Here is a 60,948-nt window from a genome sequence, read left to right on the forward strand (position 1 = left end):
GGCAACCATATAAAGAAAAATTACGTGCTCAAAGTAAATAGAACCTGCAGAAGGAGCAGACTAAGGAATACTTGGAACAAAGTGGTAAAAACAACTCAGTCGCATTTCACAGATGAGATGGTAAAAGACTATGTCGATTAGCAACAAAAAGAAAAAAAAAAGTATATATATATATATTATATTAATTATATTTATATTATTTGTTATTTATGTATTGGTTTATGCCTATCACTGTTTGAGTTGCCTAATAGTGGTTTTATCTCTAATTCATATTTTATATATTTATACTGTGAAATTTGATTTAATACTAGATCTAATTTCTTCACTGCAAGTTTGGAGCCATACTCCCTCATATTATTATTATTATTATTATTATTATTATTGTTGTTGTTGTTATTTTATATATATATATATATATATTCGTTTATATCTTTGGGTGTATGTATTTATGAGTGCATATAATCTAACACACCTATCACTCTGTCACCTATGTCACCCACATCTCTATTTCCCCTGCCTTTATCACTAATGCTTCTAGTGCTCACCCCCTTTCAGTAATCTTAATTACTCTCCTCACTTCTATGCTGCCGATGCGATTAAGAATAGCAGTGGATCTTTTCAGTTCACTGTACATTGCTTTCAGAGTCACGAAGGATGCCACTTAGGTAACCTTCTTTCATTCTTATCATTGCAGCTCTCTCACTATCTTGAGGTATATATTTAAGGGTCATCATCAGACATGCATATGTTCTATTTATCCTCTTCATTGGCCATGTTATATCAACATGCACCATTTACTGTCATCATACATCACCCAGGGGGCGGCGAGGTGGCAGAAACGTTAGCACGCCAGGCGAAATGCTTTGTGGCATTTCGTCTGCCGCTATGTTCTGAGTTCAAATTCTACCGAGGTCGACTTTGCCTTTCATCCTTTCGGGGTTGATTAAATAAGTACCAGTTACGCACTGGGTCGATATAATCGACTTAATCCGTTTGTCTTTACTTGTTTGTCCTCTCTGTGTTTAGCTCCTTGTGGGTAGTAAAAAAATAGGTATAGTGACTTGTGAATAATTCTGTGGTCTTTTTTTTGCTTGAAGGTTAGTGTTGAAATTGTTGTTGCGGAATTCTTTCCTTGTGTTGTTATTAATAGCGTTCTGCATGTGGCAGACGGTGTGAACTATTATTTCCCTCTGTGAGGCGAGGAATTATCCATTTTTGTGGCGTTTTCCCACAAATTTTGTTAAATTTTGTTTAAAATGAATACTTCTTTTGCAGAGGAAAGAAAACTGTGAAATGTTAAGTATGCCGACAGCAGACAAACTTGTTGAACCGCCAAAAAAGATAAATTTTGCAGCTGCAGCAGGAGTTAAAAAAGAAAAATTATGTATAGATCGAAGTGTGCTAATGCAGCACCTAAACTAGTTGTGTCTAAAACTCTGGTAATAAAGGAAAATAAACTCGACAAAGCACCAAAAGAAGAAATAGAAAAATATGTACAACTGATCAGACAGGACACAGAATACCAGAGGGAAACGCTTTGCCACTGCAGTAGCTTATTTCAAGAGTGAAGAGAAGGCTAAAACATACTCAGTGCAGCCTTTGAGAACCAAAGACATTGTGTTGCTGCCAACATACTTAGGCAGGCATACATCAGAGATCACAATAGAAGAGATCCTGCCAGAAATGAACATCTCATGGCAACTCCCAGCCCTACTAATGGCTCTCGAAGAAGAAATAACAATATTAGAGGCCTCAAAAATCCAACAGCAGAACTGGAAGGTGCAAGGCCTGGAGGTCATCATCCATGCGGTGCCAGACCCTGGCAAAGATCGTGGAAAATATATACCTCAGAGAAGAAACCACCTTATGGGTAATGGTGGAAAGGAGAAGACCCCGGTGCTTCGTATGTGAACAGATGGGCCACATTCGGGCAAACTGTCCTACCCGTAAGGTGGAGATGGCCCAATATATAAAAAAAAGGATGCAGAAGAGGCAGAGACACAGAAGACCAGCCAGCAGGCTCCCAGCAATGAAAACACTTAACCAGCTAGGAGTGAAGACGGATGGTCTACCGTAAAAAGAAAAAATGTAACCAAAAGGAAGAACCCCAATCCCACCCCCTCAACATCCAGCTTGAACAAGAAAAAAGCTCCCTCAGTAAGCACACACGTACATTCGGGCTGAAGACACGAGATAACTTCCAGAAGTCTTTGGCATGGCAATGTTACCGAGGAGCCTTACCTGTCCGGGACATGCTCGCAAGGCATGGTGGCTTTGGCCCAACGACCTGTCCAAGATGTGGGAGGGACAAGGAATCCGTCCTGCAGGCTATTGTTCAGTGTTCGGAGGTATCAGATGTGTGGGTTTATGCCGAACAACTGTTGTCAAGTACAGGAAGAGTACAGATATCGACTGAGTCAATAGTAAAAATTGACCCAGCGGATTTCCTATCGAAAGAAGGTAAGAATTGCTTTCTCATCATTGTAACATTTGCGAGAGAGGTGATTTGGAAGACGCGAGTGAATGGGTTAATAACAGGCATTTTTATCTCTGGCCCTAACATGGTGAATTTCTTCACCTTCCACCTAAGTAGGAAAATAGGGTTAGAGAGAAAATGCCTATCCGCGAAAATATTTCAAGATTGATGAAAGAATATCGCACGAATGTTGCGTATGGATGGGACTGCATGAATACAACGCAGGATGAACCCAAAGCATCAGTGGTGAGGCGGGGCTCGTGGGGTCCGAGCACATCCCGCATCCCCACTCCATTTTGTAATGTCTTGTTATCATTCGAACTCTTCATATTTATGTAAAATTTTAAAATTCATCTTTATGTCAATTCATACGTTAAATCTAACCCCATATCAGATTGTACAGTCCCCTTGTGGGAAATAAAAAATTTGCGAAATACTTAGCGGTATTAGAGTTCAAAGGTCGACTTTGCCTTTCATCCTTTCGGGGTCGATTAAATAAGAACCAGTTACGCACTGGAGTCGATGTAACCGGCTTGGTTAAACTAAAGCGTTTGGCCCGAGCAAAAAAAAAAAAAAAACAAAAGAAAAATAGTGTAATAGGTGTAAAACAACTTGCTCTAAACGAATATGAAAAAGAAAATCTGATGTTTTTAGCAGGACCTTCCTTTCGCAGACAAAGGATCCCTTCCTTTTATTCATCGTAACAAAACTACAAACTTCGTCCGATCCTGCAGTCTCGTGTTTAAATTAGAGCGTTTATTTGTTACCTCCCTTACATTTGTTGCCAATAACAACGACGCGTTCTGTACTTTTGGGAGAAACAATTTCTCTTCGCACCTCGCCACCACAACCACTGCCTCTACACAGTCTATACAGTGTCATTACACCGTCACTACCACCACCTCTACACAATCTCGGTCACTACCACTACCACTACCTTTGTCCCTACACTATCGCGGCCGTCACCGCTGCTACTACAGAGTTACTGCACCAGTACGATCACCTACTCTCTACCGCCACTCTAATATTACATTAACTAAAGCAACAATGGAAACAGTTGGTATGTCGATGGGCAGTGTCCCTTTGGTAAGTCTTTTGGAAATAGTTCTTCTTTAAAATATATTTCTAGGCGCAGCTGTGTGGTAAGAAGTTTGCTTCACAACCACATATTTCGAGGTTCAGTCTCACTGCACGGCACCTTGGACAAGTGTCTTCTACTATAGCCTTGGGCCAACCAAACCCTTGTTAATAAGCCGTCGTGCGTGTGTCCTCACCACCGCTTGATAACTGGTGTTGGTTTTGTTACATTCCTGTAACTTAGTTGTTCGGCAAAAGAGACCGACAGAATAAGTACCTGGCTTAAAAATGTAAAAAAGTACTGATGTCAATTCGTTTAACTAAAAATACTTCAAGGTGGTGCCTCAGCATGGCCGCAGTCTAATGACTGAAGCAGATAAAAGATAAACTGTAAAGAAATCATATATATATATTACATATTTATCATATTAAAACAAGAGAAACAGTTATGGGTAATTATGAAAGATATGAATTCTATTTCATCCACTGTTGAGGTAGCAGTTGTTTAATCTTAAGTCAACCGTTATAGAGAAGATCTATTATAAAGGTACTTCTTTTCTTTCCCAAGACAGTAGAGTTTCATTTGGGAGAGGTTTGGCTGCTATTTCTAGCAGATCGTGCTGATATGCAATGACCATCACTACAACATGCTAATAGTTAACATAACAGAACTGTCAATGATTTGATTTTTCTATGGATTAGAAATGTCAATGATTTGGAAATGTTAATGGAGACAGTTTCAATCTCCCTTATTCATGCAAGCATTTAAGCTAAGCAGAAACTGTATCAATCAGAGAAAGCCCACAGCATATACAAACATTGTTTTTCTAACTATTATTAAATAAATAAAAAGTTGTAATTTCTAATTATATTTAAGTTTTGAAATAAGTAACTATCTAGTTAAGTTCATTACCATTTTAATTTTTTTCAGCCTCAATCTCACACTGCTACAATTGTTGTTTGGTAAGTTTGTTATAATCAACATTTAATTTAAGTATGTTTTATCTAATTATTGCAACAGAACAGGCAGCATCTTCAACATCCCCATAGACATTTAAATACGTCAACAAAACTCCCAGAATGCTATTGGTGCACCAATACATACATCCATTGCAACATTACAACAGACAGCTACTACATCATTGATACATATAATTATAACATCACCAACACATGATTAATATGCCACCAATATACCACTAGTATACAGCACTACACCACCTAATAAACATCCCCTACAGTTAGATTACTACACCATCAATTCACAGCCATTACACCAACATACACAGAGCCACTACAAGACTAGCATGCTACTACACCACCAATACACATATTCACTACAACACCCTACAAACATCCAGACATTACAAAACACTAGAACATTAAGAGCTAACATATGAACTTCTATGTGATTGCTCAACATACTAGAAGTAGCAGCCATATTTCCCTCAAATCACAACTTATTTTCTTAAAAATGAAAGGGCACATTGGATAATGTAGTACTGAATAAATTGTCTGAAAACAATATGCGATGAAGGGCTGGAACATCTTTGGTCAGAGTTCTGCTTGATCAGAGCTTATCTGTAATGAACAAAAAAAAAAACCCAAGAAGATCACCTGCTATACTCTACAGCACTCATAGGCAAACTGCATCTTGTGGGCTTGCCTCTCATGAATTTACCTTGAATTTTTTTTATTAGTGTGACCTGCCTGATGATGAGTCATGTCTCATGTAGCCCACTTCTTGAAAAAGGTTAACTATGCCTATTCTACAGAATGACATCAAGTATTTGAGATCATACTCATTATCATTTTGCATCCAATTTCCTATAATGGGATAAATTGAATGAATTTTCTAAGGCAATCCTCTACAGTCAAATGTTCTTGTCAACCCACTTAGTTGCCACTTACAATGTTTAGGGATGCAGTGTATTTAGTATAAAACTAGGATATACATGGTAACAAGTATCTAAAATACATCTGACAGATATAATCCCTGAAAATATTCATGCTGAACAAATAAACACCACAGCATCTTGTTTTGACCAAACAATAGATATTTCTAATCATGTAATATCAAATAGTTGACTCCATTTATGCCTTTTACAATACAAAAGAAATATCATTATATCTAGAGTTATAAAAACTTAACTTTTACAATTTATTTAAATAATATTTCAGAAAAGTGTAATTATTTTTATAGAAATAATTCCACATGTGAATGGAATGGCTAAAATTTGCTGAATAATATATTTAATTTTTCTTTTGTGTTTATATTAAAATAACAACAGGAATGATTTGGACTTAGAAAATGCTGAAATACTTTTGGAAGCCCCAACACTGAAAGATGTGAAAGAGTAAGTATCTATAGCTTCAAGTTGGATTTTATCATTCTGGCATTTCTGCAGATTCTTCTTTGGTAAAGGAACTAGACATATTGTTTGGTCACAGTGTTTCAAAGTGTTCACTTTAAAGTGGGATTGCTTTAGTATCTGTAAATAATTGTGTCTAGCACAGGCATAAGGCCTTAAATTTGGGGAAGGGGTTTTAGTTGATACTGCTGATCCCAGTGCTTGACTTTATTTTATCAACCTTGAAAGGATGTAAAAGCAAAGTCGACCCCAGCAGGATTTGAAATTAGAATGTAAAGAGATGGAAGAAATACCATGAAGAATTTTGTCTACCTCAGCTCTGAAAAAAGAAAATACAATCATTTCTAAATAAAACAATATTTCTGCTTCCATCATTGCTCTGTCTGTTTGTCTCTCTCTCTCTGTCTCTGTCTGTCTGTCTGTCTGTCTGTCTGTCTGTCTCTCTCTCTCTCTCTCTCTCTCTCTCTCTATCTATCTTCCTCTCACTTTTAAATCTACTGTAACAAACTATACTTTTCATGAACCAACAAATGAACATCTATGTGTAAGCTGATAAAGGAGCCTCTTTACATTTAGATGAATTCTTAGAAATAGTAGGCAAATCTTCCTCAAAGCACACCACACCTCAAGTCTGAAATACTGAAGGATGCATTTGATAATTTAGTCATATATACACAACATCTGAATAAAAGCAGGATGTCCATGGTTGGTATATCTGTAACCATGTGTCTATTTGATGAAGGTTGACTGGAATTTAACTAAGAACATTAGTAGCTCTGGTCCAGTTCGCTGAATGAGACCTTGACTTTAAGTACACTCATTGCACACAGTCATGTTACTTGTTGAGCCTTCTCTGTTTCTCTTGTTAAACTAGACTATTCCCTCCATTACTAAACTTATGTCTGGAACATAACAAAAGGTTATTACATAAAATAATGACAGAAGGATTTAATTTAGATATAAACTCTTTAAAACAGCCAGTTTTGTATCATAGCATCAGGAACAGACTCAAGTCCCAAGCAGTTCCAAAATAGTTTCCGAAACTTTTTCCTGGTAAACTGAGTCTGTGACACCATTTTAGTACCCAGTCATACATTGCTTATACTTTATATCATTTCAAATACTCATAAATATACTCGTGACTGCTGTTCTTTCTCTCAACGGTTGTATCTTCTACCATTTATTTTTTACTTGTTTCTGTCATCAGACTACGGCCATACTTTTGGATAAGGTAGTATGGAGCTATGCTAAAATATTATCTCAGAGACAATATAACAGTTTTTGCAAACTTTCTTTTGACAATGATCAGATATGTTTTATTCATATTTCCTCTGTTTGTCTTTTAGGATCCTTGCTGAAATTTTTCATCTTAATAATTTTGCAACAGTACAAAAAGAAGGGATTCTTCTTAATCTTTACACATATGCTGTACAATTTGCAAGAGAAGAAGACTTCAGGGTTGAACAGTTATCTGCCTATTTTTCAATTGTGAAACGTGTTCATGAAGTCTGTATAGGTAAGTTTATCAAGGCAGGATCTTTGTTAATCAATATTTGAAATAGAGACAAGTTTGCCTTTAGTTTTTAACTCCATTTATCTTTATTGTTGATTTTGTTTTTGATGTTGTTACTGTTGCTGTTAATTATCCTTGTTCACCATATAGGGATGGTAATGGCATGTAAAAGGGAAACAACAGTCTCAGCATGACAGATATGTTCAGGACTGCCATATAGCCTCTGTATCACATATGTTAGGGAACGTCTCTCACACACACACACACATGCAGTCCAAGTACCACTGATATATTTAGGACCATTACACATGGTCTAAGTAATAATATCTTAGGGCTCACACACAGTTCTAGTATCATAGATATGTTAGGGACCATAAACCACACAAAGTCTCAGTACACAAATTTATTATGGACCCCTCACTCACATAGACATATTAAGAATCATCACACACACACACTCACACACATACACACGGTGGTGCTCCAGCATGACTGCAGCCACAAGGCTGAAATGAGTAAAAAAACAAAAGTAACATATATATATATAAATATGTGTATATACAGGGTTGACCAAAAGTCACCTGACAGTAAATCAAAATCATTCAATTACAAGATTAAAACAAAAAAAATATTTTATATAAGACTTCACTAATAAATAGACACATGTTGGAAAAAATAAAAACAGTGATTTTAACTCACAGCATTCAATTAGTAAACATTCATAATTGGAATGAATAAATAAAATTGAATATTAAGTATTTATGGAATTTTGATTTACTGTCTGGTGACTTTTGGTGAACCCTGTATAACAACAAATGGATAATTGTTCATTCACTACAGCTGTTTCCAATGAGTTTTTTTTATTGATGAATAGAGATATTACATCATGCGAATAAAAATAGCGTTTTCAGCAGGTGAATATACACAAATTACACATTTAGAACATTGCAAGAGTCATCAGTTTGTGACACTTTATGTTTCCCAGACTAGTAATAGTCAAATGAATCAAATATATATATATATATATATATATATATATATATATATTATATATATATATATATATACATATACATACACACACACAGTCCTAGTATTAGAGATATGATAGCAACTACCAATATATAAAATCTCATCTCCATAGATATTTTAAGGACCACCACACACACAATCTTAGCTATACAGATATTTTAGAAGCCATCATACACAGTTCCTGTACCGCAGAAATGTTACAGACTACCACATCCAGCATCACAGGTATGTTAGGGAGTATACATACAGGTATATTAGGTATTACCAGACACATCTCAGAAAAGAAAGGTGTGTTGGAATAGTGTGAAATTAGATGCATTATGCTTAGGAAAAAGAGTGGCTGGTTGCGATTGGAACATCTTTAGTCACAGGCCTTCTTGCTCTAGTCTGTTCTGAGGCTAAGCAACATCTAGTGTAGTTCAATCAAAAACAACTAACACTTAAATTTCCTTTGACCAGAGATATCCCAGCATCAATCTTACCTTTACATTATTAACAATAATCATGACAACAACAATAATTACAACATTTATTATTCAATATACCTATGTAAATTTGCCCCTTTTAGCTGCCAGAGCATCGTATTTCATATGAATTCTATTTATTTTATCCTTTTCAGAAAGCCCGTTTGGTAACTTGGATGAAACGTTTGCATATTTTAAAGACCTCCTTGTAACTCACAGTGTGTGCGTAAGTTAAACTCTCACCACATGTATGTCACACGGTCTATGACACTTTTCCTAATAAATCTTACACTGTATATCAGTGATACTGTAACATGTATTTAGAGGGAGTGTAAGTTACTTGTCTTCTAATATATGACATACTGCTTATGTTACTTTCTCTAATATAAATCATACTATGACACTCTGTAAGATATCCTTGCACAATTTTTGGCACTCCCTCTAACACATATCACAGTATCTGTGTAAGTTACACTCCCATATACACGTCACACTGTCTATAATTCTCCCTTTAATATGTCTCGCGCCATGTATAGGTGACACCATGACATATATTAGAGAGAGTGTAATCTACATGCCCTTTCATATATGTTATCCCTTTGTAATGCTTCATCAAACTGACTCTCTTTCTCTCTCCATTTATTTAGTTGCTCATCCATTGAACCGATGAGAACCATCTAATTGTCCTAGGATTGTCAGACTTTGTAAGTATGTAGATGGCTAGTTAGTCCTCTTCATGCACAAAAATGTCTTTGGCAGTGTAAGTCGGAAGTCTGAAGGCATTTTCCTTTGTAGTTTGCCTGAATTATTCAGCTCTGTTTATTTTGTTCGGACTCACATATCTGGGAGCCCTTAGGGACTGTTGGATGCTGTTCACATCTCTCCAATTCTACTAGCTCCCACTATTTATGATTGATGTTGAAATTCTTCTGTGTATCCTTCTCATGACTGTTTACTATGCTGGAGTCATTGAAGCTCAGTTTGTTTGGAAACCACTAGTCTGACATACAGGCTATATGACCTTCCCAGTGCATTTCTGACTGCATCAAGCGCATGTGGATACTGGCAGTTCAGCAGGAGTATCACTGTGTTAGAACTCTTGTCCTGTCACTTAAGGTTGTTTAACCCCAGGTAAATACTGATCCAGGACACATACGGTTAAAGGTATTCCAACTAATAAGACATAAGGTATCTCTGACTACATTATCCAATGTGCTCTCCCTTTTCTAAGATTGTAGGGTAAAATTTGAGTGACATTTAGTTTCTAATTCTAGCAGTTTTTGTAACCCTGTTGAGCCTGTCTTACCTTCTTAATAAAGGCAGGACACATTGGCTAATGTAACCATAGATACTTCTTGACTGGATAATGGACAGGGTGGTCACAAATGGAACACCTTTGATCATGGGTCTGCTGGATCACATCTGATCTGAGCTAAACAACACCATCTGATCACCACCCTTTAATTGGTTTCTATTTTTAGCGTCCACCATTCAGCATCCAGCTGTTTTCATCAGAAGAAATAAAGAAGATATCTGACCATGTGATTAACACATATTTTAGACATTTTAAGCTCTATAAGTTTGCATTCACTCAACAGGTAAGGCTATCTCATTATCTATATATAAGCTGCTTTCTTTACTGTTCCCTTCTAAGACCTTCAGACTCCCTCCCTACCCTGTGTCCCTGTTTTATTTTGAATTAATTTGGATTTCGTGTTTGTCCCACCCATGCCAGCATGGAAGGCAGACATTAAATGATGACGATGTTGTCACCTTTGTCATTCTTGACCAGAATTATTCATTGAAGTAATTAATATTTTCTTGTGTTTATGCGGCGAGCTGGCAGAAATGTTAGCACACCGGGCGAAATGCTTAGCGGTATTTCATCTGTCTTTACGTTTTGAGTTCAAATTTTGTCAAGGTCGACTTTGCCTTTCATCCTTTTAGGGTTGATAAATTAAGTACCAGTTGTGTACTGAGGTCGATCTAATTGACTAGCCCCTTCCCCTAAAATTTCGGGCCTTGTGACTAGAGTAGAAAAGAATATTTTCTTGTCTTTCTTGAGATAATCTTTTATTTAATTTTTTTAAATCAGTACTTTAAATATGTTAACAAGAACTTTAGCACAAGGTAGTACATATAATATATTGTATATCTATTACAGAGTATATGTAGTAGAATGTATATTTACCGTAGTGTATGTCTAGTGTTGTATATATGCAGTATAGTGCATTTGAAGTTTGTGAATATTTAGGTCAGTGTGTATTTAATGTAGAGTACAAAGAGGTCTCAAAAATAAATAGACACTCCTCATTATACCATTTGATTTGTGCAGACACCACCTGGTTCTTCAAACTTGTTGAATGCATTATGCACAAATCCTGTTTTCTAAATTTTAGATTAAGTATTTAAATGCATCAAATGACAGTAACGTTCATCTAAGGCATTGTATGATTGCTGTAATGTTTATCTGATGTAGTGTATATTTAGTGTAGTGTAAATCTTATGTAGTATGCATCTAGAATAGTGTCTATCTATCTAGTGCATTTTTAGTGTACTGTATATTTATTGCAGTTCATATATATATATATATTTATACTGCAACAAATATACAGTATGCTTTTGAATCTCTTTAACAATTCACAATAATGACTTTTTTTACTTTTATTCCTACTTCAGTTCATCTAATTGTATATATCTATCGTTACTTTTCATAAAAAGCTTTTACTTTTTTTGATTTCCAATGTGTATTTTCACTTATTTTTCTTCTTACTTTTCCCTTATATTTCCATGTGTAGTTTCTATTTTCTTTTTGTAACTATTTCTATTATATATATAAATATATATACACACACACACACTTCATTCCATAGCGGCTACCTCTGAAGAGCGCAGGGTTACATAATCAGACTGACACCTAACACTTCTCTGAACCCCTAGCATGAAACCGATTGGTAAGATCAGCCATAATGGATATAGACACACACACACACGTATATGCTACCTTATGTATTTAATATATCCTTGAAAGTAAGGTGGTGAGCTGGCAGAATCGTTAACATGCTGGGTAAAATGGTTAGTGGCATTTTGTTCATCTTTACATTCTGAGTTCAAATTCTACCAAAGTCAACTTTGCCTTTCATCTTTTTCGGGGCTAATTAAATAAGTACCAATTGAGCACTAGGGTTGACCTAATTGACTTTGCCTCCTCCTGCAGAACTGTTGGTCTTGTGCCAAAATTTGAAACCAATACATCCTTGTAAGTTTGGTAGGGTGTCTTTTTTTGTGTATCACAAGGTACACTGTCCAGTGTTTTTGTTTTTTAAAGCATTTGCTCATTACAAGGTCCTTAAAGCACTGAAAACGTAAGAGCTACTAGAATGAAATGGACACTAGACAGAGGTCAATAGGTGATAATGTTTATTAGACTTAAAAGGTTGTGGAAGGAAATTCCAAAGTTCAGAGGTGCAAGGGAAGAAACTGGTACTGTAAAGTGCTTTACTACACTTAGAAGGTTGCACAGCATACTGATAAGATTTGGTTACTATTTCTTGTGGCTTTAACACTATAAAATGGTGTTTTTATAGAACAACTTGATTGTGGACTAAACTCTTTTTCATTTTGTTATAGAATATGACCTTGATCTCTTTAAATTCACTTTAATATTTTTATTACGTTCTTTTTTACCATCTCATTTTATTCCATTTTAATAGCTCCTTTATTGTTATCACATTCAGTATATTTTATTGCCACCCATTCTCTCACCAATTGTTTCATTACTATCTTGTATTTCATTTAAATCTTCTATTAATTATTTTATTGTTGTTTTTATTTTCAATCTTAAATATGTGTGTGTGTATTAAATTTACATGGCATTAATGCCACTTCCTCTTTCCCTTAACTCTCTGTCAGTTGTGGTCTGTGGGTCCTGTTTGGGTTGATCTGGAGTAAAGGGAAATATGTGTGTATTGCTTTATACATTAACCAATTAATCTATTTATTTATAATATGGACTGTTAAAAAACTTTACCAATGTCAGGTGCGGCTTGATTTAGTTTTGAACTACACTGGACCATCAGATTCCGATGCAAGCCAAGGTAAGTGACAACGGTGAAGGCAATAATGTAATACTGGAGTGGTGATGGTGTTATGGTATTAGTATAGCAGAAGTTTTCTTTTGGTCTGGAGATACTGTGATTGTGTTTCAATTTGTTGCTTAATGTGTTTTGGGTGGCATTTGATAACATTTTCACTGCTGTAAAATAATTCTACAGATTCATACATTTGCACAAATTATACTTCTCTTACTCTTTTACTTGTTTCACTCATTTGACTGTGGCCATGCTGGAGCACCACCTTTAGTCGAGCAAATCAACCCCAGGACTTATTCTTTGTAAGCCTAGTACTTATTCTATCGGTCTCTTTTGCCGAACTGCTAAGTTACGGGGACGTAAACACACCAGCATTGGTTGTCAAGCAATGCTGGGGGAGACAAACAGACACAAACACACATATACGATGTGTGTCTTGAAGAATTCATTTTGTAGTTGAATGAATCAACCACAATGCTTTTTTCTTAAGCCTAGTATTTATTCTATTGGTCTTTTTTGCTGGACTGCTAAGTTGCAGGAACATAACACCAACACTGGTTGTCAAGCAGTGGTGGGGGACAAACATAGACATAGACATAGACACAGACACACACATATATATATCCAATTTTTCTCTACCAAGTCCACCCACAAGGCTTTGGTCAGTCTGAGGTTATATAATAGAAGACTCTTGCCCAAGGTGCCACACAGTGGGACTGAACCCAGAGCCATGTGGTTTGAAAGCAACTGTGCCTATAGCCATGCCTACCTATAGCCAGGCTTACCATAAGCCTCAGAATTTATTTCACCTCATGACACACAGATTTATGTTATTTTATAAATTTCCTTAATTCAGTTTTTTTCCAATGCGAATTATCATGAGTTTCCTCAGACTCTAGTTAATGATAGAAGTGGTTGTCATGGTGAAATGTATAAGAATTGTATACCAAGAATGGTCGATGTTATGATTCTCTATCTTTTGAATGTTCACAAGTACCATATTCTACTGTTTTGTGCCCATGCAAGCAAGCAAAACTATTCCTATAACTTCTTACAATGTCAAGTTATCTCTTTTGACATATGATGATGATGTCAAAAAGAGAACAAAAAGAGGCAGAAGTAAAAATTTAACTGAGTGTAGGTTAAATAATATCTGTAAGGTGTTTCTTTGGAGGAAATAGAAGTGAATCAAATAAAAAGCTGCTGTCTTCCTGAAAAATTGAGTTTGAAAAATTCTTTATGATTTTTTTTCTTTTTCTTTTGTAAATTTCAAATGAAGAAATACATATTGATTCTGAAAAGGAGGAGAAAGAAAAATCTGAGTCTGAAGAATCTCAAGAAGAATTAATTACCGCTGCTGAAAAAGAAGCAGAGGTGACTCCTGAACCTATAAAAGGTTAGTTAGCAGATACCTTAAATGGATAAAGATAATAAACTTTTGGATCTTTATCTTTTGACTGACAGATTAAAAAAAAGTAATTTTTTGTAACTAAACACTTTCAAACTTTGTATACTGGGAGAATGTGTCACATAGAACATCTTTTACTCTTGGCATTGTTGAGAAAATTCTGTATTTTGGAAGTTATTTTTTGTTAAAATTGTCGTATTTCAGTAATTTCAACCAATCAATGACCTGTATTCAGCTGAATAAAATTACTGCTGTTGTTTGTCCACAACAACTTCTGGCGGTGTATATTGCATAATATGGGGGAAGCCCTGTATCTCCTTTATAGTAAGACACCCACACTTGTCTTTCTATAATATTTTAGGCTTGAACATCTTGCATAAAACAGCCATCTATCCCTCTCTCAAATACACACCCACTCAGATGAGCAAGCTTTTTTCTTTCCCATTCTTTATTTTGTCTTACAAGTTATTTGGTGATCTCAGTAGTGCCAGTGTCATGAAAAAAGCAACAAAAAAAATGCACCCAGTACACACTGTAAAGTGGTTGGCATTAGGAAAGGAATCCAGCCATAGAACCCATGCCAAAGCTGACATTGGGATCTGCTGCAGTGCAATGGCATGTCAGACCCTGTCAAACCATCCAACCCATGACATCATGGAAAATATACATTAAATGATGATGATGATGAGGAGGAGGAGGAAATTTGAGAGAAAATAAAGGTTTGAATCAGCATGTATAGACATCTTTTAGAATATAGAGACATGAACTTCTTTGATGTTGGCTGAGATAGCAAATGATTCTATAAGTTTTAATTATTTAACTAATCAGAACCAGTTTCAATCATGATGCTTACTGGGTTCTGACTCTGAATGCATGCTAGTGATATATATATTTTTAGAATATTTTAAATTGAAAAAAATAATAATAAATACTTTTTTAATTATATTGAGCTGAGAGTCAGATTAAACATTTCCACTGGCCACATCCATCCTCCAGACTGTATTTTCGACACCCCTAATTTATTCATTGACTGTGACATTAGAAAAAAAAAAGTTATGGCTTTGTTAGGAGGGGATAGTCACATGACCTTCAGCAAACTTTTGGATCTGCAGGAGGTTGTGCAGTTAACAATCAGTTTATATATTCAGGATATGATTGGATCATTTGATTCTCAAAGGTAACTACATAATAATTTTTTTTCTTGCTGTTTCATTATTAAAATTTTTTTTTTCTCTTTCTTAGTCAATTAGACATTCTCTTATTCATTCATTTTCTCACACTCAAATTCAAATTCTCGTTTTCTCTCACATTCTAGAAGAAGAGTTTAAAGCTGAAGAATACCTGAAAAAGCTGATCACAGAATTCTTACAAGTAGAAATTGATGAAATAAAATTATCAATTAAAGAAAAACTGAGAGAATCTGAACAAATTTTGAGCAATAAACTAGAAGAAATTGGCACTCATGAAGAAGCTAAAAAGTCTGTAAAAAAAGTGATCAAACTTGGGAAGAAATAACTTAAGGATCTCCAAAAGGAAATAACGAGACATTGAAATATATTACAAGGTAATAGGCTTTTTGTTTATAATAACTATAATGGTTCCAAATTTCGGCACAAGGCCAGTAATTTTAGGAGAAGGGTGAGTCAATTACACCCCCCCCCCCCAGTGCTCAACTGGTACTAACTTTATTGAGCCTCAGAAAGAGGAAAGGTAAAGTTGAAAGTTGACTTTGGTGGAATTTGAACTCAGAATGTAAGGACGGATGAAATGCTGCTATGCATTTTGCCCAGCATACTAACAATAATAATAATCTTTTTTACTAAAGGCACAAAGCCTGAAATTTTGGTGGAGGGGACCAGTCAATTACATTGACCCCAGTATTTTACTGGTACCTAATTTATTGACCCTGAAAGGATGAAAAGCACAGTTGACCTTGGTAGAATTTGAACTCAAAATGTAAAGATGGATGAAATACCACAAACCATTTTGTCCAGCATGCTAACTATTCTGCCAGCTTGCTGGTCTACTCAACCTGTAGAAAATTCTAACTGGGCTCCACCTGCAAGGCCATGTGCTATTTATCTTGATATGAGATCACCATGTTGCAAACATAAGGTTTGTGATATGTGTGCCTGGTGTACCCTTATCAGACAGGTAGTCATGATGGGTATCTTGGGTTTCATTTGTACCCCAATGTATTAATTATTGATTGTCATTTGTACCCCATTGTCACTTTGATGGCATGCATTGCTCTCTCACTCAATAATGATAATAATAATAATAATAACAATAATGATGGACCTTTCTTTATTAGCTACAAGGGCTTGATAAGATACAAAAAATATAAAACTTTTACTTGAGGTTACAAAGGAAGTATAAAGTGAACTATAAAAACAAAAAAAAAACATAGTTACAAATTATGAAAGAAGGTATGCGACATTGAACAATATATGGTAGGATATTTTAAGAATTTTAGAACTTAAAAGGCACACACACACACACACACACACATGTGCATATACATATAAATACACATATGCACAAATATATGCATACATGTACATATATGTATGCATATAAACATATTTACATAGAAAAAATTTAAAAGGTACAATTATAACAGAATAATTAAAACAAAGAATAATTTACAAAAATAAGCAATGAATGATTTTTTGGTTAGGTTGAATTGGGTACTCAATGATCCCGTTCACTTAAACACATTTCAGATTGTATTTGAGTGCAAACAAATGTATCACTAGGCATTTTTTTTTAATGTATTTTGATACTGAAAAGCACCAGCATCTTGACAGTATTTTAAAAAAAAGTTTGATATGATGTTTTAATTTTCTTTTTTGCATGATGTTTATATTTTCAACTTAACAATTCTTGTGTCATTCCAAACCTTTCAGAAAGTCTGTAACTCCAGAATCTAAAAAAAAACGTGAAGTATATTTGCCACTTAAATGTGGCTAACCCTTAAGGGTGGTTGCTACTGTAGCTTGTAGCCCCAGGAAGACACCTCCTCCAGCTGACTATTGACACACTTTCTGTGCCCTATTAGTATTTGCAAAGGGAAGACATCCTTCCCATCTTCAATCTGACATGATACACAAGGACTCGAGTTTCTGGGTATTGACCCGTCATCAGCGTGTGACAATCACTGATTGACAATGAAAAGTGGGAAAAAGGATATATATTTGCAAAGGGAACCCACTTTTCATCAGCAATCGGTGATTGTCACACGCTGATGACGGGTCAATACCCAGAAACTCGAGTCCATGTGTATCATGTCAGATTGCAGATCGGAAGGATGGCTTCCCTTTGCAAATACTGATAGGGCACAAAAAGTGTGTCAATAGTCAGCTGGAGGAGGTGTCCTCCTGGGGCTACAAGCTACAGTAGCAACCACCCTTAAGGGTTAGCCACATTTAAATGGCAAATATACTTCATGATGTCATGCAGCTACTGGTTATACCTCGCTCAGAGATTTATTATTGTAAAAAAAAAATCTTAGATATTAATTACTTTTGTCTTCTACATTTTCTTTGTTATTTTGCAGAGGAATGATTTTGCTGTCATTTCAAAAGAAATTGTTTCTCATAAACATAGAACAAAGAAAATAGATTAGACTGTTTTGTGCCTTTTTTGTGATTTTTTCATCTATCGTATTTTCTTACAACAGGTTGATACTGTTAGAGGACAGGGTATTTGCTCATCTATTTGTTTTGCTGGGCTAAAAGATATTTGCTTTGCTGTTCCCAGAATTTTGAATGGTGGTGCTTTGGAAACTGGGGTTTGTAGTTCTTTTGTTGTTGATTTTCGTTGTTTTCATTTTTTTGTGTGTTTTTGTTTATTCTTCTGTATTCTTTGGGACATTCAGCTCTAAGGTGTGTTTTACACTGAGAAAAATAGCAACTATGTTTTCTTAACTATATCATTAATTTTGGTGCCTTCTATTAGGCACAATTTCTGTATATCCTTGTGGCCTTCTGGGGTCATTACAATGTACAAGTTCATTTTGACATCCACTGACCACAGGGTATTGGATTACCTTTCATCACCTTTAGATAAGTCTGTATTGATCATTCTCCCATACAGCTACACAAAAGTCAATACTAGCTATAGGTCATGTCTAATATCTCTTATTGTCACTCTCATGTCTGATTGACTCATGTACTGTAGCACCAAAGATATACATGACAATTTTAGCCAGTGTTTTGGCTGCATTTTCAGTTTTAAAGGTACAACAAATAGTGCCATAACTTCTGCTTTTTCAATCAAGATAGCTTCTCCCAATATGTCTTTGGGGGACTGTTGTACTAATTGATATGTGGAGAATTTTCATCTGCTTGTGTCTTTTCATAAGTAGTGATATATATATTTTTCTCTTTGCCCTCTCCTGGATTATATCATTTGGCAAAAAAGGCTGTTGTGTTTTACAAAACTCTTCCATTTACATATTTTCTTTTGCAACTGTGATGTAAACATTTTGTCTACTCATTTAGTGTTGAGAGAAAATTTGTTTCCACACAGCTGCAATATGAATGGACTATAATGTTTGAATTTGTTTAAGAGTTGCCAATGTTGTTGTTGTTACTGTTGCTACCTTCCACATAACTTATTTGAATAATTGGGACATTTTTTTCATTGTTTGCTCTACTGTACATTTTTTCTTGCTTTTGCACACTTACTTGTATGTTTTGTTTTTGTTTTTTTTTTGTCCTGTGACATAACTATGTATGGTAGTCGTTTTAGATATGAAAATGTAATGTATGTAAATAAAGTTCTAAAAGTTTGTGAGAAAATGTTCTTTTCTTTCTGAGATCACAATGCAATCACAATGCATTGCAGAAGACTGGAAGACTTTAAGAATTGGTAAATGTGTGCAAAGTGGGTATCTTGGAAGTTGACTCTTGATTTGGAGAAGAGAAGAGTGGAAGCCTGCTTTGATCTACTGGAAACATTTGAAGCCAATACAGATAGTTTTTTTTTTCCCACCCTGGTGACAGGGGACTAAATATAATCCCATACATGGCTAGCCAACATAGCAGCCTTATTTTTATGAATGTGTCAGGAAGAAGACTGGTGGTTTGCATAACAACTTTTAAAATTTCCTTGGCATAAACCTGTGTAATTTTTCTTCTCAATTATGTTGTTTTGGAGCACTACTGTAACTTTGACATCATAAACAACCATATTTATCAGATATGCATGATCAACCAGGCAAACTGCAGGGTTTCCACAGTTACAATTGGGAGTGATAATGTCCTTCATATTGGGGCTGCAGCTGTATGAAATTTTTATCGAGTGTCTTTTAAAAATTATTTAATAATGCTAGGAATTTCTTGCCTATGTTAGTCTTAATATTTAAAGAGAAAGCATATCTGAAGGATATTATTTTCCTAGGTCTATTTTTAGGATCCATATTTTTAACTGAAGGGTTATTTGATATCTCATCTTTGAAGCTGCTATTAGCTAGGACATTGTTATAGTAGGGGGCTGCTTTATCAAAAATTAACCTTGTTATATTATTCTGCCCCAGCTACATTAATTATGATTTCTACAGGACAAAGATATTGGTTTTCTTACTTTGCTTCTCTTCTTGTTTTTCTCATGTTTTCTCATTCATTAGCATCCTGGTTTATAAATACACCTAACATTATGAATTGAGCCTAAAAGATTGCTTGGAGATACATGGCATGTTTTATAAATCTGCCAAATTAATGTTTTTTAAAGCATGAAAATATTAGTACAACTTTTGTAATTGAGTATATTAAATTATATTTATCTCTCACAGGATGGAGTACTTTTTTCGTTGATCCTACCTATAATGGAACTGTAAACTATATATATATATATATATATATATATATACTTGGAAAAGGATGTGTGGCATTCGATCATATAATAATATAAATAATATATAAATATATGCATATTATTATACATAGCTACATATAAATAATATATAAATATATACATATTATTGTACATAGCTACATATATATGTATATATACATGCATATACAGGTACAGGACATAAAACAAAACGTTGAACACAATTGAGAAACGAAAACATAAAAACAAAAACATAGAAACAAACTTTTTTTGGGGGACAACGAAAAAAAGCAAACAGAGAAACGAGACATACAAAATAAAGAATATTCCCCTTCTTCAGTTGACCCTGTTTCAACTACTCCACATTTCGAAGGCAAGGACAAGACGCAACTTCAATGAAAAGTCCTTCCCGCAAAGCAAATTAATTTGGAATTTTTTACTGGGGGTGAAAGTGGTAACAAGAACAGGACAGTGAGAATAAAACAGTAAAAGCAATAAAAAAGTTAAAACAGTAAAAGACAGAACAATGAGAACACAGCGGTAAAAACAAACAATGAGGGCTGTTAAGCCAAGATGATGGAAAAATTATTCTGAACGCTTAAGGAGACAAGCTTATGAAGAGACAGTATAAGCATGTTTAGTCTTTGCAAAGGTAGTAGTCAGAAAGATAGATTCCCTCTCGTCATGTGTCAGCGATGAGAGAGTCGAGGAGGAGGAGTGAGAGAGAGGGAACAGTGAAGGGGAGAGGAGAATAATAGGGAAGGGTGGGAGAGAAAACCCAGAAAGGATGAAGAACAGAGAAGAGATAGTAAAGATAGAAGAGTGTGCATTGTAATTATTAAGATAAAACTCACTTGCAAAAGGATGCATGGCGTTCGATCATATAATGATATAAATAATATATAAATATATGCATATATACATACATATATGTACATATATATATATACTAGCAGTATTGCCCGGCTTTGCAAAATGGTCAAATTTAATTCAAAGCGTTAAAAATGTTATGAAAACAATTGGTATGTGTTCACAAAGTCCAAACGATTAATACGAAAAAACCCTCCAGGCTACATCCCGAAAATTCATTTCTTTGCCGAATTTCTACAATGTTTACGGCGATTCGTTTTTATATCTTGATTTTTTATTTTTCATGCAATTTACACATGCTTGCACGCGTGGTGAACACAGTTCACGTCAAACAGCTGAGTAAAGTTCACTATTTAATGCATGGGATAAGGTCTAAACAAACACATTATCGATTTTTGCACTTGCAAGATGAATTTCGGAACAGAAATAGCGCAGTTCAATTTTCATTTGCCTAAACTTTAAGTGACCCATTTTTGGTGGTTCTACGATTTGTTGGCTAGGAGACGTGCCAGGAAGTTAAACACACAGACACACAAGTTGAGTTTTATATATATGTAGACTAGTAGTATCACCCGGTGTTGCTTGGGTTTGTTTTGACCCTTTAGAATTGGAATGTTTGCAAAGTAAAAATTTTGCATTATGCAACTTGTTATTCTCTTCAAGTGAACATTTTTCCAGTTGAAATACACCGAAAAATGGTGACACAGCAGTCAAAAATCGTAAAAAATAGAGATTTTCATAGAAAAAAAGCACCTTTTTGATGTAAATAATTTTTGGTGTTAACATGGTCCAATTTGAATTTTATCTTCCACAGAATGAAGAGCAAGCCTTCTTCTATCATACTGTCAATTTTGGTCAACTTGCGCTGCAGGGTCTTGAAGGAGATAGTGTTAGTTGAAGGCTACCAAACCTGCCACACACAGACAACTTTAGCTTCATATATATCTAGATTTGCTACACACTACTTTCCATCCTTAATAATGAAACTTGGTAGATCCAAAAGTTAAACACACACAGATACACACACAGACACACAAGTTGAGTTTTATATATATAGATTTCTCAACGGGGATTTCAGGGGAGAGTTTCAGGGAATCGCTGGCAATGTATCGTGATAATCAAAAATCCGGCCTGCTAAAATTTGGTTAAAGTGATTCAATCTGCAGACTCAACGCAAAATGGTCACATTTAATTCAAAGTGTTAAAAATGTTATGAAAACAATTGGTATGTGTTCACAAAGTCCAAACGATTAATACAAAAAAACCCTCCAGGCTACATCCCAAAAATTCATTTCTTTGCCAAATTTCTACAATGATTACGGTGATTCGTTTTTATAACTTGATTTTTTATTTTTCATGCAATTAACGCATGCTTGCACACATGGTGAACACAGTTCACGTCAAACAGCTGACTGAGTAAAGTTCACTATTCAATGCATGGGATAAGGCCTAAACAAACATATTATCGATTTTTGCACTTGCGAGATGAATTTCGGAACAGAAATAGTGCAGTTCAATTTCCATTTGCCTAAACTTTAAGTGACCATTTTTGGTGGTTCTACGATTTGTTGGTTAGGAGGAGATGTGCCGGGAAGTTAAACACACAGACACACATGCAGATACACAGACAGACACACAAGTTGAGTTTTATATATATATATATATATATGCATTCATGCATATATGGGTACAGGACATAAAAAAAAAACGTTGAACACAATGAGAAAAGAAAACAAAAACAATCTTTAAGTTCTCCTGTTTCTCAGACTAATACTCCTGGTTCCTTACCGAAAAGACTTCCACTGATTTTCTGGAATTCTCCTTTCCTCTACTTCTTAGCCACCTGAGTCTGTGAGTAAAACTCAATTCACTAAAGCCTTCACCCACTATTTGCTTTGCATCTAAGTACATGTTGCATATATAAGGTAAATCTCTAGAGTTATGTTCTTCTAATTCTATCATGCTCCCAACCATGCACATATGTATACTACATAACAAACTAGACACCTCGTGACATATCTGACTTCATGAACTGACTCTATAAACAGGGATCTTAAAAATGTCCCAATACACTCTTGTTTTCTTCAACAACCAATAAACAAGATTACTGCTAATATTATTGCACATCATATTCCTAACATAAACAAGAGCAGCAAACAACTAGTATTTATGGCTACTCAAAATGCTAGACCTCATTATTGCTGAGGTGAATACACATGTTTAACATTGCAAAGATAGATTCAGAAAAATTCGACTTTCTCTTCAGATCAAGAAAATACTTTATTCCATAACAACTACTAACTCCCTATAAAGCTCAGGTAAGAACCGCAGTAGAGTACTACTCCCACAGCTAGAATAGCACTGCTACTACACAAACTACGTTCAGAAAAAAGGCTGCATGACTGATCAGCATAATACCACTCTGAGACAAGCTTCAGCCTTGTCTTATAGATGTGTTGTTTTCTCTCTCTACTTAATTTATCTACCACTACTACAATGGACTCTGCTCCACCGAGCTAACTGGTCTCAAACCATCCCCTCTCAAGTACACTTGATTCATATGTTTCTCCTATTGATATCATTCATTTTGTTTCTACCTCCATATACTCCACACTAACCTCTTCACTCAGTCCTTCCTTCTCAGAACTTCATCTTTCTAGAGATATCAGGCTACACATAACTGAAAGAAACCTGTTGTATATGTATATGTGTGTGTGTCTTTCTGTCTATGTTTGTTCCTTGACAAGCAGTGTTGGTGTGTTTACATCCCTGTAACTTAGGGGTTTGGCAAAAGAGATTGATAGAATAAAAACCAGTGTTATAAAAGAAGTACTGGAGTCGATTCATTTGACTTTAAAAAAATTAAAGTTGGTGCCACAGTCTAATGATTGAAACAAATCGAAGATAAAAGATATATATATATATATATATATATATATATATATATAAATAGATGAGTGTATTTTTACCTTGTTAACAATTGACACGGAAAAAATAAATAAATAGTTACCAGGCAGCAAAAATCTCACAAGTAAAGGTGTTGTAACTCCTTGTTTATAAAGGTAGAAACTTCGTGTTTACGTTGAATATTTTGAATAATATGAATAAAAAAATGGAGTTAACGCAGGTGTAATCAAATATTTTTACTTTTGACACATGTTTCGAAAATTCCACTGATACTATTCAAAAGAATAAATGGTATAAACAATGCAATCTTATATATCAGTGGTTCTGTAGTGCTCCTTTTAAGTGGTTATAATTCCTGACACCCACCTAAGTGGCAATTGAAGTATCTTGACTAAACTACCTTAACATGGATGATACCTTATAAATTTTACTCTAAAAATGGATTGTATAAGCTTTTAACAATGAAACAATGAAAACAATTAATACAGGCAAAAGTTGTAAATTTACTTTATACATTGCAAATTAACGACTTCCCTGTGACCCTCTCTGTAACTGTTATCACCTGATCCAACAATTTGATACCTCTGTAATTATTTTTATCTAAGGCATCACCTTTACTTTTGTAGCAGTTGATTATGGTGCTGTTACATCAGTCATTGGATATGAATCCTTTGTGAACCACCTGATTTACAGTACAAGTAACTAGATGAATATCCACCACCAGATATTTTAACCATCTCAGCGGTGATTCCTGATGGGCTGGGAGATTTCCCTGTTTTCATAATCTTAATTGCTTTATCTACCAAAGTACTGTTGATTTGGATAGCTGGTCTCTCAATTGGGTCAACATTTGGCAGACTCTCCTCCTCTCATTCACTCTCCATGTTCAGCAGTCTTTCATAATGGCATTTCCAAGCCTCTTTTTTTACAGAATCATTAAATGCAAATGTGCCATCATCTATGTGAACACATTTCTCTCCTATGACATCACAATTTTCTCTCACATACAGTCTTGCAATCTGAAACATTTCAAGTCTTTGGTTCTCATGTCACTGAACATAGGCAAACGTCTTTTCTGCTTGTCCCTTGGCTAAACATACCTGTCTCCTAGCTTTCTTTCTGGTTATCTGATACAGTTCCCTGCTACCCCCACTCTTCCAGGCCTGTTTCTTTGCTTTAATGGCCCTGTCTACCACATCGTTTCACCACCACGTCACCCTAGGTCTGGATGGGAATTTGCACCAGTTGCAGATTTGGTGTGTGGCACTCAGCAAGCTGTTCCACAGGAATTCCCAGTTGCCCTCTATGTCACAAGTCTGTAACTCCTCCTCCCTCTCATCAAATTTCTCAATTAGGATGTCCCCAAATCTCTGACCATATGAAGGGTCCTTAAGCTTCCAAGTCTTTCTTTTCCAGATTGTCTTTCGATATTAAACCTCCTCATCTAGTTGACACAGCTGGTTTCGATCATCAAGTCCCAGCTTGCACCCAACAACAGAAAACTACTGGTCTGCCCTCTTTATCTAATGCCTTCTAGTGGCTTTGTCTGCAACTTCAGTAATAGAATTTATGGTCTTCCTCTTTGCTGCACCAGTAACTCCAAGCCCAGTCAGAGTTTCACAGAGTGAATGCTGCACAGAACATCAGCAATCCACCTCAGTTGCCTTGTAAAGTGTCTATCTGCTCTGGTTTCTGCATTGTTTTACCAGCCAATGGTAAAAAGCCTTCTTGACATGTTCTTCCCAGAGTACAGTCAGTTTCTACATGATTATCTGCTGAGAGAAATTTGAGATCACTATGTCAAGGCAGAGTGTTGTTGGTATGATGTGGTCAACACTGGATTAACCATTAAGCAAAATAAGCATGTCTCTTGGACACCAAGGGAAGGAGAAGCACCACAGAAATGGTAAATGGTTTATGGGACAAAATAAATCATTTTGAACTTGCTAAACTAAATATTGAGTGAGACTTTCCAAATGTAGACGTTGCCATTCGTAAATTAACATTAATGGTCACAAATTACTCAGCTGAGCATTCATTTTCTCCACTGAAGTACATTATGAATCCCATCAGAGCAATTATGCAACAAAGTAGGCTGAATGCTTTAACTCTACTAAGTATAGAAACAGATGAGTTACATAAGATTGATTTTGAGAATCTGATCAAAGACTGTGGTTTAAAGAAGTAGAAAACTTTTCAAATCTTATATTATAACAGAAAAGCCGGTCTCCTGTTTGTCTGCCCATCACAACATCTATTAGAGAGAGGGAGTGAAAGACAGATACTTAGGTAGGGTTGTCACCATAGCAACTAACAAGTGGAGATTAAAAACATGTGAAGTATTAAAAGTGCAAATCTGTCAACACAACACAATACAACACAACAACACATACTTCAAAAAAGACAAAAGCGACTGTATATTCACATAGTTATTTTTTGGTTGTTTGCATGTGTGTTTATGTGTCTTACAACATAAAGGGAAGGCAACACAGACTTTTAAAAAGGCTTTCACTTTGCATAGAGAGGGAGGAGAAAAAGTTGTTGAGAGAAATATACATACATACATATATATATATATATATATATATATATAGAGAGAGAGAGAGAGAGAGAGAGAGAGAGAGAATGAGTGAGTGAAAGATAAATAAGTAGTGCTGGAGGGAGAAAGAGAGAAAAAGAAAGAGGGAGGGAGAAAGAAAGAAAGGATGAAAGAAGGAAACAACGAAAGAAAGAAAGAGGGAAGAAGAAAGAAGGAAAGAAGACAGACTAAAAGAGAGGCACTATTACAGAGGGTGAGAGAGAATATAAGCAAGAGAAATAGAGAATGAGAAAAGGGAGAGAATCAGTTGAAAACGGTTGTTTTTAGAGAAAAACCCATGTAAAACACCTTTTTACTTGATTTCTTGCTTTCTGGGCAAAAAATTATAGTACATGATCATCCTTGTCACATAAGTAATATGCGTGTACAGTTTGGGGAAAATCAGTTGAAAACTGTAGAAATGCATACATATTACACACACCGGCATCCTGTCTTTTATATATAGATAAAATAACCAATTTCTTTATTTTAAAAAACTATCTTCTAGAAGATGATAATGGTAAATAGTTGTAGTGGCAGTGGTGATGTTTATACTGAAACATCAAGGAGTACAAGTGAAAAGTATTCTTCTGGAACATGGACATGTTAAGAAAGAGTACCATGAAAAAAAATCTGTCTTTAGTGATAGTGTTGAGAAATATATGTATGTGTCTGTGTAAATTCATATATACATTTATACAAAGTGAGAGAGAGAGAGACAAAAAGAGAGAAAACAGAGTGAGAGAGAGAGAGAGAGAGAAAGGGAAGATAAGAGAGTGGGGGAGTTGTGAATTAAACCAGAAGTTATGTTACAGAGTTCACAGAAATTATAATAATAATTACTGTAAATCCTCGAGTATAGTCTGCCCTTGAGTATAATACGCAGAGGATTTTTAAGGGGCTGTACCTCTGAAAAACCTAAACCTTGTGTATAATACACACCTCTTCTCTAACTTGAGTCAAGGAGGTCTATATAATGTCCTTGATTTGTAAAAACGTATACGCTAATGTTCTTTATTATTACTGTATATATAACATAATGCAAACGTGTAGCTTTTTTGTGCATTTTGTTTGCAGAAAATAAAGAAATAACAGTAATAACGTTTAATAAATGTTGCTTACTGCAAGTTATGGATGATCATTTTATGACTTCATTTCTTTCAGGCTTAGCTTAAGGTATTTTTGCGCCCCACATCACAAAATGCATCTGAATACACATAGCGAGACAGCAAGTAGAGACTCAGACATTGCTTAGAAAATAATTTTCATTTTTAACCTCATATATGGTACGCACTAGGGATTTTGACCTTTAAATTTTGGGAAAAAAATGTGGATTATACTCGAGGATTTACAGTACTTTTTGCCTTTACTCTTTTACTTGTTTCAGTCATTTAACTGTTGCCATGTTTGAGCACCGCCATTAACCGAGCAAATCAACCCCAGGACTTATTCTTTGGAAGCCTAGTACTTATCTTATCAGTCTCATTTGCCAAACCGCTAAGTCACGGGGACATAAACACACCAGCATCGGTTGTCAAGCGATGTTGGGGGGCAAGCACAGACACACAAATATATACACACATACATATATACGACGGGCTTCTTTCAGTTTCCGTCTACCAAATCCACTCACAAGGCTTTGGTCGGCCTGAGGCTATAGTAGAAGACACTTGCTCACAGTGCCATGCAGTGGGAATGAACCCGGAACCATGTGGTTGGTAAGCAAGCTACTTACTACACAGCCACTCCTGCACCTATGTAAATATCTATATAGAACTTCATACACATGCTTTCAAGTTTATGCACTGTACTGAAGAACTGAGCCCCACTTCCATCAATATGTAATTAGATCATATTAAGGGGCCTTTATGCCTTCTGAGTCCTGGCGCTGCAGTGCCTTTAGCACCCACTTTAAGATAGTACTCAGCATGACATATAGTATCTCATAGTATTCTAAAACTGGTGGAGTCCACCCTTTTCCAGTTCTAACAACAGTTAATTTTTTTCTGGGAGAGAGTGAGAGAGAGAGAGTGAGAGTGAGAGAGAGTGAGAGAGAGAGAGAGAGAGAGTGGAGATATATAATGGTATTAGAAATATGTAAAATCTAAGGAAGTTAAGTTCAATACATGGTTTGCATAAATAATGGAAACTGATTTAACCAAAGATTCAAAAGTTGATGACTTTGGGAAAACATGAATTCATAAATTCCCAGTAATGATATTTAACATGAAGTTAGTATCAGTGTAATAAATCATTTTATTATTGATATATTCATCATGAAACTAAACATAAAAAATGTAAATTTATTTTATTTATTTCTCTTACATTATATATTCTAACTTCCATCAGAGTCAATTTTGTATTTCATCTTTCTAGGGTTGATAAACTAAGTTCACATCATTCATTGATGTTGGCAAATACCATGGAACAGAAGCTAAATTTCTAGGAAACTGAATTTCCATTGTTTGTTCTCACTATTTCTCTTATCATTTTATATAATTAATGGCAGTAAAAAATAAATGTTGTCTTGTTGTATGAGTATATTTCTATGTTTGGTCTCATTATTTCCTGTGGTGTTTATTCATTTTTAATGACTTTTTCCTATCGTCACGATAGCCAGCACTCCCCAGTTTATTATTCACCATCTCTTCAGATTGTTTCAGCTTTTCTTTAACTGACAATTTTATTTCCCTGATTTTTTCTTGTAACACGTTTATGATAATCTTTCTCAAGTATTTCTTAGCTTCCTCTGCAATATGTGAGAGAAATTAAATGATGAAACAGTAATAAAAGAAATAATTAATTAGTTAACTGTGAGAGGTTATTGTAGGTATGGTGAACAAGGTATGAAATTAATTGATTATAATCAATTAATTTCATACATTGTTCACAATAGCCACATAAAATTTCCTACAGGTATTTAAACTGATATCAGCTGTATCAATTTGTCCAGTTTCAGAGTTTATGGGAGCACTGCCCCTCCATCTTGGCAAAAACATAATAGTTAAAAGATACCATATTCAATAAATAGATGCTCAAATGATCTTAGTATTCTGACCAGTATGATATAATAAGTGGTTAAGTAATATCAGTATCCTAACCAATAAAACACAGTCAATAAATTGTCAAACATTCTCAGTAATAAATCACAGACAAAATAAGTAAGAAATTCTTCTATTGATACAAAGCCTTGTGTTTAAATTCAATTACTCCCAGTAAATCTAGTTAATCTCAGTACATCGCTATTACAGAGGTGAGATGGCTGAGTGAATGGACTATTGGCTTATCTATTCCTGCTCATAGATGAGGAGTTCAAATCCAAGTTGATGTTTCATGTGCAGAACATTCCTTCAGAGTATTTGGCTGATAGAAGAAATAGGTAAGATATCAACTAGGAGTGTTACCTAAAATAGGCTGCCATCCTATCCAGGTGGATAGAAATCTCTGAAGCACAATAATGCCATAAAATCACAGATGAACTGCTTTATTCCTGTTTCCGAGGAAATCTATATACACAATACATAACATTATTCACTTTTCTGTTTTACACTGTATAATATAAGTAAAACATCATATTTTTTAATTTACTAGGGTTGAAGGAAGAACGGTGCCCATAACCTTTGGAAGCTTTCACAGACTGTGAGACCAATGTCGTTAATGGTCCATACAGAAGCTCCCTTGTTGACTTATAGTGAAAGTATTAATACCAGTGTCAGTTTCTTAACTATATACTAACATGGTAGAAGATAAAAATATAATTTCTAATGGAAACACAAAGGGAATGTATGGTACTTATGCCTTTTCCAAAACCATTACTACCAAAATAAAAAAAAAATAAAAAACAATTTCAAATTGGAAGCAAATCCAGATGGCAAAGAACTTTCCACAACATTACTGTCTTTTTAAGAGCAGCACGTTGAAGACTGGTAGGGAAACTGTGCAAGAATCTGTTACATATATCATATGCAACAATCTATACACACTCTGAAAATTTACACCTTGATGTTAACCTTTTAGAGTGTGTAGTTACATTATGTTTATATATGCTATGTTAGCAGTGGCTTAGTGGGTATGAACATTACTATCCTTAGTTTAGAAATAAAAATTTCTACTTCAAAACTAGTTTGGGACACTGAACATATCTCAGGATTATCAAGACACTTGACTGGAGATTAAACTAACCAAAATACTGTGTAGATATGATTATTGTAAATATACAGTGTAAATATGAGGTTAATAGTCTGGAAAATTATCTTCTGAATCTACTTAAGATGTTGCTAACAAACCTTTTTCAGTAATCTTGACCAGCTCATTTTCTTTGTCAATGCATTCATCTGTTACTTGGGAACCTTTAGTTTCAGATATCCGAGGATCAACTTTGAAAAATAAAAATAAAAATACATATTGAAGTTGTTGATGTTATTAGAATTTATAAACTTCAAGATAACATGAAATAATTCATTTTAGAGCAGTGAAAATCAAAGCAGATAAATCTATAAATAATAGTGTGTAAATACTGGATTAAACAAAAAACAAAAAAGAACATTTGGATAGGAAAAGTCAAAGACAACGTTTGGCCTTTTAACCCAATATTTATACACTATTATTTATAGCTTTAGATGGGTCAAGTTTCACCATTGAAGCAGTGGTGGAATTCTGCTTTACACAAAGCATATAACCCCTCATAACTTTTTGATTTTTTTGAATTTTTGGAAAACTTTTGCAAATTTGTGTTCTGCACGTGAGAAATCATACAATTATGCAAAAATTTTTATTTTGATTTTTTTCTTAATTAAAAAAAATTTTTTTTTAATTTTTCAAACATTTCTTTAAAATCACAGTTTAATATATGGGCAGTCTGAATTTTTGGCTAAATCCCAACAATAAACCATTAAATGTATTTATGGGGAGAAAGCTATTATAAAACATCAATATGCCAGAGTATCAAACAAACAAGGACAGTATGAGGCGGCTGTGATATGCTAAAAATAACAGCTGAAATCACAAAAAAATTTTATTTTGTTTTTCTATAGTATCGAACACAAATTTGCAAAAAATTTTCTGAAAATTTCTAAAGTAGTGTTATATGCTGTGTGTAAAGCAGTATTCTATTGAAGTATTTTCCAAAATGAATTTTTTGGGGAAGCATCTGCTTTATATCTATTTCACACCTATTTTCTCCAAAGATATGCTTTACAAACAAATATTTAACCTTAACCTAACCTCATTTTAGCTTTCAAACTATTTATTTTTTTTTGTTTCTTATAACCTATCATCCTCATTATGTGCCAGAAGATATAACTTAACATTGTAGATGTTATAATAATATTATTATTACTGGCTTATATAAGCATGAAATAATGAAATGTGAAATTTCTGAGCATGTGTAGTAATTTGGGCAAATGTCTTCTACTATAGCCTCATGTTAACCAAAGCTTTGTGAGTGAACTTGGCAGGCAGAAACTGAAAGAAGTCTGTCATACATATTTGGGTCATCCCATAAATAATGCATTTTTTTATACTAATTTATTTTTCAAAATTAAGATAAACAAAGTTTTTTCTTAATCTAAAATATACTCTCCTTCATTTTCTACAATGCTCTTCCATCTATCTGGTAGACTTCCAAGGCCCCTCTTCCAAAATTCACCTGTCTGTGATGAAAACTGCTCCTCCAGTACTATTCTGACCTCATCTACAGAATTCATATTTTTTCATCCAAATGATTTCAAAGACTGCAGAATGAATGATAATTAGATGGGGCAATGCCTGGCAAATATGGTGGATGGGGCATCATTTCCCATTCAAATTACTCTAGCCTTTGGAATGTCATTCTCGCTGTATGTGGCTGAGCATTATCCTGATGAAAGATCACCTTTCATCTTGAAACCAAAGATGGTCATTTTTCTTCTAGTGTTGTCTTAAGCCACTGAAGCTACTCACAGTAGATCTCCTCTGTTATCATTTGGTTTGGGTTTAAAAGTTCAAAGTGGACTAAAACTTTCATATCCCACCAAACAGATAACAACATCTTACATGGGTGAAGACCTTCTTTAGCCTGGAGTGGCGGTATTTCTTCTTTCCCTACCAACTTCTACGGTGCTTGACATTTTTATAGAGAACCCATTTCTTGTCATTAGTCAATATTTGGTCCAAAAAAGGTTCATATGTGAGACATGACAGCAGAGAAGAGCACACATTCACTCGCTGTATGCAATTAGACTAGGAAAGTTTGTGAGGAACCCATTGACCCAATTTGCTGACTTTTCCAATGGCATGCAGATATCGATGAATGGTTGAATGACCAAATCCAAGCTTTTTCAACAGTTACAATGGGATTTTGTGCCACCTGGGTGTGCAAGATGTCCTTGTTGAGCTCTACAGATCTTCTAGGATGAGGCTCATCTTCTAGTCTGTAGTTTCTGGCTTGGAATTTCTGGAATCGCTGTTGACACTGGCTTACACTTATTTTCCGATCCTCATATACTGCATTAATATTTCTCGCACTTTCTGTTGTGCTGTTGCCTTTATTGAACTCATAAAGCAAAATTTGCCAAATCTGCTCCTTTGTCACATCCATTATAGCTTTGAAAAAGTAACTACTAAAATCGACCTACACTCTTCAAAACTTGCACTAAGAACAAGGACATGGTAAAATTACTACCTGCTTTTATAGAAAGTTGATGCAGGTAGTTTATCCTGTCCCCCTCTGACTTATAATTCATGCAATTAAAAAGTCTGCATTATTTATGGGATGACCCAATATATATATATATATATAGTTATATTTCGGAATGGTCATATTGCCAGTTTAGCCAATAAAAACACACGCACTATATATTTGGTGTTATTTTGCTTCAGTGATATTTATTTTTTACATTAATCTTAATCTTATTTCGGCCAAAGTTCTTTCGTCACACTCCTGTGACCGCATCAGTGGTCCTTTGTTTTCTTCTCACTTACTTGTGTCTCTCCTTACTAACCGTCAGCCATTTTGTATTTCTATTGTATGTCTTCATTTGCGCATGCTTATATCTCTATGTGCGTCTATGTTTATTTAGTGTGTGTGTGGGGGGGATGCCTGTAATATTTGTATCTTCTGGTTATATACATTCTTGTAATTTGTATTTTGTTTTTGTTGTTGTTGCTTTTGTTCTAATTTTGTTCATGTGTTTACATCCACCCATTATTATCATTACATATGCTTGTATGTATGTATAACAACAATATTAGTAATAATAATAATAAATCTAATTGAAAAAAAAAGGCCACACATTTAAATTTAAATTTAATAATAAAATTTAATAATAAAATATATGCCCAGGACGAGGGGGCAGCCATCGGTGTTAGTATCGCTGGTGATGTGGCCAACCTCTTCATGGTATGGTGGGACAGAAGGCTTAAAGAATGCCTACTGCAGAAATCCATACTCGTAAACATGTACTCTCGCTATGTTGATGATATCAATATAGTAGTAAAGGCACCCCCACAAGAGAGTACTGTTGATATAGTAATAGAAACTAATACTATGGAGAGCATCCAGCAAATAGCTAACTCCATCCACCAGAGTATTAAGGTCACAATAGACTACCCCACTAAACACCCCAACCATAGACTACCAGTACTAGACACTGAACTCTGGCTAGAAATTGTGAAAAATAAAACCCAAACCCAAACCCAAATCCTTCATTCATACTATGCAAAACCTATGGCCTCAAAATACCTGATCCACCGGAACTCAGCCATTGCGGGCAATGCCAAATTCAATATTTTGATGGCAGACCTCGTCAGAATAATGAGAAATGTGTCACGCATGTGCGAGCCTACAGAATTAAAGAGACACATACAGTATTTCATTCACCGCATGCAGTTCTCAGGTTACAGCCATAAAGAAAGGATCAGAGTATACAAAGGAGCCATGAAGAAATTTGATAATATATTATGTAATGATAGGAATGGGATTTGCCCACTCTATAGGAACAAGTCATGGAACACTATAGAAAGGACAAAAAAGAAAATAAGGAAGGCCAACTCTTGGTATGATAGCCATAAATACCAAAGTGTCATGTTCGTTGACACCACCCCTGGAGGTGAACTAGCGTACCGCTTTAGAAGGACCCTAGATAAACTTAAACTAAGAATTAAGGTTGTTGAAAAGCCAGGCAACCCTATCAGATCTATAATTGGTAGAACCTATCCTTTTAGTAGAACTCTCTGTACGGATAACTATTGCACTGTATGTAGATTTAGCCCACAAACGAACTGTAAGCCAGAAATGTGGTCTATAGTATAAGATATAGAGGGACGATGCAGTAACAAGACAGTAACATACGTAGGGGAAACTGCAAGAAGCATTGGTGAGCGGGTGAATGAACATTGGAGACAACTCAAGGAAGGTAAAAGCTCATCGATTCTGTACCAACACGCCAAACAAGAACACGGGGGATCAATCAATAACATAGAGATTAAGATATTGTCCACACATAGAACAGATGCAACAATTAGACAAATTACAGAAGCTACACATATAATAGAAAATAAACCTAGCCTGAATAGAAAACTAGAATGGAGCAATAGCGCACACCACAACATATGACAATAGTGGATCCTGCAAACATAATAAATACACAGGTAATTAAAGAAATAGAAATGAATATCTATATATATGTATATGTGTATATATATGTATATGTATATGTGTATATATGTGTGTATATATGTATATATATATATATGTATATGTATATGTATGTATATATATATATGTATATGTATATTCTTTTTTTTTTTTTTTTTTTCGATTAGATTTATTATTATTATTACTAATATTGTTGTTATACATACATACAAGCATATGTAATGATAATAATGGGTGGATGTAAACACATGAACAAAATTAGAACAAAAGCAACAACAACAAAAACAAAATACAAATTACAAGAATGTATATAACCAGAAGATACAAATATTACAGGCATCCCCCCCCCACACACACTAAATAAACATAGACGCACATAGAGATATAAGCATGCGCAAATGAAGACATACAATAGAAATACAAAATGGCTGACGGTTAGTAAGGAGAGACACAAGTAAGTGAGAAGAAAACAAAGGACCACTGATGCGGTCACAGGAGTGTGACGAAAGAACTTTGGCCGAAATAAGATTAAGATTAATGTAAAAAATAAATATCACCGAAGCAAAATAACACCAAATATATAGTGCGTGTGTTTTTTATTGGCTAAACTGGCAATATGACCATTCCGAAATATAACAATATCTGTTTCAACACACGACTTCACATAAAAAATCTTGCACAACAAATATTTAAACGTATATATATATATATATATATATATATATATATATATTATTATATATATATATATATATATATAATACACACACACACATATATATATATACATATATGATATGTACATATACATATATATATATAATATATATACACGAACATATATATCGCAAATAAGAAAATGGAAGAGAACAATAGGTGGTTCATTAACTTTTGGACATTAAAATGTTAACTTATTTATTTATTAAACTGATAGTATTATATATATATATAATATATATATATATATAATATATATCTATATCATCGTCATCATCATCATCATCATTGTTTAGCATCCTCTTTCCATGCTGCCATGGGTTGGATGGTTTGACATGGAGCTGGCTATCAGGGAGCTGTCCAGAGTCTAACTGTCCATTGTGGCGTAGTTTCTATGTGTGTGCGTGTGTGTGTGTCTTTGCTTGTCCTCCTTGCTACTTGACAACTGGTGCTGGTTTGTTTACATCCTTGCAACTTAATAGTTCAGTAAAATGATACCAATAGAATAAGTACTAGGCTTCAAAAAAATAAGTCTTGGGGGTCGATTTGTTTGGCTAAAACCCTTCAAGGCAGTGCCCCTGTCAAAGGACTGAAACAAATACAAGGTAAAAAAGGTAGACGGTAATTGTAATATTAACAAAATAAATTGAAGGGGTTCTAACTTTATATCCTAACCAACAGTTAGCTGATGGTAAATATAATGTTTATTTCAAATTTTGGCATAAGGCCAGCAATTTCGGGAAGGGGGTCAGTTGATTACTTCGACCCCATCATCATCATCATCATCATCATCGTTTAACGTCTGTTCTCCATGCTAGCATGGGTTGGACGGTTCGACCGGGGATCTGGGAAGCCAGAAGGCTGCACCAGGCTCCAGTCTGCTCTGGCAATGTTTCTACAGCTGGATGCCCTTCCTAACGCCAACCACTCCATGAGTGTAGTGGGTGCTTTTTACGTGCCACCTGCACAGGTGCCAGGCAAGGCTGGCAACGGCCACGGTCAGATTGGTGTATTTTACGTGCCACCGGCACGGAAGCCAGTCAAGGCGGCGCTTCCATATATATATATATATATATATATATATATATATATATATATATATATATGAATTCTGAATTTAGTTCATGGACTCTCAATACGACCTTTACAGACGAACAGTGGTCTGCAGACCCCAGGTTAGGAACCCCTGCGCTGGAATATCATCATCATCATCATCATCATCATTTAGCGTCCGTTCTCCATGCTAGCATGGGTTGGACGGTTCAACTGGGGTCTGTGAAGCTGGAAGGCTTCATCAGGCCCAGTCAGTGATACTTATTTTATTGACCCTGAAAGGATGAAAGGTGAAGTTGACCTAGGTGGAACTTGAACTCAGAAAATGAAGATGGATGAAATGCCACTATGCATTTTACCTGGTGAGCTAACAACTCTACCAGTGCACTGCCCTTCAGTTTCAAATTTCAGCACAAGTTCTGCAATTTTGGAGGAGCAACCTTAGTGCTCAACTGCTACTTTTTTTGCTGGCTCCAAAAGGATGACAGACAAAGTTAACTTTGGCAGAATTTGAACTCAGAATGTAAAGACAGAGAAAATGCTGCTAAGCATTTCACACGGACTGCTAACAATTCTGCTGGCTTGCCGCCTTAAAGGTAAATATAATAATAAATTGCAAAATCATTAAGGCAAATACCATAAGTCAAATTTGTGTATCTTCTTTTACTCTTTTACTTGTTTCAGTCATTTGACTGTGGCCATGTTGGAGCACTGCCTTTAGTTGAACAAATTGACTCCAGGACGTATTCTTTGTAAGCCTGGTACTTATTCTATCGGTCTCTTTTGCTGAACCGCTCAGTTACAAGGATGTAAACACACCAGCATCAGTTGTTAAGTGATGTTGGGGGGACAAACACAGACACATAAACATATATACACACATACATATATACAACAGGCTTCTTTCAGTTTCTGTCAACCAATCCACTCACAAGGCTTTGGTCGGCCTGAGGCTACAGTAGAAGACACTTGCCCAAGGTACCACGCAGTGGGACTGAACCCGGAACCATGTGGTTGGTAAGCAAGCTACTTACCACACAGCCACTCCTATGCCTATTATACACAAATTTGTGGTAATGTGTTTAAGAAGTTCACTTCTCAATCATTTGGTTGGCTATAAGTTTAATTTCAGGGTACAGCACCTTAGTCAAGTGTCTTCTACCATAGCATCAGGATGTTCCAGTTTTTGAGAAAGAAACTGTGGAGAAGCTTTCAAACAGGATTTATTCAGTATCTAGTCCATCACCCAGTTTAATATCCCCATCTAGCCCCTGGATATTTTAGCAGAGTTCACTCTGCTATAGATATGAGTTTAGCAGTGTTCGTACTGTTGTAAACATTTAGAAGAGATCTCAGTGTATTGTGATTCTTGCTACTAGAGCAACCCATGAATCATGGTTTCTTCCTCTTCTTTCTTAGAGGCCATACAATTAGTCATGTGTGCTGGCTTTCATCTTTTGATGAAGCTATAATGAAGGAACCATCACATTGACCATTCTTACAACTCTGATATATTTTACAAATACAACATATAGAGTAGCATGCTTACTAACCACATGGTTCTGGGTTCAGTTCCACTGCATGGCACCTTGGGCAAGTGTCTTCTACTATAGCCTCGGGCCAACCAAAGCCTTGTGAGTGGATTTGGTAGATGGAAACTGAAAGAAGCCCGTTGTATATATGTATATATATATATATATGTGTGTGTGTGTATGTGTTTATGTTTGTTCCCCCAACATTACTTGACAACCGATGTTGGTGTGTTTGTGTCCCTGTAACTTAGCAGTTCGGCAAAAGAGACCGATAGAATAAGTACTAGGCTTACAAAGAATACGTCCTGGGGTCGATTTGCTCGACTAAAGGCGGTGCTCCAGCATGGCTGCAGTCAAATGACTGAAATAAGTAAAAGAGTAAAGACCATATAGAAAGTTCCTCATTGGTTCCAGCAATTATACCGAGACTCTTTTATTTGTGATTGCCATCATATAGAGACTTGTTCACAATTTTATCATTTTATTGATAAAACTCTTTTTATCATTTAATTGAAAGAAAAACTAATAAAAAATTAAATAAAAATGAACTAGAATCTGAGGAAATTAACAAAGTTTGTATTGACAAAATCAAAGTCAACAGAATTTACAAAAGAACATAAATCTGTGTTGTGTGATGAGAGTTCTGAGATTTCTGCTAGAGTCACTGAATAAAGAAAAAATATGCATGAGTTCTATTGATTTGCTTGTTAACTACAAAGCAGTATAAAGGTTTATGATTTGTGCAAATGAACCAATTTTAAGAATCAGCCAATACATATAACTACGGTGTAAGCATAAATAATAGGTACTACTTACCTAGGTCTGTCATGGATTCAGGTTCTCCAATGTAGTCTAAAACTAAATCAAGTTGCACCTGGTATTGGTAAAGTGATTAATATTATGCAACATAAAAATAACTATTTTAGAATATAAAAAAATGTTTTAAAAACTGTGTTTATTTAAGAAACAGAAAATATTACTGTATTTTTTTTTTAATGCTACATCAACTCTTACACAAATCAAGTACTATGGCCTGTTCATAAAGCAGCTACGTAAGAAACCTTCCCTCAACACTAAATGAACAGACAAAATATTTGGTCTTAAGGCCTATCAAAATTATAAGAAATAAAATATAAATGGGAGAATTTTGTAACATGAGTAAATCCAGGAGAGAGTAAAGAAAAAATAATAATATATCTCTGCCCAACAGAAAGGCAGAAGCAAATTAAATTTCTCCTCATGCCAAGTAGTGCAACAAATGCTCTGAGACAGATTGGGACAAATTGTCTAAAATGAACAAGGCACTATTTCCTGTATTTTTAAAACTGGGAACACAGCCAAAACACAGACTGAAATACCCAGACATACTTCTGACTAAACATTTCTACTATAGAAAAGGGACAAAGAAATATAGTCACTATAAGGGACATTGGACACAATGTAGACCCTTGGCTGGTAATGACATTTGTGTTGCAGTATGAGAGGGTAGTCAAAGTAGGCTTAATGAAAAGTGAACTGTTGTCAGAAGATGTTAAAAAGGACTTGAGAGTCCAAATGACATCCAAAGGCCACAGAGCAATACCAAAACTGCAACCAATTAAAGGTGCCAGGACAAAGGGTATGACTTTGATGATACCAAGTGGAAAACCTAGTTTATATATTTGTTGTAGTAAAACACACCTCAGAGCTGAATGCCTTGAAAAATTAAGAAGATTAGGCAAAAACAAGGAGAGAAAAAGTAATGAAGAGCAACAGCAAAAAGAACCACAAACACCACTTTCCAGAGCAGCATCAGCTAAATTTCTGGAGATGGCAGTGGAAATATCTTTAAGTCCAGTATTACACAGATGAGTGAGTAGCTCATTGCTTAACAGTATTAATCTGTAGTACTACACTTTCATTATGTGATGAGGAAGAAATTATTACAGAAGGAAGTATGAAAGGAAAAAAGATGATAAAAATCACAGAATAAAAGACAATATGAAACAAGGGAAACAAGTGAGAAAGAATAGTTTCTTCTGAATGACAAAATTTCTCAAATAGTTGATAGTCAAAATTACGCATTAACTGGTGTAATTGATTCTCTGAAGAAATATGAATGTCACAAGTTCAGAATAGAAACAATATGTAAAAGATAGACTACTGCACTAAAAATAGAATATCCTTGGGTGTGGGTATGTTCCAACATTAAATACCTAAAAAACTACAAAAGCAATAACAAAAATGCTTAGTAGTGCATTTGGTTCTACTCAGTCACAGTTTGAAAAGTAATTAAGTGAACAAGGTGATGGAATACTCAACTCAGAAAATCTTTTAGTGTGTGTGTGTGTGTGTGTGTGTGTGTGTGCGTGTGCGTGTGTGTGTGTGTGTGTACTCACCTTCAAAATTCTTAATACTTCCTTTCAAATATTGTATAACATCTCTTACCCACCCCCTTTGTATCTTGTAAATGTGTTTATTTCATGCTCCACATTATCCTTTCTTTTTGGTAACCCCTGGTAAAACTTTCTTAGTTTTTGTAACTCTTAGATCTCTTGTGGTTAATAAAGAAAAGATGATTACAATTGTTTTTATCATGATATGGTAGGAAGCATATTTAATGGACTTAGCATTTAAAGAGAAAGATTAAATATGGATAATGAAATAGACTTACCTGTGGAGTAAATGCATACTTGTAGAGTTTAAAGTGTCTAAAATATGTATTAATCATATGGAAAGACATCTTCCTTACTTCATTCAGTGTAAACAATTCTGCACTATGTGGGGGACACTAAAAATATGAACAAATAAATATGTCATGGCCAGTTGTTGTTTAGCAAACCAATAATCAGAGGCATTCTAGCTATGACCACTCTAATTATTATTTTAGTGAGAGTGCATTTAGGGGTACATTACACTGTGTAACACGATTTTTGTCCTTGAGTATCAACTGTTATTTCCTATTTGCTTACCCCTAGAAAGTATGCAAAAGATTACTAATATTTCCTTCAAACTTGGCTTTTCTTACATTTATTCAAACCAGAGAATCCCTCCGAAGACATGACTATGATACTCCCCTACTACTCCTGTTCATGATCAGAGATGCACATATTACCAGCCACTACGGGACATGCTCAAGTGGTTATGGTCAAGCAACTGATAAGCAAATCTGTGGTATTGAGCAGAATATTTACTATAGTGAAATTTCTGCTTCAGCAGCCCAGCACTGAATCTGCCTGAGATGTAATGGAATATAGGTCAGTTTCAAAACATTGCTGTTCAGGACACAAAAGCAAGGGAGTAGTAGTCATTTCCTTTGATTTCTAGATAGAAACAAATAGGAAATAACACTTACTGACCAAAAACCAAAAACCATTAAAAATTTTGTTATACAGTGTTATCCAATGTGTTCAGTTTTCTTTAAAATGGTAAGGGAAGTCTTTATAGTGTCACAAAAATTACTAGAAATAGTTGCCAAATATTCCTCAGATTCCATACTACCATCTTAGAAAATGGATTCATTGGAAAAATTGCCATTGAAACACTACATCTAAATAACTGGAACATTGGTTACATCAATGGATCAATGTTTACATGAGTTTAAACAACAACTACAACAATTGCATGAATTACTCAGTATCACAACTAAATTGTAACAGAACAACGGTCAACATTTTGAAACATCAATCTTATCTAGTTGACCCTATTTTCCAGTTTAGAAATAAGGAAAATTGAGGAACTTTCCCCATCCTTTGACTAAATTATAATCACTGTGAAGGTGCATGGCTCAGTGGTTAGAGCATCAGACTTGCAATCATGAGGCAGTGAGTTTGCTTCCTGGACTGGGCTGTGTAATGTGTTCTTGAGCACGTCACATTATTTTGTGTTGCTCCAATTCACTCAGCTGTAGAAATGAGTTGCGACATCACTGGTGCCAAGCTGTATAGGGCTTTACTTATCCCTTGAACAACATCGATGGATTGGAGAGGGGGAAGCTGGGTATGTATGGGCAACAGCTGGTCTTCTATAGGTAGCCCTGCCCAGAGTGTGCTTTAGAGGGGAACTTTCTGGATAAAAAGACACCCTTCGGTCATTCATGACCGAAGGGTGTCTTTTTATCCTTTTTAATCACTGAAAGTAACCTGATGACTCGTGTGGGATTCAAAATGAAGTAAATATAAGATTCCTACATACTCATACATCCACTAAGATATATGCACATAAATACATAGTGGTGTAAATACATACATATTTACTATATATATATATATATATATATATATATATATAATATATATATATATATAATTAATCCAAACATGAAAACACAAAGAGAAAACACAACGCGAGGATGTAGAACAAATATAGTATTATTGGACGCTCAGTAAGGAAGGGAAGAAGGAGGGTTTTACGTTTCAAGCAGAGCTCTTTGTCAGAAACATAGGAAAAGGAAAGATCCAGAGAAGGGAAGATGGAGGAAAAAAAATCGCCAATGGTACACATGCGGTCACATTTTGAATCATATATATATATATGAGGTCTGATCAATAAGTATCCAGACTGTTGCCATTGTAACAAAGCTAAAGCACACAGTGTGAAACTGCTTGGCACAGATTAGATTAACCTTGACCTCTGCTGTGCATGCACACTAAGTTTTAACATTCTAGCTCACTTCTCCTGTTTACAGCAGTGCTTGGAAGTAATGTGTGTAATGTGTGATTGTCGCATTGACCATGACAGAAAAAGTTGTCATGGCGATATCTGCTCAGAGGCCTATGCAAAGTTGCAGAAAATGTATGAGTCACACACAAGTGTACAAGTGGTTCAGACATTTCCAAGATAGCTGAAAAATAATAATAGCAACGAATGTTCTGGGACACCTGCAACCAGCAGAACTGAGAAAAACATTGCAGATGTGCTTGCAGCTGTGAGGGGAAATCATTGAATCACCATATGTGAGTTATCAGAGGATGTGCAGATTAGTTACAGTTCAGTTCAGTCCATCATCACTGACGATTTGGGTATGATACGTGTGTCTGCCAAGTTTGTGCCAAAACTGCTTTCAGCTGACCAAAAAAGCACTTGGATTTCAGTTGCACAAGATCTCCTTGATTGTATCAAGAACGATGAAAACTTTTTGAAAACTATGTGTAGGCATCTCAGCAGATATTGCCAAGCTTTTGGCAAACTTTGATGCAGATTCTCTGCTCAGCTTTCTTTGTCATGTTCAATGCAATGGTCACACATTACATATGTTACTTCCAAGCACTGCTGTAAACAGTTGAAGTGAGCTAGAACATTAAAACTTAGTGCACATGCACAGCAGAGTTCAAGGTCAATCTGTGCCAAGCAGCTTCACTCTGTATGCTTTAGCTTCGTTACTATGGCAATAGTTCTGATACTAATTAATCAGACCACATATATGTGTGCGTGCGTGCATGCGTGTGTGTGTGTATGTGTGTGTGTATGTATATTTATATATGACACCCAAAATAAGACTCCTCAACTGAGATGGGGAGTAGTACTGAGGGATATGGATTTATTCTAGGTAATGAGAGATTAAAATTTGTGTGTGTGTGTATGTATGTATGCATATATATCTATATCTATATCTATATCTATCTATATATATATTGATAAAAATGGTAAGATAACAAAAGAATGAAAGAGACCTCGATATTATATAAATAGAGGAATTTATCTGTAAATGTAATATGTGACAATTATTAGGTAGCCATGATAAAATTCCGAGTTTCGGATGCCAAGGTGGAAATCCGCGCCGCCATCTCTTCAGTTATCCGGCTATTGGAAAAAGATTTTTCCGATGGCGGCGTGGATTTCCACCTCGGCATCCGAAACTTGGAGTTTTGCCATGGCTACCGAATGATTGTCAAATATTACATTTACAGATATATATATATATATATATATATATTATATATATATATATACACACACACACACATACACACACAGACATGCAGGAAATGAATAGACACCTTTAATTTTCAAAATTTATGATCTAAGCGTCTTAATATGTTTTCATCAGTGTAGAATTTACAATGTAATTATTCTTTTTCAATCCAGGTGCTATTATATTAAACATTTGCAAAGAGTAACCATGCCACATACAAAAAATTCAGCAGAATTGTCAGATTTTCAAAGTGGTCATATTGTTGGGCAATCTGAGGCTGATATTAGCCAGTGAAAAATTGCTAAAAATCTTCAGATTCCCCTTGCTGCTGTTAATAGAATCATAGTGCAATTCAAAAGCCAAGGAAAAGAATCAACAGATTCTCGTCCTGGCTGATCTGGGCCCTTGGAAAGGAAGCTTTGCTAGTTTGAAGAGAATTCTGGAAAACGAATCCCGTTTGAAGACTTCTGACATTGCAAAACAGCTAGAAGTTAGTCCAAGAATGTGTGTTACATATCTGCATAAGCTTGGGTATTATGGACGAGCAGCTAGAAGAAAACCTCTCCTTCAACCAATTAATATCATGTAAAGAAAGAAATAGGCTAAGGAGATGTCAGAAAAATCCAGTTCATTTTGGGACAGAGTGATTTTCTCAGATGAATCCAGATTTGCATTATTTTCAGACAGTGGATGTGTTTGGGTCTGGAGGCTTCCCAATCAAGAATTTGATTTGAAATGACTCCAACCAACTGTGAAACATGGCAGTATCTTTGTCATGGTATGGGGAACTGTCACCAGCAATGGTCGTTCTGAGCTGATCGAATGTGTTGGAACCATAAACTCTGAAAAATACATCGAAATACTTAAGCAAGGACTAATTCCGATGTATTCACATGATAATATAATGAAAAATGAGGTTTTATTCATGGAAGATGGGGCTCCATGCCACACAGCGAAAAGGAATCAACAATGGCTGACTGAAAATAGGATCAGAAAAAGCTTCCTTGGCTGAGCCAATCTCCTGACAAGAACCCAATTGAAAATCTTTAGAGCATACTAGATAGAGCTATAAGAAAAACTCGACAGAAACCTAAATCTAAAGATGAATTGTTTCGACTGTTACATGAAAAGTGGACAGAAATTCCACAAGAGACAATTACAAAGCTCATCAGTTCAATGCCAAAAAGAGTTTCTGAATTAAAAACTGCAAAGGGAATGTCAACTAAATACTAAACTATGCAGTCCTACTTATCGATTATATTTCAATTGCTCCACTTTGCGTATTAAATAAAAGATTTTGAAAATTAAAGGTGTCGACTTACTTCCTGCATGTCAGTATATATATATATATATGTGTGTGTGTGTGTATATGTATATATATATATATATGTGTGTGTGTATATATATATATATATATATATATACTTATACATACATAAATACATATATATATACATATTCCCATGCACACACATGGTGTTCAGGCTAAAGTTGAAAATATTTTATATCTCCTTTTTATAAAAACAGTTTGATGCATTGGTGAACAGTTATTGGAGAGCATAATGATCAAAGTTGTAGCAGAGAAAAGCTTAGCCGACATGGAGAACTGGAAACCATTTGAATATTGGAAAAGAGTTATTTGTATCATGACTGCTGCTTGATGTTCTGTGAACACTGTAAAGACTAAAATGTGACATGGACAGCTGCAACAGAGACTATGAAGTCATAGCCAGCAAGTATTCTGACTGAGTGTGCATGCTGGAATTCATCCAACAACTGATGAATAGGGCTTTAGGTTCAATTCAGATGGCTATGTTTAGCTGTTGGGGACTGTGGTCAAACCTTGGCTGGAGAGGGTTGCTGCTGGAAGGCCATATGTGTGGCAGCAGGATTCAGCTTCTTGCCATATATCTGGAAAGATTCAGAATTTCTATGACTTCACTAGCCCCAATTTCTAGTCTCTTAATTCTGCTAATTATAATCCCATGGATTACTATATGAGGAGCATGGTTGAGAAAGACGCCAACTATTCTGCCAACAACACCAAGGCCAAGCTGGTGGCTAAGATCAAGGAGGTGCTTGAGCTTCTCCCCAATGTCACAGTGAGGAATGAATGTGCCAGGTTCCAGAGCCATCTTGAGGCTGTAGTAGAAGCTGAGGGTAGCTACTTTGAATAAGCTGGTTTTTAATTTATTAAAATACTTTTATTTTCTGATGGAATATTGTTATTTTCTTTTCCTTTTATGCAAACTGTTAAATTTCACTTGACCGCCCTGTAATATGGTCACTCTGAGATATATTAGATTTTGAGTAAATTACGTAGGGAGTATATCATATATTAAAGGGACTGTTATAGTGATGTAACATGAAATAGAGAGTGTCATGTACAGTATGACATGCATTAGTGGGAGCTTCTTTGACAGTGCAACAAATATTTGAGGTACTGTAACTTACATAGACACTATGACACAAGAGTAGATCCTTGAAAAATGCAAATGTTTCGTCTAAGTTCATAAAAGAGGTTTCTGAAAAGGATAAAATAGACTTTGTATGAAATATCATGTGTTGGCTGAGAAAAAAAGACATATTTACTTCGGTGTATTGAATAATAAATGTTGTTACTATTGTATTACTAATATTGTTAATGCAAAGGTGGGATTGATGCTGGGTTATCTCTTGTCAAATGAATCATTAGTGAGGAAAAATTACAAATTTAGGTTGGAACCATAAACTAGACATTGTTAGTGAAAATGTTTTGCTTTGCATTGGCTGTTTTTCTCTAAACTAGACTGTGTGCTTAGCCCTTAGATAGCCCAAGGTCTGTGACCAAAGACATTCCAAAAGTGGTCAGCCCATTTTCTTTTTAAACAGTAGGGTGTTGAAGTAGATTTGGCTGCTATTTCCAGCTGACCAAGTGACTGTATAGTGGCTTCCTTGTCTCATACCAGACCAGATCAGGATATTCTAGCCATGATCATCCGTCCTTTTTCCTTGACACAGAGTGTATGTAAGTTCACATTATTCAATGTATCCAATTGTGAGATGCTGGGGTGCAGTTGGAGGAAGAACTGGTTTCTAGTTATTGCAAACCCAAGTAACTGCATAAAAGATCCCTTGTTGGCTTGCTTACCTGACAGTTTGTCTTTGAGAGCTATTTGTATAAAAAGATATTGGCACTATCAAATATTGAATGATTAACTAATTCACAAACTTATACTGTATTTGAAACTATTTGGTCTGACAGTTTCTGGAGATTTATATCCTGTCAGAAGAGTGTGATATGATATTAAAAGTAAGGCATGACACAGAAGAAATTTAATGCAAAGATTGTTTACAAATAAAACCAATGTGGAAGAGTCAGAAGAGAGGTAAAGTGTTTCACAAAAAACACAATGTACATCAGGAGATAAACCGATGTATGGCATGTGGTGGTAGGCACCTGAGAAAAGAGTGTCCATTCAAAAAAGCAAATTGTTTTTATTGTGAGAACACAGGACACATTAAATAGCACTGCAGAACTAAAATAATGAAAATTTGAACTAAACAAGAAAAAATAAATTGTCATCAGAGAAAAAAGTTTGTACAATGAACAGAAAATTCATCAAGGTGAGAATTGAAACTTCTAATCTCAGGTTTGCATCTGTCGTGTGTGACAAAATAGTTGAAAAAATTGGAATCAACAACAAGGAATATGATTGGACATTTATTTTTTAATCACTACAATTATTTCCATGCGACATAGTTCTCCAGCTGTGCAGGTACTTGATTATGCAACCGCTTCTCTGCATTATGAAATTGAATTGCACTTCCTCAGGCTGAATGTAAATATTATCTTTATAAGTTCAAAATCTTGGCTTCAAGATCATTCTTTCTGTCTGTCATGGCCTGAATTTAGTAGTAGTGACTGGGTTTATTTTAGGGTGTGTTGTTGCTGAAGAACCATTGGCAAACTGCTTTGAATGTGTAGATGCAGTGGGATAGTGATTCTACTACTGTTAAAGTGGATGCCGTTTTATAGGGATTGGCATTTGATTTCTTTGTACTGTTGATTTGTTCTTCATGGTTGGTTACCCATGCGAGTGTCCCTAGCTGACCTTTAAGATTCGGCCTAAACATACACATACATGTTGGTTCACATATACATCTATATATGTACTAATGCACAGACACATACACACACACATGTGCACACACACATACACATATGTGCACACACATACATATATATATATTCATATATATATACATATATATGCATATATGCACTTACACACATACATATACAGATATGTATGTGCACTCACATAATACACATATACAAATATATGTACATACATACACACACATGCATATGCATACAAAGATACTGGTATGTATACACACACACTTATGTAAATACATACATTCATGCATACTAAACACACGGACAGGCACATGTACATATATTAAGAAATACAACCCTACAGTGAAAGTATCAAACGCCACATCCAACGACATGGAGTACTACATATACAAATACAACAATAAAAAAAGCTAAGATTTTGAACTTATGGAGACAATATCTACATATCACCTGAGAAAACACAACTAGATCTCATAATGCAGGGAAGCGGTTGCATAATCAAGTACCTGCACACCTGGAGAACTACATTGTGTGGAAACAATTTTAGTGATTAAAAAATAAATGTCCAACTGTACTCCTTGTAGACCCCAAGTTTTTCAACTATATATATCATCATCATCATCATCGTTTACCGTCCGTTTTCCATGCTAGCATGGGTTGGATGGTTCGACAAGGGTCTGGGAAGCCAGGAGACTGCACCAGGCTCCAGTCTGATCTGGCAGTGTTTCTACAGCTGGATGCCCTTTCTAACACCAACCACTGTGAGTGTAGTGGGTGCTTTTTACATGCCACCAGCACAGGTGCCAGGGGAGGCTGGCAGTGGCCACATTGGTTGGTGCTTTTCACGTGCCACCGGCATGGAAGCCAGTCATGGAGGCTCTGGCCTCGGCCATGTTCGGGTGGTGCTTTTTACGTGCCACCAGCACAGGTATCACAACTACAATTTCCATATTTATATATATATGTATATATATATATATATATATATATATATATATTATATATATATATATATATATATATATACATGTCTGGTATTGGGATTTATGGTACTGGTCACTATGTGTGTTTGTGTGATGGTCCCAAATGCATCTTTGATATTGGGACTGTGTGTGTCTGGAACACTGTGAATATATCTGGAGTATCTGGTATTTATAAGACTATTTTAAGTGTGTGATCATCCCAAATAGTCATGTGATCCTGGGGCCATATGTGTATATAGTTGTCATTAATATATCTGTAGTACTGGAACTGTATATGTGTAGTGTTTGTCTCCAGTGCTGGGACTGTAATATATATTACTGTCCAACCTTGTCCATTTTGATGTTTGACCAAGAATAATTAACAACAAAAATAATATCATAAACAAAATCTATAAAAAAGATACAAGTTGTTAAAAATCAAAGGTGAATCTGTCTATATCTTGAATACTGATTATTTAGCCAGGATCATGCACGGTAGACTTACCTGTACAGTATTCGTGAGAGTCTTTCACAATGGAAAAGTAGGCAGACAACTTTTCAATTGTGAAGTCTTCATCCCTTGCATATTGTAGTGTATATGTATATAAGCTGAGCAGAATTGCTTCTCTGAGATCTTCTACATTGGTAAGATTGAAGATTTCAGCAAGGATACTAAAACCACACAGAAAGCAGAATTGAAGAAGAAAATATTATTAAAATAACTTTGAAAAGAAATTTTATAATCTCAAAAATATATCTCTAGTTCTATTTGGAGTTTACTAACTAACAGCGTTATGAAGTCTCTTGCAGAGTAACATTATTTTATTTTATTCAGATGCATTTATGATCTAAGAGTCTTAAGAGAATTTTCTAGAAATGGTATAAAATGTAAACAATGTATGGTTGGGTATAGAAATTATGTCAGACTCAGTTTATGAAGGAAAGTTTTTTGGAACAATTTAGGATTGAAAGAATTTCAACTGTTTAAACCTTTTGATACAAACCCATTTGTGCCTGTTGTTGGTGCAATGATACTATATGGTCTGTTTAACACTGTTTATATCTAAATTAAATTCTTCTGTCATAATTTTATGTAATAAGCTTTTGTTATGTTTCAAATATCAGTTTAATAATGGAGAAATTAGTTAAGTTCAACAAAAGAAACAGTAAGTTCAACAGATAACATGAATGTGTATACAACTTGGTGTAGTTCACTGGTTCATGAAAAGTAGAGTTACTGTTGTTTAGCCTCAACTCAGAGTTTATCAAACAGACATATGTTCACAAATGTTCCAGTTATGAACATCCTGCCTTTTATTCAGACAGTGTATCTAGGATTACATTACCCAATGTGCCTCCTCATTATTTCAGACTTGAGGCATGATTTGAGAAAGATTTGGTTACTATTTAAAGCAAGTCAGTGAGTGTATAAAGGCTCCTTCATCAGCTTACACACAGATGTTCCTTTGTTGGCCCATGTAAATTACAGTTTATTATAGCATAATTATAATTAGATAGCAATGATGGAAGTAGAAATATTTTGTATAATTCAGAAAGGCTCACATTATTTAGATGAGCTTAAGGTGGAAAGTTTGTGGAATTGTTAGCAGACCAGGCAAAATGCTTAGCAGCATTTTGTGTGTCTTCACATTCTGAGTTTAAATTCCATTGAGGTTGACTTTATCTTTCATTCTTTCAGGTTGATAAAATAATTACCAGTCAAGTAGTTAGGTCAATGTAATTGAATAGGCCCCTCCTACAAAATTTAAGGCCTTGTGCCTATAGTAGAAAGGATTATTTAGGTGAGCTGGCAGAATTGTTGTAAAATAGAACAAAATGCTTAGAGGAGTATCTTCCAGCTCTTTATGTTCTGAGTTCAAATCCAGCAGAGGTGAACTTCGCCTTTCATCCTATCAAGGTTGATAAAATAAGTACCAGTCAAGTACTGGAGCCCATTAATTGGCTTGCCCCTTCTCAAAATTGTTGTTCTTGTGGCAAAACTTGAAACCATTGTTTATAGATACTAAAGCAACCCCATCTTGTTACACTAGGATTACACAACGTAACAATTTTCAAAAAAAAAATGTTTATTATATCTTTTTATTGTTTATCAATCCATTTTTCCTGCTGATTCCAAAAATGAAATTATTTTTTGTGTATCATCAACAGTTAAGAAAATATGTCGACTTTCAATATTATTATGTATTTAGTATTGTTATAATGTTCCGCTACTAAATGTATGTCTAATTTTCTCTTTCAGACCAATTACTAAGTTCTGCTGCTTTCAGGATGGCTACTAGAGTATGTAAAAATTCTCCAGATATATTTTGCTATGTGTGTAGTTATTATATTGGAAAAAAGCAGGTATTACATAAGATTGTGAAAGGTGCCAAATTGTGGATAGGGTACAGACTATTTCAGAATGCCCATGGGTGACTAGGACAAACCATGGGCCCCACATGTGATATGTGGAAACTGTCAGTGGGACTGAACCTGGAACCATGTGGTTCGCAAGCAAGTTACTTACCACACAGCCACAAGAGTTAGAGAGCAATGATGGAAACAGAAATATTCTCATGTAGAAATGACTTGTTTAAAGGAATGAATAAAAGAAATCCTTATTACTAAAAAAGGAATCATTAGTACTGACACTAATAAGGAAGTGAGGTAGCAGAATCAGTAGTAAGCTGAACAAAATGCTTAGTGGCATTTCTTCTAGCACTTTATGTTCTGAGTTCAAATACTGCTGAGGTTGACTTTATCTTTCAGCCTTTTGAGGTTGAGAAAGGAAGTACCAGTTGAGTGCTGGGGTTGATGCAATTTACTAGCTCCAATCACTGCAAAGTTGCTGGCCTTGTGCCTATAGTAGAAAGAATTATTATGGATATCAAAGCAGCTCCTCTTTAAACTGAAAACTATGAAATACTGAGATGAAACAATATGCCAAGATGAATCTGCAGAAATGCCAATATGATGAGATATAATTTTCAACAGTGGCTCTGTGGTAAGTAGCTTGCTTGCGAACCACATGGTTCTGGGTTCAGTCCCACTGTGTGACACCTTGGGCAAGTGTCTTCTACTATAGCCTCAGGCCGACCAAAGCCTTGTGAGTGGATTTGGTAGACGGAAACTGAAAGAAGCCCATTGTATATATGTATATATATATATATATATATATATATATATATATATATATATATATATATATATATATATATGTATGTATGTATGTGTGTGTATATGTTTGTGTGTCTGTGTTTGTCCTCCCAACATCGCTTGACAACCGATGCTGGTGTGTTTACATTCCCCCGTAACTTAGCGGTTCGGCAAAAGAGGCCAATAGAATAAGTACTAGGCTTACAAAGAATAAGTCCTGGAGTTGATTTGCTCGATCAACTAAAGGGGGTGCTCCAGCATGGCCACAGTCAAATGACTGAAACAAGTAAAAGAGTAACAGATACTTACACTTTCACATTTTGCAGTGTTAGGGCATCCTTAAGTGCTTGTGATTGGTCTGGGTCCAAGTGTTTCCTGTAGTTATTTCATTATAAACAACAAAAGACAAATATATTATTCAACAATCTTCAAACCATTTCACTTTCATATGAATTTTTTTCTATAAAACTAAATTCTCTATTTAAATATTATTTGAATAAATTTTGAAGGTAATATATTTTTTTTATATAAATTACTTCTAAATCTTTAAGTATGACAACTTATTTCTTCTGAATTGTAGTGGCATAAAGGGAGTCAAATCAGAAGGTGTTGTGGTGTTCATTCACATACCAAGATTATCAACAGAAATTTATTCGTCAAATCTATTTCAGATACATACTTAATGCTGTCCTGTTAAATGTAGAGGTAGATTTTGTAGGATGTATGTTCAGAGATATTCTAAACACTTAACATTAATTTTAATTATAGAAAAAAAATTGCAACTTAACTTAATGGAAGTTAAATGTAACAAAAGTTAATTAGTCCAATAATGATTTCCAAAGTTAACTTAAAAGTTAAATCATTAACGAATGTTAACTTCATTAATTAATGATTAACAGATTAACAGTTTGGTACCCAGGTTTGTTTTTAAAGGTGTTTTTAGGTGGTTTTAGAGCAAAAACTTATTTTTTGTTTTTTTTTATTATAAAAATTAATGTTAAGGGTTTATTGATAACTTACGTTACATTTCTAAAGAATTAACTGATTAACGGTTATCAAAATTAACTTTTTGGTTAATGGATTAATGGTTAATGAAGTTAATGTTTTGATTAACGGTGCCCACCTTTGTAAATAAATACATATGAACATACATGTATACATACATATGTACATCCATCCATACATAGATGACTTGAAGATTTATGCTAGAATCTTTTACAATGCCAAAAAGAAAAACAGCATGACTTAACATTTTCAGCTGACATAGGAATGAGTGTGGACTTGTAGGTGTTAGTGATGATGCTTAGTATGATGGTGATAATAGATTGGCGATAGGTACCTCCGTAGAAAGACAAATGACCAACTGTCAGAAAGATGATGAGGAAGCTTCAAAGGGAAAGACATCACAAACGTGCCTGTGCATGCAACCTTCACCCTTCTCACATGCACAAAAGTACTGATGATAAATAAATACATACCAACCACATGGTTCTGGGCTCAGTCCCACTGCGTGGTACCTTAGGCAAGTGTCTGCTACTATAGCCTCGGGCCGACCAAAGCCTTGTGAGTATATTTGGTAAACGGAAACTAAAAGAAGCCCGTTGTATATATATGTATATGTATGTGTGTGTATATGTTTGTGTGTCTGTGTTTGTCTCCCCAACATCGCTTGACAACCGATGCTGGTGTGTTTACATCCCCATAACTTAGCGGTTTCAGCAAAAAAGACTGATAGCATAAGTACTAGGCTTACAAAGAATAAGTCCTGGGGTTGATTAGCGCGAGTAAAGGTGGTGTTCCATAATGGCCGCAATCAAATGACTGAAACAAGTAAAAGAGAGTAAAGGTTGGTAATAGTATCAATTGTGATGGTAATAACTAATGGCAGGAGTGAAAAATAGCGGTTATGTTGGTGGTGATGATACTGAAAATAAAATAATAAAAATATGTGTATGCATTTGTGAATATAATTTTTAAAAAAATTTTCATCTAAAAATGTTTCTCATTTGCATCACATGGATCCCACAAGAGGCTGAACCTAATGAATTTGTCCCCACTACCACTGGTTACACTTGTGGGTGTTGTGACAGTGTGTATTGGCATTTTAGTGTCTGTGTGTTTTGTTGTAGCGAGAGTGTGTTTTGTCGTATGTATTACTGTTGTTGTGATGTATGTACTGGTGGATGTTGTATTTTGTTGGTGTAATATCTGTCTATTGGTCTTGGTCAAGTAATGACTGTGTGCATTAGTGATGTAGGGGCTGTTTATGAGTGTTGTAGTGGATGCGTGTATTGTTGCTATAGTTGTGCTCCGGTTAGTATATAGGTGATGTGTATGGGTAGTTGGTGTGGTAGCTATGTTTTCCTGCATTGTTGATGTCTTTAGATGTAACTGAGGTGTTACTATGACAGTCTGTTTGGTTAGAGTAATAGAACCTTTTTAGAATTAGATGCTGATATCATCTTACTTACCAAAGTACTATCTTGATCCCCAGTTTTGGAGGCTAGAGAAAAAGAAATAATTAATGTATTATTTTAATTATTTGAGTATCTAAGAATAACGTTTCAGAGATGACATTTATAAATAACATGCATATGGATGAAGACGGCTGAATAAAGAAGCTCTAATTGTGGAGGGTACCTGTGGAAGGGGTAGATCCAGAAAGACATGGGATGAAGTGGTGAGAAAGGATCTTCAGATGCTGGGCCTCACAGAGGAAATGACAAGGGACCGGGAAATGTAGTGATTTGCTGTACTTGATAAGACACCTCAAGCTAAGTAAAATTGTTGTCTTACACACATACAAGCTTGTCCTTTCAGATACTGGTGCCACATAAAAAGCATCTGTGCTGGTGCTGCATAAATGTACCTGTGCTGGTGCTGCATAAATGCCCCCATACTGCTGACACATAAACAGCATCCAGCGCACTGTTGAGTGGTTGGCATTAGGAAGGGCATCCAGTCACAGGAACTGTGGTACAACAGACAATTGGAGTCTGGGCAGCTCCCAGTTGGCCAGCTTCATGACAAACCATCCAACCCATGCCAGCATGGATAGTGGATGTTAAACAAAGATGATGATGATGATGATGATTTTAATAATGTATTTAGAGGAAGAATGACAACATTCATCCATGTACCTTCTCATTGATACAATAAACATCTGCATGTTGATAAAGAAAATATAGGTTTGTAGTAGAAGGATTGACTGAAATTATCTAGTGTGATTAGTATTAGTGGAGAGAAATGTAATATGAATAATGACAGACGGATGATCATTGCTACATAATCTGTCAGTTCAGAGACATAAACTATATCCTGATGGAGGACAGAAATGGAACAGTTATCACATCTAAGGTCTGTTAGCTGTAACCTACTGGTAAGTGAATCTTTCTTAATCTGTCTGATGAACTAATATGATGAAAATACGGGGGGGGGGCTGAAAAGTTCCGGGCTTTGGATTGTTAACTATGATTTTATTCGACATATTCCCCTCTCAAATTCACACAGTTATTGCAGCAGTCCTTCAATTTTTCTAAGCCCTCTAGAAGAACTCAGATGGTTGGGCCTCCAATCAGGCCTTTTGCAATACTCATAAGGTCAGAAACTTTTCAGCAACCCCTCATATGTGCATGCTTGTAGACACAAATACATATACCATTTATATGAATCTCAATATCAGCAGTAATATTATGACATTCATGCTTTCTTAGTCATCAGCAAAGTTAACCATTATTATCAAGAATCACAATGTATCATTCATAATACCAATATTCCAAGAATTAACAAATATTCTAATATAGTTGACAGCAACAAAGGTGAAACAGCTATCAGTCTGAGGGAAATTCATTCATTGCAATAGATTTTTACATTGGCATAATGCCAAAATTTTATAAAGAGTGAGCTGAATACTTAAATGATTGATAAACAATACACTATTGGTGTTTAACTTGTTGACTCCTGGATTGATGAAGATGGATGAATGTAATGAGACAAAACTAGACACTACAGGGCTGGCAAAGACTCTGGTGAATTTTTACCTACACTGTGTTATGAAGGAATAATAATAATACTTTCTAATATAGGCACAAGGTCTGAAATGTTGGGGAAGGGTATACTCAATTACATCAACCACAGTGCTCAACTGGTACTTATTTTATCGACCACAAAAAGAAAGAAAGACGAAATAAACCTTGGTGGAATTTGAACTCAAAAGAAAGATGCCACTGGGCATTTTATCCAGTGTGCTAATGATTCTGCCAGCTTGCTGCTTTAATATTAATAATTCTTTCTACAATGGGCTCAAAGCATGAAATTTTTTGGGGGAGGGGGCTAGTCAGTTATTTTGACCTTGGTGCTCAATTGGTACTTGTTTTATTGACCCTGAAAGGAGAAATGACAAAGTGGATCTCAGAGGAATTTGAACTCAGAATGTAAAGATGGACAAAATGCTGCTAAGCATTCTGCCTGCTTCTTCTTCTTAATAATAATAATAATAATAATGGTATAAAAGATGGGCTACAGTAAATATTCTGCTCAATATCACAGATTTGCTTGTCAGTTGTTAGACCTTAATCAGCTGAGCATGTCCCTTAGTGGCTGACGATATGTGTATCTCTGATCATGAACAGTAGTAGTGGGTGGGGGAGGGCATCATAGCCGTGTGTTGAAAGGAATTTTTGGAGGTTTGGATAATTCACCTTTGGAAACATGGGTGGTTCGTTCAACATCCTTAAACAACCCTTATTCAAGGACCTTTTGAGCGGGATGGGCTACTCGACCAGAAGAAAATTCTAACAGGGCCCCACCTGCAAGGTCATGTGCCTGTTTATCTCGATATGAGATCACCATGTCGCACACATATGGTTGTGATGCATGTGCCTGGTGTACCCTTATCAGACGGGTAGTCATGATGGGTATACTGCGCTTTGTATATTTTACCCCAGTGTCACTTTGATGGCATGCACTGCTCTCTCACTCAATAATAATAATCCTTTCTACTCATGGCTCAAGGCCTGAAAACCTGAAGGAGGGTTAGTTGATTACACTGACCCCAGTGTTCAAATGGCACATATTTTATTGACCCTGAAAGGATGAAAGGCAAATTCAACCTCAGTGGTGGGGGGGGGGGTAAGTTAAAATAAATCAAATCTTCAAATTTATTTTTCATAAGAATGACGTCTACCGTCATTTCCGAGTCCGTGGTCAAAAAGAATTGCGAAAATTCCCGTCAAAACGGAGAAAATCCAACTTTTGTGGGGTAGGCTTCCTAATCTGAAATTCCACTCTTTTGACTTTTGACTAGAAATTGTGCATATGAAGACGACGATGACGATGATGATTTCAAACTATGAAAATTGTTTTGTTCTTAAACTAAATGTTACCTTGCTCCTATTTTTAGAAGGAGACCTGTTTACTGTGTCGAGAACTATGAATGGTAACCGGCACCTGTACACGTCGTTGCTATATACGCATCACTCTCAGAACTGGTGGTAATGGAAAGATCTGTGTAAAGATAATTGCTGTTCTTGTTTATCACCTGATCGGGTAGGCCTATATACCTCAAGTTCTTTCAATATCAATTAATCTTTTTGTATTCCTCACAGCAACTAACTTATGACACCTGATGAAATTTTTGTACTTACGAATATTCGTTGCAAAGTCGCAAGTTTTTTCCAGCGAATCATCGTTTACACTTTAAAACGAACAACGCTTTTATATATTGGGTTACAAAGTTATTTCCCTTACATTTGTTGCTATTAACAACAAAGCGTTCCACATACCAACCCTTTCGTTACCAACCCGGCTCTGGCTCTGAGTTCAAATATCTTATTTTCATAAGTTTTGACTTAAAATCTTCCATCAAACCTTAGTCACAATTTATGTTTGTAACACTCGCTTAATGATAACTAAGTTATTTTACTAAATTCTTTATTATATTTAAAGTAATTGAAAGAAACACAGAGCATCTCAAAATAAATACAGTAACGAAAGGGTTGCAATTAGAACCATTTTAAGTCGTCGTCCTCGTGGTCGTCATTGTTGTCGCTGCCGCCGCCACCACCACGGTGATGAACGGAACAACTTTCACTAGCTGTAAAATGGCTGAGGCAGCGACTGATCCATCGTATGCAGCAGTAACGAGGACTGGGAATGGCGAGCGGCAGCTATACATGTCACCGTCTCTCTGAGAGACAGTGGATATGAAAACAATTTGGACAAAGATAGTTTTCTTGTCTAGCCTCTCTGATATGGCAGACCTATGATGAAAGACATTCCAGACATGACCATACAGTCTTTTCTTACGTATAGAGAAGCCAGGGCAACATTGTTCATCATGCCCTTCTTTTTTCAAGATAGTAGGGTGTGACTTGAAGAAGATTTGGCTACTGTTTCTAAAAACAAAACAAAACAAAAACAAAAACGAACGACTAAGTAGAGACTCCCTTGTAGACTGGTGAAGTGTCCTTTAACCCTTTTGTTACCGTATTTATTTTGAGATGCTCTGTGTTTCTTTGAATTACTTTAAATATATATGGCTGAAGTGGGAAGACCAAAAATAACATCACTAGGTGAGACAAGCTGACACTGAATTAGATTCGCTGATTGACAGGTGACGGTCTCGGTTAGAGAACGCTTGGGCTAAGACTACACGCCTTCATTGGTCAGTTAAAGTTGAGACAATGTCACGTGACAACTTGCTGGGGCTGCCTGCTGGAGCCTAACAGCAGGTATTTAAAGGGAACAAAATTTGACAAGGCAGTCAGTCGCCCGCTGACACTCGTTGACGCTACATTGAAGAAGCCAGGAAACAGAAGGAAGAAGACATGCACCCAACACCAGAGCTGAAGGCACCTCCGAAAGGGGGTGCTCTGCCACGTCAAAATGGTAGAGGAGTAGGGGCCGAAACCGGATGTGGTTCCTCCTGATGATGTTTTGAGCTATCTGGATCCTATAAAGGAGCTGTTGTGGTAGCAGACCACGAAACACAGTTGAAATTCCCCCACTCGGTTATCATTTAGCTAGAGTTAGGAACAAATTGTGACTATGGTTTGGTGGAAGATTTTAATTCAAAACTTATGAAAACAGGACATTTGTACTCAGAGCCAGAACCAGTTTCAGCTGGGTTCGTAATGAAAGGGTTAAGCCTGTGACAATGAATTTGTCTGGTAAACCTTAATGGTATTACTTTGCATGTCAAGTTTCACCCTCTCCTTTTGTATATATGAAGAAAAAAACAAAAACCGAAACAGACTTCAACTCATATAAGAAGGTAATAAAAGATGTTACAGTATACCATCGGTTTGTCTATTGAATATATTTCTTTCTTTTGATACCATATTTCTGTTGAATATACTACATTGGTTTCAATTAATTTTTTTGAAATGATGACTTTAGTAAAATAACTGCCATTATTAAACTGGAGTTGGGGGGGGGGGAATTTTGGAGGAAAGTTTTAATTTAGATAATATTAAAACAGGAAATTAGACCCATGGAACAAGGGGCCAGTTACATGTAGGATGGTATCAAAAGGATTTCAAAAATTTCTTAGAAACCACAAAGAAACAACACAGAAGTCACATGGAAAATCATACAAAACCATTACATAAAGAGAGAAAAAAGAACTATTGACCAGTACTATATTTATTGGGCCTAAAGAGATGAAAAACAAAAAATTGAACACAATTTGATTTTAGCTTAAGAGTATAGATTATCCAATGATATTTTGGTGGAGTGATATACTGTTTTATTACAGCTGAAAGAATCTTCAAACAGACAGTTGTGATAATATTGAGTCTCTCTGTCTGTCTGTCTGTCTCTCTCTCTATATATAGTTAAAATTTACAGAAAACAAAAGATGAAGACAGGTATAGGAACAATATGTAGGTGTATTAGTTTAACACTCAAGAAAAATGGAAAAGTCTTTTGTTTCAAGCCTATACTCTTCGATAGAAAGGGTTAATAGGTAAAAAAAAAATGGAGAAAGAATGAAAAAATGGAGAGAGAAAAAATGTGCAGAATTCTATGGTCCAACATGGTGAGATGATTGGAACAAAAAAGGCTGAATGAAAGGGAGATAATAATAACAGTAATAGTGACACCAATGAACTAAGGTGCACAAGTGTGTGTGTATGTGAGAATGGTGTGTGTGAGTGTATGTGCGAATGGGAGCAAGTGAGTCTACCATGTGTGTGTGTGTCATTGACCAAATAGTGTGTGTGTGTGTAGTGTATGTTTGTGAGCTAAAGTT

General features: G+C 35.4%; 2 protein-coding genes across 4 annotated transcripts; one reads left to right on the forward strand and one right to left on the reverse strand.

Moving 5' to 3' along the window:
* The first annotated feature begins 3,132 nt into the window (after positions 1-3,132).
* LOC115216214 (coiled-coil domain-containing protein 189-like) lies at positions 3,133-29,169 on the forward strand. The gene is made up of 11 exons (XM_029785412.2): positions 3,133-3,562; positions 4,485-4,516; positions 5,845-5,910; positions 7,272-7,441; positions 9,090-9,160; positions 10,416-10,532; positions 12,974-13,031; positions 14,305-14,421; positions 15,749-15,997; positions 18,116-18,226; positions 29,003-29,169. Exons 1-9 carry the CDS (start codon positions 3,524-3,526, stop codon positions 15,946-15,948), a joined length of 870 nt encoding a protein of 289 aa, XP_029641272.1. The 5' UTR covers positions 3,133-3,523; the 3' UTR covers positions 15,949-15,997; positions 18,116-18,226; positions 29,003-29,169.
* Positions 29,000-58,442, reverse strand: LOC115216215 (coiled-coil domain-containing protein 189-like). Of its 3 annotated transcripts, none has more exons than XM_029785413.2 (9): positions 58,343-58,442; positions 55,169-55,200; positions 53,007-53,072; positions 50,047-50,213; positions 46,911-46,981; positions 41,217-41,333; positions 39,380-39,437; positions 30,913-31,002; positions 29,000-29,375 (listed from the first exon to the last, which is right to left on the reverse strand). In XM_029785413.2, the coding sequence occupies exons 1-9, from the start codon at positions 58,382-58,384 to the stop codon at positions 29,188-29,190; spliced, it is 831 nt and encodes a 276-aa protein (XP_029641273.1). In that variant the 5' UTR covers positions 58,385-58,442; the 3' UTR covers positions 29,000-29,187. The 3 variants fall into 3 exon arrangements, with proteins under 3 accessions (XP_029641273.1, XP_036362550.1, XP_036362551.1); XM_036506657.1 differs by having other exon boundaries at positions 57,883-58,429; XM_036506658.1 differs by lacking the exon at positions 41,217-41,333.
* Positions 58,443-60,948: the final 2,506 nt, after the last annotated feature.

This window comes from Octopus sinensis, linkage group LG10 (genome assembly GCF_006345805.1).
Source record: "Octopus sinensis linkage group LG10, ASM634580v1, whole genome shotgun sequence".
NCBI classification, from domain to species: Eukaryota; Metazoa; Mollusca; class Cephalopoda; order Octopoda; family Octopodidae; genus Octopus; species Octopus sinensis.

Excerpts from the sequence above, each read along its gene's own strand:
- LOC115216214 (XM_029785412.2), top strand. The coding sequence starts at position 3,524 with ATGGAAACAGTTGGTATGTCGATGGGCAGTGTCCCTTTG. Across the intron at positions 4,517-5,844 it reads ACTGCTACAATTGTTGTTTG|GAATGATTTGGACTTAGAAA; the intron begins GTAAGTTTGTTA and ends AAATAACAACAG. Across the intron at positions 7,442-9,089 it reads TGTTCATGAAGTCTGTATAG|AAAGCCCGTTTGGTAACTTG; the intron begins GTAAGTTTATCA and ends TATCCTTTTCAG.
- LOC115216215 (XM_029785413.2), bottom strand. The coding sequence starts at position 58,384 with ATGATTCGCTGGAAAAAACTTGCGACTTTGCAACGAATATTC. Across the intron at positions 53,073-55,168 it reads GGGATCAAGATAGTACTTTG|GAAACACTTGGACCCAGACC; the intron begins GTAAGTAAGATG and ends AAATAACTACAG. Across the intron at positions 41,334-46,910 it reads TCTTGTGTCATAGTGTCTAT|TGTCCCCCACATAGTGCAGA; the intron begins GTAAGTTACAGT and ends TCATATTTTTAG.